Genomic DNA, 72089 nt, shown 5'->3' with positions numbered 1-72089 from the left:
TCTTCAAGCACATCTTTCGCAAAGCAAATGATATTGGCAACGATGTAGTGAAATCAGGGGCCTCTCGCTCGGATGCATTGGTGTTGTGGTTTATCTTCACCAATGTCTTTCTGAACTAGTTCTATCAAATCACAAGAATCCTGATTTCAGCTCAACACCTTTTAAGATTTTGAGAAGAGTTGCTTCTTGGAGAGCGCATTACAATAAGAGTTGCAAGCTGTGCTCGGGGGAAGTATTTGTCTATCATTGGCCTCTATGGAAGAATCAATCGGGGGCTTGAAAAGGGTGATTTATCCTGTGGCAGATGTCAGCAGTTTGAGTTGTATTTTTTCTTTTAAGTTATCATTCTTAATGTGAGAATTCTCAATCACACAATAGAAATTGATTGTGATTTAGATCAACTTGAGTGAATCTAATTGCTAGTTTTGGTTCTTCGATATGATTTATAGTTGTTAATTTAATCATGATTCAAATTGATGTAGGGAAGCAGACAAATAAAAGTCATTGAAGAATCAAAATAATTTGTCTAGTAGAAGAAAGCTTTCATGCAAGTTGGTATATGTACTGTTATTAAAACTATATATGTAGTGTTCCCCATAACAAACAATTCGCCACCAGTTTTATTACAGAAATCCAGCGGAACCAAGAATGTCTATCTTTTGTTTTACCAAACAAGAATATATATATATCTTTATTGTAGAAGATTTCATACTAATCAAGACAGCAGGAAAAAATGAAAAAAAAAAAAAAAAAAAAGACATATAAGAGGCAAAAGATTTTCACTTTACACAAATAAAAGTTTACCGCTAACAATTATGTGGTCCCATAGTAAAGTGATAGACTTTTAATTTCAGTTAACAGAATTCAATTTTTAAAGATCTCAAATATATATATATATATATATATATATATATATAAAATCTCAATCTATCAAAATTCTTTTGTAATCCCTCCTTCAAGTTTTGTAATGGCTCATTCTACTTTCAAGATATCTTAATTCCTTTTGTTTTCCAAAACGCTCAACTTACTCAATCAATAATTCAAATTTATAAAAATTTGATTACATATTTCATTTTTGTTAAAATGAGAGATCAAAAAACAAAGGAAAAGAGAGAAAGGAACTTGAAGCGGATTTCTGTAAGATTAGGGTTCGATCCCAGCATTTGCATTTTTTTTTTTATATCTAGATTTTGCTTTTTTTTATATCAAAAAAAAAAAAAAAAGGAAAAGGGAGAGTACTAGCTCTATTACATGTAAAGACCATTGGAAAAATTAAGAAAAAAAAAGTAACTTGACTAATATAAAATTTTACGCCAAATGCAACAAAAGGCAATGGAAAAGCTTACACGAATGATATTCTATTAATATGACCATTTGAGTAATATTAAGTTTGATGTGCGAATCAGCTTTTGAAAAATTAACGTCTGGGGAACATGCATTTCAAGAAAAATAAGATATAATGTTCCTCTTATATAGGATTTTTATTCTTTTTAATTTATCATTCAGCCTGTTGAATTGCTGTTTATGCAGTGTCTTGGAATGATTAGGAAAAATCTCTCAAATGCTAAAAATGAGGTGAAAAAGTGTGTGAAGATATGCCCTCCAAATGCAAACTATTGTCATTTAATGTGAAATATATCACATTTATTAACAAAAACATTTCATACAAGCAAAATTAATTTACAATTATATATAAGTACTTATCAACTATGACAACATGAAATATATTAAGCAATTTATTAACTATAACACAATGATAAACTAATATGGGAGCTGGACAAAAGGGGTAATTTCTTCAGTCAAACAGTTTGTGAGTTACCTGGATATAGCCAACATCTCAGTGCAGATAATCAGGTTAGATTCGTCTCCATTTGGAAATACAATATCCCACCAAAAGTGCAAAATTTTCTATGGCTTGCGTGCAAAAATTGCATTCCTTCTAGCCTAGGGGTGTGCTGTATGAGGAAAGACAAATTGTAACTGGTGTCATGTCCTTTATCATGTAGTGTTTGGTTCTGGGGCTTCGAATGGTGGGGTCTGGCATGGGTCTGTCCGAACAAGGTGGAAGACATGTTGTGCCAGTCTGAAACGGTACCTTTCCATGGCTTGATTAGGAAAAGTTGGTCCTACATTATGGGCATTATGGTTAGCTAGAAATGAGTCTGTGTTCGAAGGAAAGGGATGAGGTCATCGTTTTGGGTCATGAACAAGTGTAGTTCTATGCTTACTTTAATAAAAAGTCCTTTTTGGCTGAGAAAAAAAAATTAAGCCATTTATTTTATGGTTTCTACTTAATTAAAATTGTGAGCATTTATAGAGATAAAATCGTTATTTTTTTTACATTATTAACATGTTATGTTATCATCTTCAATGATTTAAGTTTGAAAATAAAAAATATATAATATAATTAATTTAAACAATATAAATAATTTTTATTAAACATGTAACAAATATCTTAGAAACATTGACTGTAGGCTTTTGAGACCATAAATTGTGAAGATTTCCAGAAAATGGAGGTTTTATATATACAATGAACAATGCAATGACCTAAGCTAGGGGATTTTAATTATTTTGTTATGTATAAATTTCAAAAAAAAAAAAAAAAACTTATAAGATACAGTGGAGAAACATATGTGGGATTTACCATGGGGGTAATCTAAGATAAAAAGTTATAATTTTGGATACAATTGATTTGTGTAACTGCATATTCAATAGATGAGAGCTACAAAATAAAGGATATAAAAATAATAAATTAAGGCTTAGGAGAAACAATAGATGAGAATAGAGGTGACAAAATGAATCTAAAAATTCACCGACCCAATCTTATAATAAAAGTTAAAGATTTAACTCTAAAGTGTTTAAACTTGGAAATATTTGAATTCGAACTTAATTTAGATTCAAAATGTATATTAAAATGATTTATATTTTTTATAAAATTTTAAAAAATAACATGATTGGCTCAAACATAAAATCAGTTTAAACCCAAAATAGCTTAAATTTAAAAAATTCAAAACTCGAAATGATTCAAATTAAAAAAAAAAAATACGTATTAACCCGCAGAATTACCACCTGTATATAAGAGTAATAATTGTAACTTTGAATAAAACAAATATATATATATATATATATTAATATTATGCCTTATTGTTTATATTTTAAGATTCTTTCAAAATTTTAGACGAATAATATGAAATTTATAAAAATGAGGGGGCATTACTTCCCATTAAACAATCCATTATCACATAAATTAAAAAAAAAAGCAGTATATTCGAAAACTGAAGTTAGCATTGGTTTCAACTCTTTAAAAGCCGTGGGTCTTGTGGAATAAAAAATGCATAAATATTAATCAAGATTGGCTGTCTTAACTAGCTAAGCATATGAAGTACTTTAAGAATGGGCTTCCTTGCATCTCTTTTCACTGCCAAAACCCATATTTCGTCCTGAAGAAGCAGCCGAAATAACGAGGCCACAGGCCAATACTCGGGCCCTATTTGGTGAAGTTAACGAGAGACGGAGAGAGGGAATTAAAGTGAGAAACGTGATGGAAAAGAAACTGGGTGAAGAGACGCCATAAAAGTTATTAAATGTTATTGGCTAAAACATATGCTTTTTATTATCTAAAATATGTAAATTATTTGTAGGTCCAAAATAGACTAACCCAAGAAAATAATGTAAAAGAGCTACCTAATTAAAACCTTTGAGAAAGTATCTAAAACCTTTGAGTATTTAGATTTAAGTCTTGCCTTTTGTGAGTTTAATTTGATTTAATTTTATGTTAAATTTGTTTGATAATAAATAGATTGTCGATTGGTTTGTTTATTTATTTCAACTTTTTTACATGAATGTAATTTTTGTTTTAATTATAATATTTGCTTGTAAATGTAACTTTATAAAAAAAAAGTAATTTGAAATCTAATTATATAAGGTCATGTTTAATGTATGTAATGATAGTATGATAATTATTTGATATTATGTTTGATTTGTATTTAATTGAAATTGATAATATTTATAAAGAAGATTATCGTCTTCTTGTTATAGGATAATTTAATATTCTTAAAATAAAAACGATTATTTTTAATTTATAAGATTAAACTTACATGTCTTATTATATCTTTAAAAATTATATTAATAATTTAAGTTATATAAATTTTTAGAGAATATAATTTTAATTAATAAATAAATTATCATATTTTTAATTCTTATATACATCAAATATAAAATAAAATAAAATATTTAATTTAATTTAATTTATAATATTATCTTATTTTATTTTATCATAATTTTAGGTATCCACCGATCTAAGTTCTTTTCATTGCCAGTAAGACATGTGCTGATTGTCAATCAAATCTTACTTATCAATCTTAGAATTTATGTGTTAATCAATTAGAAACAATACCGGCATCTGGAAAGTTAGGAAACATCTTTTGCAATGTAGAAATTTGATTCACACCAAAAAAAACAAAAGTCAAAAAGAAAAAAAAAAGAAGAGGCGTGTTTGAAATTTCCCAGTAAAAACCAACCATGTCGGAATCAGAATACTAGAAAAACTTATCCATGCAGCCAAATGATTGGTTTTCTTTTTTGTCTTTCCGCAAAGACTCCAAGAATTGGACAATAATAATCAAGGGGGGAATCTGGGATACTTTTTTATTTTGACATTACGAATCTGGGACCTTAATAAAGGTAAGAGGGTAAGGATGCAAACTACAACATTTTTCAATTAAATTCAATCACTTTCTCTTTTGATTATTATTATTTTAAAAGCAAAAAGATTTTCTCAAACATTGAGTTTATAGTTAAAAGTAAATTAATTTATATAATTATTTTTAAAAAATAACATGTAATAAATTTAAAATTTAAAATTTAATATTCATAATTATTTTTTATCTTTAATTATGACCTTTTTTTTAAAAAATTCTTGTAAGCTATTTTTTTTAACAAAGTCGGTCAAAGTTGCCATATAATATTGAATGTTTTCATTTCAATATCATTAAATTTTGCCATTATATTTTCAAAGTTGTCTAATTTAATCTTAATCTTTTTTTTTCTTACATAAAATACTATATATTGTCTCTACTAAAGAGGCCTTGTCATATTTTTTTTCATGATGCTTTTTAAGTACTCTCTTTTATTTCAATTAAATTATCAAAATTTATTTTTTGTCAAAATTTTTAAACTTTGACATCTTATTATTTTATATTTATTATTGATAAAAATATAAAAAATATATTTTAAAAACTTTACATAAAATAATTTCTAAATATGTATTTTAAAAATTTTAATTAATTAAAATATTTAAAATAATAACGACCAAAATTAGAAACATATGACTAAAAAACCAATTGTGATAATTTAATTGGAACATAGGGAGTGCATTTTTTCAATCATAAATTCGATGACAATGTTTCTATAATAGTTTTTACTTACAATGGCAATTTCATACTTAAATCTGAACTAAAGATTTAATTCAAAAAATATTCAGAAATCTTTGTGTAATTTTTTTTTTTTCATACATAGACTTAGGCATGCACGTCTAATTCTTTCCCTATCATTAATAAGTGCCTGCCATTGAGAAAAAGCATAATTTTATCGAATACTTTCTAGATAGCCAAAAGGAACGTTGAAAGATCAAAGATGCTTCAAATTCTGACATTTGCTTTAAGCAAAGCGTGTGGGGCAGCAGCCATTGCGGCTAAGGAAATTCTTGTCTACAAATATTTGTTTCATACTTTTTTATTAATTTTTTTTCTTAATTAGGAATGTCAAATTCACATTTACAAAGCTCGAATTAATTAAAAATGAAGCAAACGAGCATTTTAATTTTTAATAATTCACTATATTTGACTTCAAATCATCAAGGGATTGCCTTGACAACTAATCCCTTGCAAAGAAAGCAAAAAAAAAAAAAAAAAACTGAATGAAATGCACATTCAATGTGTTTGGCAATTAAATTAAAATAGCTGAAAAATATTTGATATTTTTTAATTTTTTAGTATATTACATACAACGATGTTGGTATAACTAGTATTTCTACATTAGATTTTTTTATTTGGACTAAAACAGTTAAAAAATATCATAACAATTTTGAAATCATTAAATAAATTTAAAAATAAAAAAATTATCACTAATTTTTTTATTAAATATGATTGATTATTTATCAAAAAAAATTTTAATAAAATTTTAAAATTAATTAAAATTTTATTATAAAAAATTTCGATACTTGTAATTTTTTTTGTTTCAAATTGCGACCTCCATTATAAAAAATTCAATTTCAAACTCTTATAAATTTGTCGGAATACAAACATTTAAGACAAAAATACAATACAGCATATATTATATATTATTTATCTTATCCATCAATTGTTTAACCAATAAAAATAATTTACTTGAATCATTTGGATACATTAATCTATGACTTAATTATTTTTCAATTTTCAACATGTATGCTTAGCTGTTACTTTCAAAATTTCATCATCTAAAACAGTATAAAATTTTTTTTCTTTTTGTGGAACTTTGAAATTTACGTCAGTAATTTGTATAATAATTGCATAAAGCGTTGTTATCTTTATTGACTTTTAAAGACAAATGTTGTATCGGTTATCTTACAAAAGTCCTATAAATTAAAACTGTTTAATTAGTACGTATGCCAATTGCTTTCAAAAAATAAAATCATTAATATTGAGATTTAATTGATGTTATATCTTTGTTTTTGGTCAACGACATGAATTTTTTTACGTATTTTATTTTATTTACAGGGCCACTATCTTTACTTAAATGCCATGCTTAATTTGCTGGACATTATTTTATGTAAGAAATTATTAATTATATAGATTAATATTTTAGGTTGATCTTTTCCCATATACTATAATTGATTTTTTTATTAAGTGGGGGCTTTGGATTCTACTGCATCTTTAGTGTGATGTAATTGAGTTCATGGCATTATCAATTGAATTTAAATATTAATTTTTATAAAATTCATTCAGTATAAATTTTTTATGAATTTTTTTCAATCACAATTATAGTAAATTATTTTTTTAATCTCAATTATAATAAATTTTATTATTATTTTTAATTTCATTGAAATCAATCTTGTCGTTTAATCAAATAATAAAAAATTTAAGTAATATTGAAGGAAAAAAATGTATTTTCCTACTGCTAATGGTACAAAAAATAATTTTTTTTATTTATCCATAAAAAAGAAATATAAAGTTTATTCTCATAGAAAAAGACAAGTAAGAAGTGATAAGTGTTAACAAACCAAATTCTCACACCAACTTAATTTGAAATTTCATGGAGACTTTAATTATATAAAGAAGGTTCCCTTCTGTCTTTATAAAGACTTTAATTACCAAGTAATTATTTTTTTTTTTACTTTGAAAAAAATTTTCAAATCAAATTCTTCAATCAAGTAATGCATACATTAAATATACATTGAACTAATTGTTAAAGTGTAATAGTAGTTATTTCCTTTTGATTCTATTTGATTTAATACTTTTTTTATTGGCTTTATAGTGGATGTATTCCAAACATCCACATGACATGTACGTCACATAGGAATCATTTGGACAAGATAAAGGGCGTTAATTTCATTGCATTTCACGTTACAACCTTCACGAAGTTAACAAATTATAGCTACTTAAAGCAAAAAGGAAATAAAAAGTACTTAATTGCTTGATTATACAATTTTTCTTGAATATATTATTTTATTATATCAAAATTAAGACTTTCACACCATTAAGTATATTGGCTCTCCTTTTCCCATTGACCAAACAAGATTCTCCACTTGAGTCATTCACACCATTAGAGTCAACATACGTGTAACATTTTAAATGAATTAAAGTTCATAAAATTTCTTACTATAAAAGCAATCAAATAAATATTAAATTAAAAACCTAAACAATTATGATTAATAGGTCCAATATAAACAAATTTATATCTAATAATAGTTTTAAGAGAATAGAAATATTTCAAAATTTTTATGCAAATGTAAATTTAAATTAATTAAACTTTTTATAAAGAATTTCTAGATTTTTACCCAAAAAACTTCTTCAATTTAAAATTTCTCTTCTCATATAAAATTTATGCACTTGACTCAACGATTCAGATTTTCTCTTACAAGTGATGGATTCAAATATCTTTTTCTCAAAACCTTATTCTTTAATTTAAAAAAAAAATAGCGAAACATGTTCAATTGTGTTGAAATTTATCATTTGTCTTTTAGGAATATTAGTTCGTTTATTTTGCTTTCATTGCCTTCTTTCCATTTTTATCTTTAGCATCGTATAAGACTCCTATTATTATTCAGGGAGCTAATTATATATATAAATATATGTTAGATCTGAAGCAACAAACATAACAATGTAGAAGTAATATATCGTAATAAACCCATAGCAATAGACAACAATTAATGATTAATAACGTAAGAAAAATAAAACATACACCAAGGTTTACGTGAAAAACCTTGCAGTGTAGAGGAAAAAAATCACAAACTATCAAAAAAATTTTCACTATCAAATAATAGATATTTAAAGTTTTTCTCTACCCAAAATTAGAGCTAATCAACAATTAGAGAGACGACTGAAGAAATCTCATCAAATAGATGATTCAACAAATACACCCTAGATTTGTTCCTATAGAGCTTTAAACCTGATCTTCACTATTCATAATGTAGACACCCAATTGGGTCCGGCCCAGATCAATTGGGCCTGGCCCAAATAGGTAAGCCCAATTCAATTTTATCTTGTATTTTTTTTTTCTTCTTTTCTTCTTCTTTTGTATTTTATGTATTGTATTATTTATTATTATTATTATGTATTAATATATGTATATATTTATTTATTTATTTTTTGTTAGTATTTATGTGTATTTTATTATTTATGTATATATATATTTTTTTTATCTTTTTTATTTTATTCATTTTTGTATTTTTACTTATCTAATTATATATCTGATATATTTTTTTTATTATTATTTATCCTATAATATCTGCTGATTTATCTTCTCTAATTATCTAGTTTTTTATTTTATTTGATTTTGATTTTGGAGGGCTGAGATTGAAGGCTGAAGAATCCCATTGGAAATGGGAATTCAATCAGAAGAGTCCAGTGGGATTCAAAGATTGAATTCCCGTCCAAGGAGGAATTGGGATTGATCAGGAACTCCTGATCAATCCCTATAAAAGGGACTCTGGAACAGAATGCAAGACACACAGAAAACAGTAAGCAAAGCTACTGATTTGAGAGAAAAGGAGGCGTATAGGAAGCTAAGAAAAGTTTAGGAGTGTTCTGGGAGTGAGAAAAATTTTTTAGAAATTTTTGGGCGAAAATTTTTTCTGGAAATTTCTGGGAAATTTCCAGATTCCGGCCAAAATTTCGATGAAGTTTGAATTTTTCGGTGAAAATTCTGGCCAACCTTGAAGTTTCCGGCGACCAACCCAGTTTTCGGCGAAGAATCCCAGAAACCGGTGATATTCCGGCCAATTTCCGGTAAAATTTCCAGATTCCGGTGACTTTTTCCAGAATCCGACGAAAATTCCACCGGTGTTCTTCAGTTTTTAGAGAGAAAGGAGAGGAAAAAGGAAAAAGAGAGAGAGAGAGAGGAGAAGGGTTCTGCCAAAAAACAGAGAGAAGTGCCTTTTATACCCTTTTAAAACGACGTCGTTTTGGCCTTAAGTAACCCAGAGGATCCGCGCGTTTTGTCGAACCCGACCCGACCCGGGCGTCGACCCGCGCGTGTCGCCCCCTCCGAGCCGAGCCGCGATCCGAGCCGCTCCAGGTTTTTTTTTTTTTTTTCTTTGAATTTTGTTTTTCTTTGTTTATTTGTTTATTTGTTTATTTTATTTTTTATTTATTAGATTAGGTTTATGTAATATTCTTTTTATTTATTTTTATTTATTTTTTTATTATTCTATTTTCTTTAAATAAAAATAAAAAATTCCAAAAAATATATATTTTTAGGGAAAAGTTGAAAGTATCAATTTTCCTTAGAAATAAATTTTCAAAAAATATTTTTGGAGAAAAGTTGAAAGTATCAATTTTCCTCAGAAATAAATTTCAAAAAAATATATTTTTAGGGAAAAGTTGAAAGTATCAATTTTTCTTAAGAATAAATTTCCAAAAAATATTTTTAGGGAAAAGTTGAAAGTATCAATTTTCCTTAAAAGAAAAATAAATTTCCAAAAAAAATATTTTTAGGGAAAAGTTCAAAGTATCAATTTTTCTTAAGAATAAATTTCCAAAAAATATTTTTAGGGAAAAGTTGAAAGTTGAAAGTATCAATTTTCCTTAAAAGAAAAATAAATTTCCAAAAAAAATATTTTTAGGGAAAAGTTGAAAGTATCAATTTTCTTTAGAAATAAATTTTCAAAAAAAGGGTTTTTGAGGAAAAGTTGAAAGTATCAATTTTTCTTGAAAATCGAAATTTCCAAAAAATATTTTTGGGGAAAAGTTGAAAGTATCAATTTTTCCTACAAAAAAAATCATTCTTTCCTTCCTTTCTATCTTAATTTTGATTTTGTTTTTTTCTTTAAATAATCCGACGATGGAGCCTCTGCAAGTGAAACAGTAGTTTTTCTTGTATACTCTTGAGGTGAGGGAGTTTTCTCAATTTTCTGCTAAAAGTATTAGAGTCAATTGAGAATAATTTCCAATAACTAATTACTTAGTAAAATTTTAAGGCTTTTGGATAACACAAATTTAAGCTGGTACCATCTTTTGATGGGCGTTGTGAGGGTGCTATAACCTTCCTCACACGTAACCGAACTCCCGAACCCTGTTCTGGTTAGCAAACCTGAACCTATTCTTCTAGGGACCCTTAAACTTAGGTGTTCCCTGAAAGGACAGATTCCTTAGGTGGCCAATCGCACCTAGACAAAAAAGATTGGTGGCGACTCTCTAAAAGTCAATGTCTAGCGATAGATCCCCGGATCTAGACGTTACGACAGATTGGCGACTCCACTGGGGACTTTGAGAGTCAGGCCAGCAAATAATTTGTGTTATCCAAAAGCCTAATAAAATTGAACCATTTTTGTATATATGTGTTATTATTCATTCCTGTTTATTTATCTTGTTAATTATGTCATTCATGTGCATGTGCATAACATGAGCTCTACACCCGAGCTCCGTCCCTCTAGGAGGGAGTAAAGTACCTATTGCTTTCGTGAGGTCTAATACCTCCACAGTGGCTAGCGAAATACTCCCACTCAAATTGAACCTTTTTCGCTTGTAGCCTGTAATGGGTGAGGATTAGGGTGCCTTACTAGTCTGTGATGGACAAGGATGTAAGTAACAATTTGAGGACCTTTAGACTTTGACCCTAAAACCACATATAGTGAACCTTAAGAATGCCTAACCTATAGATAGAGCTATCACTCTTCCTTTTTAGAATTGACCAAAAGCATAGGATTCATCCCTTTTACTTTGTGTGATGTGTGATGTGTAAAATTACTTAGTTATTTGTTCTTTTTCTGGGTATACTAACCTTTTTCTTATTTCTTTTGCATTGGTTCATACGCATATCATAAGGTTGCATAAAAGAACATTTGCTTGAAAAACGGTCTTCAACAAATTTTTTTTCATGGACACCAATGAACGCCTAGTTTGCTCTTCATCAGTATTAGCACCCTGTGGGACACCTAATGAAGTAAGGGCCCTATCAGAAAAGACTCAATTGAAGATGGGAGATTGCTTGCCAATTGGGTATGAGTCTACTCTGTCTCAAGAAACATCTGTCCTCCTCAAACAGAACAATTTAGAAGATTTGGTTGACATCTGGAAAAAGATGAGTCTGTCAAGACAAGGGCAGTTTTGTCAGAAGCATGGGCATATAGCACACCTTCTAGCAGTGGCTGTTGATGATCAACTAATTAGAGCTGCAACACAATTCTGAGATCCTGCATACAGGTGTTTTATCTTTAACGAAGCTGATATGACTCCCACCATAGAAGAATATTCGGTCTTATTGGGTTTGCATTTAAAGACTCCTGACAAGATATATGTCAAAAAACATAAGTCAGGATTTCGTAAAAGTCTGGCTCAACTCATGGGGATAGACAAGGAAGTTGTAGATTCTCATACAAAGAAGAAACAAGAACAGGTTTACCTACCTTGGAAGTTCTTTCATGAGTTTCTGATGCAACACATCAATGAAGAACGAGGGTTAGACATATTTGCCTTGGCTATATACGGACTGGTAATCTTTCCAAAGGTTTTGGGACATATTGAGATAGCAGTGGTTGATTTCTTTGAGAGTGTGATCAATGGCTGTAATCTTTCAACGGTAATATTAGCAGAGACTATCAGATCTTTGAGTTATTATCGTCGAAATGGAAGGCGCTTCATAGGATGCATACAGCTATTGTACGTATGGATGAAAAGCCATTTTGAACAAGGAAATGGGGCTTTCTCGAAGATTTATGTCCGTAATCGCTTTCCGATCAAAGAGTTCTGTGAAAGTGGGTGGTCAAAGCAGAAGTCTAAACAAGAATGGATAACTTTCTTACAAAAGTTGGAAGGTGCCAGGGTGAGATGGTTAGCCCCATGGATGAATCGAGAGCCTATGTTATACCAATGTGGAGATAATACAGTGGTTCCACTTCTAGGTTTATGGGGAGTGACGAATTATGCACCGCTCTTAGTAAGGAGACAATTGGGGGGAGAACAGTTTATTCCTATGACTTATGAGCTTCATCAGTTAGATTTCTCTTATAGTGAGCCTAAAGCATTTCAGAGGATGAATGGGATGATCAAAGCATGGAAAAATCCCCAAAGAGTGAGTCCTGGACCATTCACTGAAAAAGTCACTCCAGGTTACTTGGTTTGGAGAACAAAGAGAAGACAAGAAATGGTATTCACTTATGAAGTCTCTCAACCACCGACAGAAGAAAAGCTTGAAGAGATACCATCAGAGTTAGAACTGGCAACAAAAGAGTTTGAATTTGAAAAGATCAAGTTAAAGAAAGAGATTCAAGAACTTCAAGAAGAAAAAGCCCAGTGGAAAGGTAGAGCTGAAAATTATGAAGTTAAAATTCATAAGATTGCTAGAGAACGTGATGTAGCTACTGAAGATCTAGCAAGGTTACACCAGGAGCATAAGAGGCTATGTGTGAGAGAAAGGGCCAAAGGGATAACCATTGTCGAGCTGACTGAGGAAAACACAAGACTGAAGCAAGAGTATGCCGAATTGGAAGAAGAAAGTACTGAAGCACAGGCAGAAATTAACATGCTAAACAGTTATTTGAGCGGGCTAAGTCAAAGGTTGGATGAACAAGGAGACCACATTGCTGCATTGGTTAGAGAACATAGAGAATTATCATACCAAGTCTGGTGTGGTAAAAGAGAGAACCTAGGGAGACAGAAATACATTGAGCACTTAACAGCCCAAATTCATAAAGGGGTGCGTAAGGCAAGAGAGATGGTGGAAGAGGCAGAGGCATTAAGACAAGTGGTGGCCCAGTAGGAGAACATGGACAGCGTCTCTTGAACTTCATAGAAGAGGCCAAGGCCCAGTATGAACAGATCAAACAATTTTATGGCTATAATGCTAGGATGATAAACTCAATGTAGACCAAAGTTTTTTTTTTGGAATAAATGAAATTTTTTAGTTGAATACCGTTTTGAGGCAAATGTTCTTTGCATACATGCATTTCTCATTCATTACATTCTCATTCATTGCATTCTCATTCATTACACTTACAAAATAACCATGTGATGATCATGCCAATTTATTGATTCTAAGATATGGTACTCAAGGTTCCAGGATAGCTCCGTCTAGCGAAAATCCTACCCATCGATTCAACACAAGATTCAGAGTAAGGCAAATGGAGCAGGAAAATTCCCAAAGATTTGAAAAGATAGAGAAAGCCCAGGAGAAGATTGAGGGTGAGCTAAGCAAGATTCTGGAGGCTCTTAATAACATGAACAAAGAAAAAAGAGTTGAAAAAAGTACAAGCCAGCAAATTCCCCCATTACAAGAAATAGCTGACCCCCTGTACCCTCCAGGTTTTGGCCCACCTCAAGCTCAGTCGGCTCAAGAGGTCCCACCACAACACTTCGCATATCCAACATATCCTGGAATGCCATCGACTTTCAACCCCGGGCAGTATAACAGCTATATAAATCCTGTCTTCACTAAAAAGGCAGTAGAACCAATTCCTGATCTAGATGATTTAAAAGAGAAGGAGAAGGAAAAGATAAGAGTAGAGGCTGAGAAAAGTTCCAAGATTAGCATGCTAGAGCAAAGGCTAAGGGCTGTGGAAGGATTTAACTTCTATGGGTCAGTAGATGCCGCTGGACTTTGCTTAGTTCCTGATGTGGTTATCCCCCATAAGTTTAAGGTACCAAAATTTAAAAAATATGATGGTACAAAGTGCCCCAAAACCCACATCACCATGTATTGCAGGAAGATGGCAGCTCATGCACAGGATGAGAAACTCTTGATGCATGTTTTCCAAGACAGTCTTACTGGCTCTACGGCCAGATGGTATGTTCAGCTGGACAGGACTCGCATTCACTCGTGGAGCGATATGGCACATGACTTTATCAGTCAATACCGACATATCATCGATTTGGCCCCAGATCGTTTGTCTTTGCAGAATCTGGAGAAAAAGGCAAACGAATCTTTTAAAGAGTATGCCCAGAGGTGGAGAGATATTGCTTCTCAGGTACAGCCTCCTCTGACCGAGAAAAAAACTACAGTGCTATTTGTTAGCACTTTAAAACCTCTCTATTATGAAAAGATGATAGGGAATGCAACAAAGAATTTTACCGATATGGTAATTTCGGGAGAAATCATTGAAAGCGCCATCAAGAATGGCAAGCTAGAAGGAAATGAAGCATCTGGCAAAAGAATCCCGAAGAAAAAAGAAACTGAAGCTCAGGCTGTGAGCTTTGATAGACAGCAACTTAGGGGTTATTCACCCTACCCCCCACCAGAATATCTACCCTATCACCCCACTGTAAATAACACTTCTTTTCACCCATACCAACCACCATACCCCCAAACCTATCAAACCTCTCATAGACCCCAAAACACCATGTACAGTTCTAACATTCAACCTACCCCAAAACCACAAATTTGCCCAACTAACCCTGCTGGTGGCTCGCGGGAGCAACGAACCACTCGCGAAAGACCTATTTTTGACCCTATTCCCATGACCTATACGGAATTATACAAGGAGCTCTACAACAATCATTTGATTGCTCCAAGTAAATTAGAACCCCTCAAGCCACCTTACCCCAAGTGGTATGATCCCACTGCCCACTGTGACTACCATTATGGGATTGCTGGTCACTCCACCGAAAATTGCACTACTCTGAAATATAAAGTGCAACGGTTGATCAAGGATGAGATGATCTGCTTTGACACTGGAGGGATGACTGCACCAAATGTTAGTGGCAATCCTTTGCCAAATCATAATGTGAATGTTATAGGTGAAGAGCATGAGCGTCATGTGAAGAAAGAAGTGGTAGATATTAAGACACCTCTCGATCAATTGTTTGATGTCTTACGAAAAGCAGACATGATACAACTGGTAAGTCCACACAGCTATCATGGAGCATATATAGCTGGTACTAGTTGTAAGTATCATAGTGGGGCAAGAGGCCACTCCATTGAGACCTGTAAACAGTTTCACCGAGAGGTGCAAAAACTTTTGAATTCACATCAGATGGAGGTCTACGAAGAAAAAGAAAGCTTGAAGAATGCTGAGGTATGCATGACTGATAGGCCTGAAAAGCTGTTTCCCAAACCAGTGACAATTCGGTGTGGAAACAAACCAAAATCAGTCATAGACAAGCTCCTCCCTAGGCCGGTAACTTTTAAAGTCCCGACTCTTTTTCCATACAAAGATGATAAAGCTGTGTCCTGGAGATATGGATGTGACACTGTAGTGCAGGGGCAAAAAGAAGAGGTCTCCAAAGCTGATGCTTCCAATATTACTGGTGTAGGAGGCATTACTCGAAGTGGGAAATGTTACACCCCAGAAATGCTAGAGAAGGCTAGAAGGGAGAAGGCTAAAGAAGGAGAAAGACGAAATAATCCAGAGATAGAGGCTGAAGAAGATCAGCCAAAGCCAGTATCAGAATGGGAGGTTTGTGAATTCCTGAAGCTGGTAAAACATAGTGAATATTCAGTTGTGGAACAGTTGAATAAAATGCCAGCTCGAATCTCATTGTTATCACTGTTGCTGAACTCAGAGCCACATCGGAATGCCTTGCTGAAAGTGTTGAATCAGGCATACGTGGCACATAACGTGTCTGTCGAATATGTGAATCACTTGGCTGGAAACTTAGTCATGCCAAATCACATTTCATTCAGTGATGATGAGATTTCTTTGGAGGGAAAGAGAAATGCTAAGGCCTTGCATATCACAGTAAAGTGCCAGAGCCATATCATAGCTAAAGTCCTTATCGATAATGGTTCTGCCATCAATGTCATGCCTATGTCAACTTTGACAAGGCTACCCATCGACTATTCTCATATGCGAGATAGTCAGATGATTGTGAGAGCCTTTGATGGGACCAGAAAAGAAGTCCTAGGAGATATTGAGATGCCTTTACAAATTGAGCCATGCACCTTCAATGTAAAATTTCAAGTGATGGACATCTCTCCGTCCTACAGCTGTTTATTAGGAAGACCATGGATTCACATGACAGGAGCTGTGCCCTCTACTTTACATCAAAAGATCAAGTTCAATGTAGAAGGTCAATTGGTAGTAGTAGTTGGGGAGGAAGACATGATGGTGACTCAACCATTGAACACTCCATATGTAGAGGCTGTCGAAGAAGTATTGGAATGCTCCTATCGATCTTTTGAATTGGTCAATACTGTAGGTGAAAGATTTCAAAGTCAGCCTTTTTCAAAGATAGTGGTGAGCCAAGTCATCAATAAAGGCTGGTGTCTAGGACTAGGGCTAGGCAAAAATTTACAGGGAATTAAAGAACCTCCAACAATAGCAGACAATAGCGATAGGGCAGGCTTAGGCTATGAGATGGCAGAGTGGGAAGTCAAAAGGAGGCCATTAAGAAAGACACCAAGACTGATGTTCATCCCACACTTGTATGAAACCTTCAGACCTGGAGGATTCATGAACCCAGATGCTAGAAAAAGTGTGGAAGATGATTTTACCCAGTTAGCCATTAATGCTGTTGAAGATGAGGTGAGGGTAAATCAAGAAGAGTGGGTTCGTCTCTATCCATCAGATTATGAGCTGAACAATTGAAGTGCTATCGAGATGCCTTCGACTTTTGATTTAGATGCAATGTAATTGTAGCATCCCAATAGCTATTGCCCAAAGCATTGGGGTGATCTTTTTTGTTCGGGCCATTCATCATTTATTATTTTTAATAAAATTAAAAAGTATGCATTTTCATTCATTTCTTCTTGTGTTTTCATTATTTCCATCTTCCCAAGCACATCTTGCCAACATATCCCATTTCATTCAATTGCAGGTCTTTAAATGAACATGAGGATAATCATGATAACAATCAAGATGTTAGCTTTGAGAATTCAATTAATACTGATGAATTTGATGATGAAGAGAATTCTGAAGAATATGTTATGCCTCCGGACCTAATGAGGATGATTGAACAAGAAAATAAGTCGATTGAGCCCCATCAAGAGTTAGTAGACTTAGTGAATCTGGGAGATGTAAAAAATAAGAAAGAGGTCAGAATGGGCACTTCACTTTCATCTGAAGATAGGCAACAACTGACAGACCTACTCCGAGAATTTGTAGATATTTTCGCTTGGTCTTATCAGGATATGCCAGGACTGAGCACAGAGATAGTGGAGCACAGATTGCCTCTAAGGCCAGAATGTAAGCCAGTTCAACAGAAACTGAGACGGATGAAGCCCGAAATGCTACTAAAGATTAAAGAGGAGGTGAAGAAACAATTTGATGCAGGTTTTCTACAAGTGGCTAAGTATCCAGAATGGGTAGCCAATATAGTCCCAGTTCCTAAGAAAGATGGAAAAGTACGAATGTGTGTGGACTATCGAGATTTGAATAAGGCTAGCCCAAAGGATAACTTTCCTTTGCCTCATATCGACACACTAGTAGATAACACGGCTAAGCATTCGATTTTCTCCTTTATGGATGGTTTCTCGGGGTATAATCAGATAAAGATGGCTGCAGATGATATGGAAAAGACTACTTTTGTGACCATGTGGGGAACTTTCTGCTACAAAGTCATGCCTTTTAGGTTAAAGAATGCTGGGGCAACATATCAAAGGGCCATGGTAACACTCTTCCATGACATGATGCACAAAGAGATCGAAATGTATGTAGATGATATGATTGCAATGTCTTGTGGGGATGAAGATCATGTCACCAGCCTCAGAAAGTTATTTGAGAGGTTGAGAAAATTTCAGCTAAAATTAAACCCAACCAAGTGCACCTTTGGGGTAAAGTCAGGGAAGTTGCTAGGCTTCATAGTCAGTGAAAGAGGAATTGAAGTTGATCCCGATAAGATACGGGCCATCCAGAATTTGTCACCTCCCAGCACACCAAAAGAAGTTCGAAGTTTTCTGGGGAGATTGAACTACATTTCTCGGTTCATCTCTCAGCTTACTTACAAATGTGATCCCATCTTTAAGCTTCTCCGTAAAGGTAACCCTAAAAAATGGAATGAAGAATGTCAAGAGGCGTTTGATAAAATTAGGCAATATTTATCAAACCCTCCAGTATTGGTGCCACCTGTTTCAGGGAAACCTTTAATCTTGTACCTAACTGTATATAAAAATTCAATGGGATGTGTGCTGAGGCAGCAAGATGAGGCTAGCCGGAAGGAGAGAGCTATTTATTATCTGAGTAAAAAGTTCACTGAATACGAATCCAAGTATTATTCACTGGAGAAAATGTGTTGTGCATTAGCGTGGACTACCAAAAGACTTAGACAGTACATGCTCTATCACACTACATGGCTCATAGCGAAATTAGATCCCATTAAGTACATCTTTGAGAAGCCTTCTTTGTCTGGGAGAATCGCTAGATGGCAAGTAATGCTCTCGAAATACGACATTATATACGTGAGCCAAAAAGCAATAAAAGGGGGTGCTATAGCAGAATTTCTTGCAGATCGTGCTACTGAAGAGTATGAGCCGATGAAGCTAGAATTTCCTGATGAAGACTTGATGGCTATTTCTCAACTGGAAGAAAGGGAGCATGGAGAAAAATGTTGGAGAATGTACTTTGATGGAGCTGCCAATGCCTTGGGGCATGGAATTGGGGCAATTTTGATTTCTCCAGAAGAACAGTACTACCCTGTAACAGCGAGGTTAAATTTTAATTGCACAAATAACATCGCTGAGTATGAGGCATGTGTTATGGGCCTGCAAGCTGCTATAGAAAGAAGAGTGAAAGCACTGAAAGTGTTTGGAGACTCAGCTCTAGTTATATACCAGTTGAAAGGAGAATGGGAGACGAGAGACTCAAAACTCGTTCCATATCATAAGTATATTCTAGAGTTGACGAAACAATTTGAAGATGTCCAGTTCAATCACTTACCTCGGGAAGAAAATGTGATTGCTAATGCATTGGCTACTCTGGCTGCAATGATTCGAATTAATGATGACACCGACATTCAGCCCATAAAATTAGATGTTAAGGATATACCAGCGTATTGTTCTAATGTAGAGGGGGAAGAAGATGGAAAACCCTGGTATTATGACATCTTACAGTATGTCAAGGATCAGCAGTATCCAGTTCAAGCAACAGAAAATGATAAAAGGGTCATCCGAAGATTGGCTATGAGCTTTTTCCTGGACGGGGATATCCTTTACAAAAGAAGCAAGGATCAAGTACTATTGAGGTGTGTAAATGAGACTGAAGCGAAAAAAATCATTGAAGAGGTGCATGATGGAATATGTGGGGCACATACTAGTGGACATATGATGGTAAGACAGATTATGAGAGCGGGATATTACTGGTTGACGATGGAGAATGATTGCATTGACTATGCTCGTAAATGCCATAAATGCCAGATATATGCTGATAAGATTCATGCTCCGCCGTCTGTTTTACATGTTATGGTACCACCATGGCCATTTTCAATGTGGGGCATGGATGTCATTGGTCCAATCACCCCAAAGGCTTCTAACAGGCACAGATTCATTTTTGTGATGATAGATTACTTCACAAAATGGGTAGAAGCAGCTTCATATGCAAATGTGACACACTCTGTGGTTTGCAAGTTCATAAAAAAGGAGATCATCTGTAGATATGGACTTCCGAAGAAAATCATTTCAGACAATGCCAAGAATCTAAATAGCAAGATGATGCAAGAAATATGTGCTCAATATAAGATCAAGCATCATAACTCGGCACCATACCGTCCAAAAATGAATGGGGCAGTTGAGGCGGCCAATAAGAATATAAAGAGGATTTTGGAAAAAATGATCGAGACTTACAAAGATTGGCATGAGAAGTTACCATTCGAATTGCATGCATATCGAACGTCAGTTCGCACCTCTACTGGGGCAACCCCATTTTCATTGGTTTATGGGATGGAGGCTGTACTACCAGTGGAAGTAGAGATCCCCTCTTTGAGAGTCTTAAAAGAAGTTGAGTTAGAAGAGGCTGAATGGATTCGAGAACGTTATGAGCAGTTAAATTTCATAGAAGAAAAGAGATTGACTGCACTGTGCCATGGTCAGCTATACCAAAGAAGAATGATGAGGGCTCATGATAAGAAAACTCGGCCTCGTTACTTTCGAGAAGGAGAGTTAGTTTTGAAAAGAATTCTCCCAATCCAGCATGATAGTAGAGGAAAATGGACTCCGAATTGGGAAGGGCCGTATGTGGTGAAACGAGCCTTTTCGGGTGGAGCGTTGATACTGACTGAGATGGATGGAAATGATTTACCCCATCCTGTAAATTCTGATGCTGTGAAGAAATACTATGCTTGAAAAAAATAAAAAAATGAAAAAATGAAAAATGAAAAAATGAAAAAATAAAAAAAGAAAAAATGAAAAAAAGAAAAAGTGAACAAGGAGGACTCAAGGCGAAAACCCCAAAAGGACGGTTTGAGTCATAGGGGGTTTGTCTAAGTTGAAAACCTGAAAAGGTGGCTTAGATAAGGAGAATACAGCATCGAATTTGAAAGTCTGCTGATATGGAGGTTAGCAAATTCAGAAGAGTTCCAAGTTGTTAAATACATCAGAGGGTTGAGTTTTCAGAAAAAAACTTTGAGATATGTTATCATGATTATCTTATTGTTCATTTTGGGCTTTGTCCCCATACCTATCCTTGTAATTCTTTCTTGGCCAAAGTTTACCGACATTTGCTAATAAAGAAACATTTTATTCTTTGCTCCTTTTTCTGATGACTGTTTCCCTACTATTCATATCTTTTTCTTCTTAATACCCCATCATGGAGGGAATGTGTAAATGCATTCTCTCTTTCTGAGTTGAAAATAATGATTGATGAATGAATAACAACATAAAAAGATTTTTACATTACATTGAATAAATCAAGAGTGATAAAGGCAGAATCGAGATGTTCAGCTCCTGATTAGGACATTGAAGAGATTTTTGTTACAGGAAGAATATGAATGGAAGAAATAATTAAGAGTCACACTGGTTCGATCTTAGAAGAACAGTGTCATTGGATCTTTGAGGAATCAAAGGGCTTGATGCCAAAAAAAAAAAAAAAGAGCTTGAGAAACTTGAGTACCATACATTGAACAGGAATTAATTGGCCAACATTTGCATAGCATGCATTGAAATTCATATGCATTTGCATAGCATACACTACTTTCAGGAAAGTATAGTATACAAATTCAAGAAGCAGGGGTGTTCCAACATCCCACATGAAAAAGACAGGTATGAAAAGACTTTGCAAGTTTGAGAAGAAACTTGTCAGGTAAGTTCCTAATCCTTGAGATAGGATGTCTCTTGGTATCATGGTTGATTTATAAGACCTTTGGGCATAATCTCCTGAAATCTCTTCAAACACAACTTTCAACTCCTTCGGACATGATTGTCTAGGAGTATTTACTTTTCAAAGTTCGTTGCCTCTGTTTAGAGGAGCAATTTACTTTTTCAAAGTCGTGGTACCTCTGTTTAGAGGAGCAATTTACTTTCCAAAGTCGTGGTGCCTCTGTTTAGAGGAGCAATTTACTTTTCAAAGTCATGGTGCCTCTGTTTAGAGGAGCAATTTACTTTTCAAAGTTCGTTGCCTCTGTTTAGAGGAGCAATTTACTTTTCCAAGTTCGTTGCCTCTGTTTAGAGGAGCAATTTACTTTCCAAAGTCGTGGTACCTCTGTTTAGAGGAGCAATTTACTTTCCAAAAGTCGTGGTGCCTCTGTTTAGAGGAGCTTTGGTAAAAAAAAAACAAAAAAACAAAAAAACAAAAAAAAAAAACAAAAAAAAAACAAAAAAAAACCAAAAAATGTTGAGTTGAGTCTTGATTGGGTGTCTACGTCTTTGCGCAATTTCTGTTTCACAGAAAATGTGCAAAGAGGGGTAGTTGTAGACACTCAATTGGGTCCGGCCCAGATCAATTGGGCCTGGCCCAAATGGGTAAGCCCAATTCAATTTTATCTTGTATTTTTTTTCTTCTTTTCTTCTTCTTTTGTATTTTATGTATTGTATTATTTATTATTATTATTATGTATTAATATATGTATATATTTATTTATTTATTTTTTGTTAGTATTTATGTGTATTTTATTATTTATGTATAAATATATATATATATATTTTTTATCTTTTTTATTTTATTCATTTTTGTATTTTTACTTATCTAATTATATATCTGATATATTTTTTTTTATTATTTATCCTATAATATCTGCTGATTTATCTTCTCTAATTATCTAGTTTTTTATTTTATTTGATTTTGATTTTGGAGGGCTGAGATTGAAGGCTGAAGAATCCCATTGAAAATGGGAATTCAATCAGAAGAGTCCAGTGGGATTCAAAGATTGAATTCCCGTCCAAGGAGGATTTGAGATTGATCAGGAACTCCTGATCAATCCCTATAAAAGGGACTCTGGAACAGAATGCAAGACACACAGAAAACAGTAAGCAAAGCTACTGATTTGAGAGAAAAGGAGGCGTATAGGAAGCTAAGAAAAGTTTAGGAGTGTTCTGGGAGTGAGAAAAATTTTTTAGAAATTTTTGGGCGAAAATTTTTTCTGGAAATTTCTGGGAAATTTCCAGATTCCGGCGAAAATTTCGATGAAGTTTGAATTTTTCGGTGAAAATTCTGGCCAACCTTGAAGTTTCCGGCGACCAACCCAGTTTTAGGCGAAGAATCCCAGAAACCGGTGATATTCCGGCCAACTTCCGGTGAAATTTCCAGATTTCGATGAGTTTTTCCAGAATCCGACGAAAATTCCACCGGTGTTTTTCAGTTTTTAGAGAGAAAGGAGAGGAAAAAGGAAGAAGAGAGAGAGAGAGAAGAGAAGGGTTCTGCCGAAAAACAGAGGGAAGTGCCTTTTATACCCTTTTAAAACGACGTCGTTTTGGCCTTAAGTAACCCAGAGGATCCGCGCGTTTTGTCGAACCCGACCCGACCCGGGCGTCGACCCGCTTTCTGACCCGCGCGTGTCGCCTCCTCCGAGCCGAGCCGCGATCCGAGCCGCTCCAGGTTTTTTTTTTTTTTTTCTTTGAATTTTGTTTTTCTTTGTTTATTTGTTTATTTTATTTTTTATTTATTAGATTAGGTTTATGTAATATTCTTTTTATTTATTTTTATTTATTTTTTTTATTATTCTATTTTCTTTAAATAAAAATAAAAAATTCCAAAAAAAATATATTTTTAGGGAAAAGTTGAAAGTATCAATTTTTCTTAGAAATAAATTTCCAAAAAATATTTTTGGAGAAAAGTTGAAAGTATCAATTTTCCTCAGAAATAAATTTCCAAAAAATATATTTTTAGGGAAAAGTTCAAAGTATCAATTTTTCTTAAGAATAAATTTCCAAAAAATATTTTTAGGGAAAAGTTGAAAGTTGAAAGTATCAATTTTCCTTAAAAGAAAAATAAATTTCCAAAAAAAATATTTTTAGGGAAAAGTTGAAAGTATCAATTTTATTTAGAAATAAATTTTTAAAAAAAGAGGTTTTTGAGGAAAAGTTGAAAGTATCAATTTTCCTTGAAAATCGAAATTTCCAAAAAATATTTTTGGGGAAAAGTTGAAAGTATCAATTTTCCCTACAAAAAAAATCATTCTTTCCTTCCTTTCTATCTTAATTTTGATTTTGTTTTTTTCTTTAAATAATCCGACGATGGAGCCTCTGCAAGTGAAACAGTAGTTTTTCTTGTATACTCTTGAGGTGAGGGAGTTTTCTCAATTTTCTGCTAAAAGTATTAGAGTCAATTGAGAATAATTTCCAATAACTAATTACTTGGTAAAATTTTAAGGCTTTTGGATAACACAAATTTAAGCTGGTACCATCTTTTGATGGGCGTTGTGAGGGTGCTATAACCTTCTTCACACGTAACCGAACTCCCGAACCCTGTTCTGGTTAGCAGACCTGAACCTATTCTTCTAGGGACCCTTAAACTTAGGTGTTCCCTGAAAGGACAGATTCCTTAGGTGGCCAATCGCACCTAGACAAAAAAGATTGGTGGCGACTCTCTAAAAGTCAATGTCTAGCGATAGATCCCTGGATCTCGACGTTACGACACATAATTAAAACTTTGAATCATAAACTTGTTGATAAAATTTAGTTCGATTGAACCACGGATTGACTTACATTCAACCAACTCTCTCTTCTCCCTTTTCTCTCTATTTATTCTTAACTTTTCTTTTCTTTCTATCTAGCACCACTCTTTCTCGTTCACGCCTAAAAAACACTGCCCCTTATTTAATTATTTAAGGCTTAGTAGAAAAAAAGGGCTGAAGCCTATGGCCTTTGATTGATCAAAAACCAATTACAAAGGGGTTGGACCCCACTCGCTCTAATAATCTCCCCATCTAGCCTCATTAGGAGGAGATTCATCACTATAGTAGTTTCATTTGGAACTTACCTTGGCCAAAGAACATATTCTAGTCAAGTTACTACAAAGCTCAAACCTCTCCCTAAGAAGTGTCTTAGTCAACATATATATTACATTCTTATTAGTGTAGACACCTAATTTGTCCGGGGTTTACTTGTGATTTTTGTGAAAAAAATAATGAAAAAAATAAAAAATGAAAAAAATAGATGGTTGAGTTTGTGTGAAATTGTTGGAACTGGTTTGTAAAGTTAGAGTTGTGTTTAAGTTTAAAATTCAAAAGAAATTAAGATTCCTTTTTGGATTGGAGTTCTCAGATTCAAAACCCTATAAATACATGCCTACACATATCACACAAACACACAAAAAAAATTAGGGAGAAAAATAAAAATTTGACGACAGGCGAAGGAACGTGAAATTGTTGGCACCAAAAAATAAAAAAGGAACCAAAAAGAAGATTGAGCAGCAAGAATGAAAGAAGCTAGCAGGAACCGAAAAAATAGTAGAAGGCAACAGTGGAACTGAAAAGAAGATTGAGTAGCAAAAACGAAAAAAGCTAGCAGGAATCGAAAAATAGTGGAAGGCAACAGTGGTGGGGAACCACGTGCGTGTGGAGCAGGTGTCTTAGTGTGCTTTGATGCCTTAATGTCATGTGATAGGCTAGCACATTGATTTGGTAGAATTTCAAAGGCTTACCTCAATTTTGGTACTTTTCTTACTTTTATTTAGTTTTTTTTTAATTGTTTGATACTTGTTTTTTTCTTTAATCGATTGTTTATTCATTTTTTTGTTTTATGCATAATTGTTTATTTATTCACTTTATTTATTATTTTCATTATTTGATATTAAATAAAATAAAAAAAAAAGTAAAAATAAAAAAAATAAAATTTTGGGAATAAATATTAATTATCCAATGATGAAATTTATAAAAAATTCAAATGGTAAATTTTTATAAAATTCTTAAGTGAGAAATTTTGTCTAAATTTGACCCAAATGGTGGAATAATTTAGACAACGTTTCAATAACAATAATTAATATTTATTTTCAATCCAAAAAAATTAAAAAATATAAAACATAATAAAAAATATAAAATTTTGGAATTAAATACAAATTATCAAATGATGATATTTTTAGAAATTTCAAATTAATAATTTCAAAGTTCATTCTCATATCTGGAATGTGTGTAACATCTCTCAAAGTCAACATGCAGCCCGTACTAGTTTGTATAACAATATCACAAATCCTAATTATCTGTTGCACACTTTTGTTTTCTATCTTAGTGCAACTAAAGTCTCCTGCTTTGTAAGTTGTAATTCTCTTAGGAACACAATGATATGTTGCTCCTATGTCAACTACCATAGACTTTTAAGAAGCTTCTATATTAATATCTTAAAATAACCCTCACTCTGATACTACTTATTGGGCATAAAGCAACAAACACAACACAAAAGTAATATATCACAATAAACTCACAACAATAGACAACAATCAATAATCAACAACGCAGAAAAAATAAAAACACATTAAGATTTATGTGAAAAATCCTCCAGTGTAGAGGAAACAAATCACAGACCATAAAAAAAACTCAACTATGAAATAATAGATATACAAAGTTTTTATCGAGCTAAAACTAGAGCTAATCAACAATTATAGACAATTAAAAACATCTTACCAAATAGGTGACTCAATAAATATACTCTAGATATGTTCTTAGAGAATTTCAAACCCGATCTTCATCATTTAAAATGTAGAAAAAATAAAACACACTAAGATTTATGTGAAAAATCCTCCAGTGTAGAGGAAAAAAATCACAAACCATAAAAAAAAACTCAACTATGAAATAATAGATATACAAAGTTTTCATCGAGCTAAAACTAGAGCTAATCAACAATTATAGACAATTGAAAACATCTTACCAAATAGGTGACTCAATAAATGTACTCTAGATATGTTCTTAGAGAATTTCAAACCCGATCTTCACCATTTAAAATATAAAATTATGAATCATAAACTTAATGCCAAAATTTTAGCTCGATCGACTTATAAATCGACTTTTATTCAACTAACTTTAATTTCTTCCTTTTCTCTCTATTTTTTTTTACTTTTTTTTTATTCAGTGTAGTTTTTTCTCATTCATGCCTAAAAAACATAACCCCTTATTTTATTATTTAAGGCTTACTAGAAAACAAGACTAGAACTTATAGTCTTTGATTGATCCAAAATCAATTACATGAGACTGAACCCACTCTTTCTAACAATATATACATATATATATATATACATATATATATATATATATATAAATATACATTCCATACAATAGGGTTTTGCGAACAACGTTAAAAAAATAAATTACCTAGCACTCTTAACGAACATTCTTAAAACAGTTGTTATCAAGACTTTAATTCAATAATGAAGAAATAAATTTTCTTTTATACAAAAGTGATTCTAATTTAAACATATGAAAAAAAAAATTCCAGATAGTAAAATTTAAAACTCGTATTTATTAGATACTATTTTCGGGTTTAACAAATTTTGGGTATATGTGAATCAACATCAATTCTGATTAATTTTCAAACAGATAAGCAGAATTTCCATAAGAAATTGTCATTGTAGAATATAAACTCTGGCATGATGTAACTTACAGCTAGTCGAATGTAGCAACTTGAAGAATATCTTATTCGTTTGGTGGAGGCCGTATTTGTTGCTAGCTCAGAAAATTAGAAATCCATAAATTTGTGTGGCTTGTTGTTTGTTACAGACAATAACAAAAACAGGTCAACTCAATCCAATAAAAATAAGAAAAACACGTAAATGAGTTTCCTTTGTTATCTTTTTGGTGGGACACACACGTTTTTGCTAAATTCTGAATTAGTAGTGACAAAGCATTCTATATGTCTTGCGTTTTTATAGGGATTATAATAGCGCGTAGCACTAAGTCATTGTCACTTATGGAGTTACATGATTACAGCTAGCAGTCAAATTCCTAACTTAAAAAATAATTCACATATTATTATTTTTTTATAGAAGTTTAGAAATATTCTCAAATTTTATCTTAATCTAATTTTTTTTGATCGATTTTATTTTTTTCGTTGACTTAGATGGTTGGATAAATGGCAGAGCTCTCTATAAATACAGGAAATTCTGTTCATCCTTTATCACCACTCACCAGCTCTAAGCTTGAAGCCTTGCTATACCTTTAGTTTTTTTTTTTTTTTTTTCTTTTATTTCTTGCCAATTTGTTATCCATGGCTTCCAAATGTTCCTCTCCTTTTGACAAGTTCAAAGTCTTGTTAGGATTGTTTTTACTTCTTATTAATGTGGCATCTGCCCAATTGTCTTCTAACTTTTATGCAACAACATGCCCTAGAGCACCTGCCACCATTAAATCAGCAGTGGGCTCTGCTGTGTCTAATGAAGCTCGCATGGGGGCTTCCTTGCTCCGTCTTCATTTCCATGATTGCTTTGTCAATGCAAGTCTTCTTTTTCTTCATCTAATTTCCACCTAAATATTGCTACAAGCTCAAATTTTCAATGAAACATTGTTGCTTGCATTGCATGAGTTCAATTTCCATTCCTGCTGTGTCTAATGAAACAGAAATTTCTATCCGAGATTTGTTTTACGAATTTAATTCAAAAGAATACAAAACGTTTTAGCATAAAAAAATTGGGGGAGGGTTGGGGTTACTGTCCTGACTGGTGACCGGCATCTAACTCAACATAGAAGCCGACATTTTTTACTTTGTAGGAGACATTAAAAAAAGATATGCTGATTAATTGTTTGTTAATCATGTGTAGTATATTTTTAAAAAATTGTTTTGTTCATTTGTATTTTTGCATGCCGCCATCATGTCATGTTTACTTTTGGACCATAAAAATCGAAATTAAAGTTAAAGAGCCTGATGTTAATCATGCCGACATTGAAAAAAAAACTCTTATCAGCTCAGCCATATGGAGAGTGTGATCGAACAACCTGGGCTTTCATATTTCCATTTTATCATATGGAGTCATATGATCATGCATGAAATTCGTGTTGTCGCTTGTAATTTAAAAGTTTAGAACATATAAAGAAATTACAACTTACAAGTTTGTTTATTAATTACGAAGCAGGGATGTGATGCGTCCATACTGTTGGATGACACAGCAAATTTCACAGGAGAAAAAACAGCTGGTCCAAACAACAATTCAGTGAGGGGATTTGACGTAATTGATACCATCAAGTCTCAATTGGAGAGTTTGTGCCCTGGTGTTGTTTCTTGTGCTGATATTGTAGCAGTTGCTGCTCGCGACTCTGTTGTTGCTGTAAGTGAAAAGATCCTGCTTTTAATCATGATTTCATGCACATCCAGGGCAGTCAATTCGGTTAGGAGAAGAACTTTCTGTTCTTATTAATCAGGAATCACTATCAATAGTACTTATGACTTTGATATTCTTTCAGCTTGGAGGACCTAGTTGGACGGTTCTTTTGGGTAGAAGAGATTCGACCACTGCAAGCCTGAGTGCTGCTAATTCCAACCTCCCTTCTCCAGCTTTGAATCTTAGTGGCCTCATTAGTGCCTTTTCAAACAAAGGTTTCACTGCTAATGAAATGGTAGCCCTCTCAGGTATGTTAAGCTGTTAGCAACTTAACTTCTTTACTGTCAGCCATCAAACTTGATTAACATTCTTATCAAATTCATGTTAACATCAAGGAAATGATGTCATTTTGTCGATTAATTTCTTCAGGATCTCACACCATCGGGCAAGCTAGGTGCACTTCCTTCCGGGCAAGAATCTATAATGAAAACACGATTGATTCCTCCTTTGCAACTTCACTAAGAGCAAACTGTCCAAGCACAGGAGGTGACAACAACCTTGCCCCTCTCGATACAACAAGTCCAACATCATTTGACAATGCATATTTCAAGAATTTGCAGGGCCAAAAAGGGCTATTACACTCTGACCAACAACTCTTTAGTGGGGGTTCAACGGACTCTCAGGTTAATACTTACAGTTCCAACTCGGCAACTTTTTCGACAGATTTTGCCAATGCAATGGTAAAGATGGGAAACCTTAGCCCACTCACAGGCACAAACGGTCAAATCAGAAAAAATTGTAGGAAAGTCAATTGAATCTATCTCTTTTATAGTTGATATTTTTCGATTTTGTGGTTTTGAATAAGGTATTAATTTGAATAAAATGTTTAATTGAGTGTTGTTTATGTAATTTCAGGTGCAATATAATTTTTTTTTGTTTTGGTCAATTTCATTGCAAATCCAATGTTTGTTTCAATTTGTGCTTGTCCATTCTGGCAAACTAATGTCTTTGTGCAGAATTTTCCAATGTCATTTTAAATTGCGCGGTCTCTTTTCGATTCTTCCAACTGAAGATTAAGGTAAAAACTATAATCTGGGTTAAAAGATGGTCATATGTTCTATCTTTAAAATTTTTTTAATATCTCAAAAGATACCTGTTATTCTATTAATCATAAAAATTTTACTATCAATGATGTGATAATTTTTTTTTTTTTTAAAAAAAAAACCTCATAACACTAGAATAATTATGTCAATATCAGACAAAGCCCATCTTTCACAAATTGTATCTACAATAATTGTTTATTTTTTCTACAACGGAGGGTTGGATAAACAAAATTATAAATACTAAAATTTCAAATTTATTAAATATCAATTTAAAAAAAATTAAATGAAGCAATTAAATTAAATCGTTCATCTGCAATATTATATATAATATATATATATATGTATGTAGAAACCAAATGGGTTGAATTAACCCAACAAAGGCCCAACAATTATAAGGTCATCTCATAATCATCTCATGGGCCAGGCTTTCCCAACAATAATCATCGTTTTTGCTTACAGGTAAATGAAAATTTTATTACTAATAAACTAGTTGAACGATTCTGACTAGTTAAATTTTATAATGATAGTAGATAAAATCTTGGGCTAACCCTTATATTGTTTTTTTTTTTTTTTATATATCAAAATCATTATAAATTTAATAGCTTCCGATGGTTGGCTAACAGAAAGGAATATTATATCATACAGCTTGAATGCTGAAGGTTTTTGGCATGCTTTACCAAGTCTATGATTAAGATGGGGAACATTAAGCCTTTGAACCCAAAGCATGGACAAATTCGTGTCAATTGCAGGAAGGTGAGCTGATGAAGCTACTTTATGGTTCCGCTGTCCAACTCCAATTTTTTCATGATTTTTTTTAATTTGTTTATATTGGAGTTGACTTTGGAGATTACAGATTCAAAAAGATTAATGCACGTAATATCATTTTCAACCAGATAAATGATAAGATAAAAAATTTAAAAGTAAATTAAGAAATAAAAAAAAAATCATAAATCTTCTTTGGACCTTTATTTCGGTCTATTCAATTCACTATTGTTTGTTTAAGTGTATAAAAAATACGTTAAGTTGATCCTGCCTAAAAAATATTTATATAATATATTATATAAATATATAAATATTTTAAACATATTTCAAAGGTAAAATTAAACAAATAATTTATTATTAATGTCATAATGTGTGAGTTCAAATTAGAAGCTGCATTGCATAATTTTGCCCTTCGTTTCCTAAGGAGAACCAGTCTAATAGGCCCAGTCCAATATTAACCAATCTAAGTAAAATAATTCCTCCTGTTCACAATATATATCTCAAAAATGGTAGAAGTCAAGATATCCAATCAACAATTAAAGACCTAATCAACAAATTTTGCAAGTTCAATCAGTGAATTTCAAATCCTTAAAATTAAATTATAAACGAATTTAATAACATTTCAATAAACTCTGAAAGCCGATTTTAGCTTCAGATCTAAATTAAAGAACAGTCTGATGGTTTAAAAGTATAATAAAAGCCTTGAGAACCAGTCTAATGACAGGCTAAGAAAATAAAAGCATTGAGAACCAGTCTCATGATTGGCTAAGTCCTACTCGAAATTGCTCGTTATAAATACCCTGCAGCACTCCAACCATTCCCAAAACTTACAAACTTGAAAAGAAAGAAAATTAATTCAGAGCAAATTCAATTTTCTAATCAATGGCTTCACCCACCAATTTTCTTCTTCATACCTTTGTCTGGCTGGCTCTTGCAACCACAGCTTTTTCCTTATCTCCCAAATTTTATGACCAAGTTTGTCCCCAAGCTTTGCCTGCCATCAAGAAAATAGTCCAGGCTGCTGTCCATCGCGAGCGGCGCATGGGAGCTTCTCTACTTCGTCTGCACTTCCATGACTGCTTCGTTAATGTACTACATTTACTTCTCAACATTTCTTCATTATTATCAGTACTTTTTAGTTTTTTTTTTTTTTTTTAAGTTGCATGCTTAAATTGTTTGCCATTGTAATGCAGGGTTGTGATGGTTCACTTCTGCTGGATTCTACAGCTACCGTTGATAGTGAAAAGAATGCACGTGCCAATGAAAATTCTACCAGAGGATTTGAAGTAATCGACCAAATTAAGGCTGAAGTGGACAAAGTTTGTGGACGCCCCGTAGTGTCTTGTGCCGATATCTTGGCTGTTGCAGCTCGAGACTCCGTAGTTGCGGTATGGACTTATTGTTATCCGATTGAAATTGAAAACTCAACCTATCATTTCCATTGTCAGAAATTTTGTAATCAATCATTTTCTAATGAAAACTGTCATGGTTGCTGCAGCTAGGAGGACCATCATGGAAGGTGAGGCTAGGGAGGAGGGATTCAACCACAGCTAGTAAGAATCTTGCAAACAATGTCCTTCCATCTCCGTTCATGGACCTTCCTGCATTAATCAACAACTTCAAGAACCAAGGTCTGAACCAGAGAGATCTTGTAGCCCTCTCTGGTGGCCACACCATTGGGTTAGCACAATGTTTTACCTTTAGGAACAGAACTTATAATGCAACAAATATAGACCCTGCATTTGCAAAAGAGCGTAGAGCAACTTGCCCACGTGATGGAGGCAACACTAACCTCGCTCCTCTAGATCCCACGCCTGCACGTTTTGACACTTCATACTTCAAAAACTTGGTGGAGAAGAGAGGACTACTCAGCTCAGATCAAGCACTTTTCAATGGTGGCTCAACTGATGATATTGTAAAGACTTACAGCTACAACCCTGAAGTTTTTTGGAACGATTTTTCTATGTCAATGATTAAGATGGGAAATATTAAGCCTTTGACTGGCAAACAAGGACAAATTCGTGTCAACTGTAGGAAAGTGAACTGGTGAAGCAAATTGATACTTTTAGGGACAATTGTTTTTATAGAAATCTTTTTTTTTTTATTTCAAGAAATCATTTTCATAAATAGTATTCATTTTTTTTTTAATGTTAAATAAGACACTGTAAGTCTTCTATACGAAAAGCCACATGGAAGATCATCAGATTAATATTGTTTGATTCGTTGTACTCAATTAAGAATTGTTTGTTTCAAGTGTATAGAAACTTTGTTTCCACCAAATAATCTCACACTCTTGATTACTTATTTATTTATTTTTGTTATTGGAGGCTATGAATAATTGTGCTAAATCTTCCAATGTATCAATACGAGTGCCGCATGACTTATATATATATTTATATATATATATATATGTTTATATACTGTTAGAAAACTTTAAAATGTCGGTTCATTAAAAAAAATTAATTTTAAATATATTTTAAAATTAAGTACATTTGTTTTTGGCATTTTAAATTTTAAAATTAATTTATTTATAAAATATAATTATGTGATTCATTACTTGTATGTATATATATATATATATATATATGTCATAACGTCTAGATCCGGGGATCTATCGCTAGATATTGACTTTTAGGGAGTCGCCACCAATCTTTTTTGTCTAGGTGCGATTGGCCACCTATGGAATCTGTCCTTTTAGGGAACACCTAAGTTTAAAGGTCCCTAGAAGAATAGGTTCAGGTCTACAAATCAGAACAGGATTCGGGAGTTCGTGTGAGAAAGGTTATAGCACCCTCACAACGCCCATCAAAAGATGGTACCAGCTTAAATTTGTGTTATCCAAAAGCTTTAAATTTTTACCAAGTAATTAATTATTGAAAATTTTTCTCAATTGACTCTAATACTTTTAGCAGAAAATTGAAAAAATTTCCTCACCTCAAGAGTATGCAAGAAAAACTACTGTTTCACTTGTAGAGGCTCCGTCGTCGGATTATTTAAAGAAAAATCAAGATCAAAATCAAAATAGAAGAAAAGAAGGATTTTTCTTGTTCAGGGAAAATTGATACTTTCAACTTTTTCCCAAAAATATTTTTTTGAAATTTTAATTTCGAGGAAAATTGATACTTTTAACTTTTCCTCAAAAATTTATTTTTTTTGAAAATTTATTAGGGAAAATTGATACTTTCAACTTTTCCCCAAAAATCTTTTTTTTTAAATTTTATTTTTAAGGAAAATTGATACTTTCAACTTTTCCTCAAAAATTTATTTTTTGAAAATTTATTTTTAAGGAAAATTAATACTTTCAACTTTTTCCTAAAAATATTTTTTGGAAACTTTCAATTTCTGAGAAAAATTGATACTTTCAACTTTTCCTCGAAAATATTTTTTTTGGAAATTTTATTTTATGTTTTTTTATTTCTTTTTTATTTATTCATGCAAAAAAAAAATTTCTAAAAAAATGAACAAGCACATAAAATAAAAAAAGGTTCTGGCTTCTTGCCAGGTGGGGACCTCCCTTTTCGCCTTGCGGAGTTTCTTAATCAAAGCCATGGGCTTTCGCTTGAGACCCCTCCGGAACCTTCTTTGCTGCAGCTTCCATTGATCCAAATTTGCACCGAATGAGAGAACTGGAAGCCACTGCAGGATCTTCCTTTGTACCTTGACGGAAGACATCAACAAGAAATCTAAGTGTTTCTACTTCGGCCTCTATTCCAGATTGGGTCACTGCGCTTTCACTCGATGATTCCCATGCCTTTCTGTAATCTTTTTTTTCTTGTTGCCGTATGCTTTTCTTTATATTTCTCCCTCAAATCTGTTCTTTTCGTCTACTCTGATTTTTTTGCTGGAGTTTGTGGATCTGCTGATTCATTTGTCACCGGAGACTCATAGTTTGCTGCACTCGGAGCTGATTCTTTCAACACGGTAACCAAATATTTATTCTCAAAACATGGATCATTTTGACCACCCTAGTCCAGAACTCCATAAACGGGTTGTTCATATCCTTTCGTAAAATCAGTTACTCCCAAAATGCCTCAAGAACTTCAAATGCTACGCGGCAGCTACTGCAACTCTGAGGATACTAGTGAAACAACATTGGCTAATCCAGGTATACTTGATCCTTTTCAGCTCAGAGACAATGCCTTCAATCCGTGTAATTTCAGGTATGGATATTGACAATATCATGGCATGTGATAGGTATTGCTTGCAGGAATAACCCACAGCATAAACCATCCGTCGCAAGAGCAGGTGAGAGATGCCCTTGCACCAGGACTCAAGTATTGAACCTGTCTTTGGAAGATTTATCAGGAATCCAGTTATGGCTTCCCTTGGAGCTGCATTGAGCAACAATACCGCACATTCGGAGGCTACATCTATAATGTTGCTTCATGAGATGCACTTAACTCCAGTAAGACTCCAACATGGCTGCTAAAATCTATTATATCTCTTATACAGTGCTGCTGATCGACTGGACCACTTGACTCGGAAGAACCATCACCTAAAAGTGTAGGTTCTTTTGCATAAACAAAACCTTTTCTACTCCCTACAGAGTGCAGAAGGAAAGCCCTACGCAAGCCAAAAGTTGGTTCAAGAAAATCTTCCATAGCTTTTGCGTACACAAACTCCAAAAAGATTCCCAATCTTTCTTACTATTTTTAGGTGCGAAAGTAACTTAGAATCCATCTCTGAAGCATAAGCCGAAGCCAGACACAGTTTGATATTGTTTACATTTGCATTTGTCAGATCGCCAAGCAAAAATTTAAAACATTTTGAGACCATTTCCAGATTCTAAAATATCAAAGATTTTAATATACTCAAACTCAATTAGCATAAGTAAAAGCTTCTGCGTATGCATGGGAATGGGATCTTCATCTTCAACCATGGTGGGGTAGAGAGGAAGAAAATGAGAGTTAGATATGAATTTCAGATTCTGACCTTTGATTGTTTAATGAAGGTTCATTCAAAAAATTGTACTAATCACATCCTGGCTGGTGAAACGAGCTGCCTATTGTCCTCTTTGACTGCAAATGTTTTCCTGCCATAGAAAATCTTCTCACTTTTCCCAAACTGTCTCTAAGACCATCAGTAACTCAACGTAACAAAGTGGAGCGCATTTTCCAACATGTCCTCCAGAACCTGGTCCAGGTACGGTAGCTGGAACTTCGGGTGATCCACCATCCAGGCTGCTGCTAGCTGGAGTTTTTCTTGAAGCAACTTGCCCACTTCTGGAAGAATCATCAGACATTTCAAATCTCCAAGAAGGTCCCCTCCTGGAGCAATTCCATCAGATCGGACAAATCTTGGTCTTTAAGCACTTCTCGGGCCATGTATAGGGAGGTCACCAGGATACCAATCCTGCTCCCAGGTTGGAGCTTCACAACTGGCCCGTAGGTATGAATTAGTACAGCAAAGTAAGAGTGAAGGTCAAGGTCAATGAAAGAAAGGTTTCCCACCAAGGGGAAGCCTCGAAGGCTTGGTGGTGACGGGGGCTTCCCCTTTTGTTTGGCTTCTGTTTTTTTCTTCCTCCCTCTTTTTTTTCCCAAATCAGTAGCTTTTGCTTACTGTTTTCTCTGTGTCCTTCATCTGTTCCAAAGGGTCCCTTTTATAGGGATTGATCAGAAGTTTCTGATCAATCACAATTCCTCCTTGGACGGGAATTTAATCTTTGAATCCAACTGGACTCTTCTGATTGAATTCCCATTCCCAGTGAGATTCTTCAACTTCAATCTCAGCCCTCCAAAAATCAAAATAAAAAAACTAGATAATTAGAAAAGATAAATCAAAAATTATTATAGGATAAATAATAAAAAAAAATAATATCAGATATATAATTAGATAAATAAAAATACAAAAATAAATAAAATAAAAGATAAAAAATAAAAAAATATATATATATTACTAATAATACATAAATAATAAAATACATAGGATATACATAAAATATAAAATAAAATAAAAATAAAAATAAAAATGACAAAGATAAAATTGAACCTACCCATTTGGACCAAGCCCAATTGATCTGGGCCTGGACCAAATTGGGTGTCTACAATATATATATATATATATATAATATACATATATACTGATAATATTTTAAATATAAACTTCTAATTAATCTAGTTATCACAATGAATTTCGTGTACATTACTTAACTGTATGAGTTTGAAAATAAAGAGACTATTTATTCGAAAACCCTCTAAACAGACATGAAATTGTCAAACACATACAAAAAAATATTGTTTGGGAATGAGATTGACAATAGAAAAAACCAAAGCACCTCAATATCCTCAAGTTCCATTTAACATGAATACTACCGCTCTCTCCAACTCTTCTATCTCGCCCTTTTCTATATATATATATATATATATATATATATATATATATATATATATATATATATATATAATGACAGATCTACATATGGAGCCCCCACTGAAATACTAAAATTCTTTGAATTTATTATAAAAAATCTCATAAATTTTAGAAATTTTTAATTCTGTCCCCACTAAATTTTTTTTTTATCATATTTGCCCTCATTAAATTGAGGATCAAGTAAGAAAACTTTTTATTGTTTATCTAGTAATTGAACATTAATAATTTGGGTGATAAGCAATTTCATTATAATATATACATTAATTTGGAAGAAAAATAGATAAAAAACTCTTAAAATTCATACATATAACATATAAAGTGTGAATTAATAAGAATAACAAATAAAAAACGACTTTTAACAAAAATATATTTATATCTTCATTTTTGTTTCCATTGTATGTAAAAATGTATTGTTTTCGTTGTATATACGAAAATAAGTATTTGTTATTCTTCAAATTAAAATGAATAAGAAATGAAAATAGATGATAAAATTGAAAATATTGATTTTTATTCTTTCGCATATTATATTTATATTTAAGAATCCTATGTAAAATTTTATTAAATAAATATATATACATATTTATATATGTATGTGTCTGTATATGCATTTGTCTAAAGATGATTTTTGTAGTATTAATTATTCCTTCTAGGATAATAAATACTTATGAAAAAAAAATTTGGTATCCCGTTTTTCCACCATTACCTTGTTTTTGAATTCTTAAAACTTCAAGGAAGCTGAAACTAAAGATATTAAGTTGAGAAGAAGGTGGGAAAAATGTAAGAGAATTAAAAAAAAAAAAAACTTGCTATCCATCTTTAATTTTAGTTGTTTTTTTAAGTAATTGAGGTTATTAGAAATTGAACTTTAATTGTTGGGAACTAAAAGTTTGTTTTTCTATTAATATATCACACCGACCAATGACTTTTAATTTGATTAAAAGGTCCAAAATATCTTTAAATTATAATTCAATAATTATTTAAGTATTTAATATTTTATTACAATCAATTAAATTTTTAACCTTCAATTTTGATTCAATTAAATATTTAAATAGACAAAATCTAATCACATGATAAAATTTAATTAATCAATCCTCAAACTATAATCAATTAAATTTTTAAAGAGATTTTAGAGACTGAGAAAATAGAGAAGATAAAAGAAATATAAAAAAATAAAAATTTATTTTATGTAAATTTCACATATATTAATTGTATAATGTGGTAAACTTTAATTTATTTTATTCATTCATATTAAATTTTATCTTAATTAATAAAAAAATTAACAGTATTAATTTTTTCATCCAAATAAAAACTTAATTGGATATAAATAAATGTTGGAAGGATTAATTAATTGATTGAAATAAAAAAAAAATTTTGGATGATTTTTAGTTATATTTCAATAGTTTTTTTTATACCTTTGGCCATTTAATTTTAGGGTTGATAATTATCATATCTAAATTATTTTGTTAAAACAAGTTGCATGGTCATTCATCTCTGCTTTATACCTTAATTGCCAAAAAGAATTTGAAGCAAAGACAAATCAGTGATTCATAGAGGATTAAAAAGAAAGTACAGCCAGCAGCCTGACCGATTCTTAATTAGTTAATTTCTAAATATATATTAAAGAGAGTGGCTACACTGTTGATAAGTTCAACACTGGATGCTTCTGATAGAGGAAGAAAAAAAACAATTCCTCTTAAAACATAATTAAAGGAATTAATCAACAAATACTTTAATCAAAATTAACAGGAGGCTGGCCTGTTCTGTTTGACCAAATTTTGATTTAATTCATATGATATTATTTGACTCTAAGATATATCATCCAACAAAAACGGGTTTACTTCTTGGCCAAGAACAAAAAACTTTTACTTTGTATTGTTGGAATTGAGCTGGGCTGCACAATTAATGTTACATAATTAATTAATATTTGACCTCTTGTTTATTTAATATCTCATTATGTATCAATGGTTAAAAAATTGTTTAAAATTTTTTTAATTTTATATTATGTAATTTGATCTTTATATATATATATATATATATATATAGAGAGAGAGAGAGAGAGAGAGAGAGAGAGAGAAGAGATTAATTTATACATATAAAGCTAAAAAAATTTTACATATTTTTTAATCATTGATTCTAATATATCCAAGAGTTGAAATTAAATCATTTTTTTATTTTTCACTTAACTCTCTTATCTCTTAAAACTATCAAAATTAATTATTAAAAAAATATGTAAAATTTTTTTCAATTTTACATTGCATAAGTTAATCTCTTTTCATATATATATATAATTGTTATTAAATGCTCTAATATAAAAATTGAATCTTAGATTCTATTAAATCATGTAATTATTTTTAAGAGATAAAATTAATTTATTCAATAAATTTAAAATTTAAATCTCAGCACTTGTGATTCTTTTTTTTTTTTTTTAATTAGACTACAACCTCCTTTCTCTTATTTACCTTAATAAGGAAAAAATAAATATAATTTTCCCCAATAATTTGAATATTTGATAAAGTTGCTTAGTTTTTTATCTTGTATTTTATAAAGAGAACTCAAATCTAACCTTCAACTCAATCATTATTTTTTTTTCCTTATTATCCATTTCATTTTAAGTTTTTTTATTTCTTTCCTTATTTTGATAAGATTTTTTATGTCTACAATTTAAAAATAATCCTTTCTGAACTTGACCATTTCAATTTCGAGGCTAAGAAATCTATTAGGAACGGGCCTACTGCAAATAGTTTGATTTAAAAGTAACATAAAAGCCTTGAGAACCAGTCTAATGATTGGCTAAGAAAATAAAAGCCTTGAGAACCAGTCTAATGATTGGCGAAGTCCTAATCGAAATTGCTCACTATAAATACCCTGCAGAACCCCAACCATTCCCAAAACTCACAAACTTGAAAAGAAAGAAAATTAATTCAGAGCAAATTCAACTTTCTAATCAATGGCTTCACCCACCAATTTTCTTCTTCATACCTTTGTCTGGCTAGCTCTTGCAACCACAGCTTTTTCCTTATCTCCCAAATTTTATGACCAAGTTTGTCCCCAAGCTTTGCCTGCCATCAAGAAAATAGTCCAGGCTGCTGTCCACCGAGAGCGGCGCATGGGAGCTTCTGTACTTCGTCTGCACTTCCATGACTGCTTCGTTAATGTAATATATTTACTTCACGACATTTCTTCATTATTATTATCAGTAATTTTAGCTTCATATTTTTTTTTAAGTTGCAAGCTTGAATTGTATACCATTGTAATGCAGGGTTGTGATGGTTCACTTCTGCTGGATTCTACACCTACCATTGATAGTGAAAAGAATGCACGTGCCAATGTAAATTCTACCAGAGGATTCGAAGTAATCGACCAAATTAAGGCTGAAGTGGACAAAGTTTGTGGACGCCCCGTAGTGTCTTGTGCCGATATCTTGGCTGTTGCAGCTCGGGACTCCGTAGTGGCGGTATGGACTTAATGTTATCCGATTGAAATTGAAAACTCAACCTATCATTTCCATTGTCAGAAATTTTGTAAACAATCATTTTCTAATGAAAACTGTTATGGTTGCTGCAGCTAGGAGGACCATCATGGAAGGTGAGGCTAGGGAGGAGAGATTCCACCACAGCTAGCAAGAATCTTGCAAACAGTGTCCTTCCATCTCCGTTCATGGACCTTCCTGCATTAATCAACAACTTCAAGAACCAAGGTCTGAACCAGAGAGATCTTGTAGCCCTCTCTGGTGGCCACACCATTGGGTTAGCACAATGTTTTACCTTTAGGAACAGAACTTATAATGCAACAAATATAGACCCTGCATTTGCGAAAGAGCGTAGAGCAACTTGCCCACGTGATGGAGGCAACACTAACCTCGCTCCTCTAGATCCCACGCCTGCACGTTTTGACACTTCATACTTTAAAAGCTTGGTGGAGAAGAGAGGACTACTCATCTCAGATCAAGCACTTTTCAATGGTGGCTCAACTGATGATATTGTAAAGACTTACAGCTACAACCCTGAAGTTTTTTGGAACGATTTTTCTAAGTCAATGATTAAGATGGGAAATATTAAGCCTTTGACTGGCAAACAAGGACAAATTCGTGTCAACTGTAGGAAAGTGAACTGGTGAAGCAAATTGATGCTTTTAGGGACAATTTTTTTTACAGAAATCTTTTTTTATTTTTATTTCAAGAAATCGTTTTCATAAATAGTATTCATTTTTTTTTTTATGTTAAATAAGACAGTACTGTAAGTCTTCCATTCGAAAAGCCACATGGAAGATCATCAGATTAATATTGTTTGATTCGTTGTACTCAATTAAGAATTGTTTGTTTCAAGGGTGTAGAACTTTGTTTTCACCGAATAATCTCACATTCTTTTTTTTTTTTTTTTTGGCTATTGGAGGCCTCGAATAAATGTGGTAATTAAATCTTCCAAGACATCAACAAGAGTACCGCATGACATTTATCTGTATATGGTTTGCATGTCTAACAAAAACTTTAATTTATATTCGATGCGTTGTCGTGTATATAGATATTATAAACAATAGCATCTCACAAAAAAATTTATTTTAAATATATTTTTAAGATTAAGTGTAATTATAATATTAATTTTTATGAAATGTTATAATTTACTGTAAATATATATATGTATATACTGACAGTTTATTAAAAATAAAATCTTAATTAATCTAGTTATCCAAATGAATTTCGTGTTTACTTCTCTCAACTATATGACCTTGAAAATTCAGAGACTACTTGATCAAAAACCCTCTGGAGAGACATGAAAGTTGTCAAACACATACAAAATATTGTCTGGAAATGAGATTGACAATAGAAATAGCCAACACATCTCAATACTCTTGAGTTCCATTTATTTAAAATGAGTAGCTACTAACCTCTCCAACTCTTCTACCTCAGGCTACTACTCTATGACTATCACCAAAAATTTTTGTATCCTCTTATTCCACCATTATCTTGTTTTTGAGTTCTTAAAACTTCAAGGAAGCTGAAACTAAAGATATACATTTTTTGGATAAGTAATGTATTCATTATCCAAAAAGCTACGAAGTACTGTTACAAGTGTCAGCAACATGTACCAGCTATTTACAATTCAAACATAATTCTAATTAGCTCCCATCTCTTACAAAGCTCCTTATATACATGATCACAAGCAACACACTTTAATCCCACTAATCTTAGTTTTACTGCATCCTTGACATTCCCCCCGCCCCCCCCCCCCCCCCCCCCCCCGCACCCCCAACTTCCTCTGACCTATAGTGTCTCTCGTTCCTTTCTGCCGAAATCCAATATATATATGCCCCCACGCTAGACGAAGTATAAGAGCTCTCTTTCCCGTCCAGCAACCTATTTACGTAAATTGCATAAAATCAGCACTTGCTGCCAAACATATTTCGAGTAACTACAGTTGAAGAAGTTATGGTCCCTACTCTCTTTGTCCTGTTTCTAGGGTAAACAGTCTCCATCTGTATGAATTTCCCAAGCAGCCAGGCTATCTTTTGTTGGCACTCTATCAAGTATGGCCATCCAAGTTATAATAGCAAACTTGGGAATAGCATCTTACACCATACAAGCTTGTGCCAGCTGACCTTCTCCTTCTTTGCCCTTAATTCATCCCTAACTCTTGTTGTAGAATAGCTAGGTGTCTAGGACCCTTGCTGCGCCAAACCACTCCATTCTCAGCTTGTATTAAGAACTTAGAAGCTGTACTTCACATTTGGAGTAGCTTTTTCAAGTTCCAACTATGGCTCTGAACAATAGGCATTTTCCATATGCTTCTTATTTTAGTACGTATCTTTGCACACATGCGATCCACAAGGAACCAGCTTGACTGAAGATAGCCCATAATAGCCTGAGAATGCAAGCTCGATTCCAGGTGTTAATGTCTTGCAATCCCAACTTTCCCTCAGACTACGGTTTGCATATTGCCTGCCAGCCAACACGAGCCCCCTTGGCTGCACTCACTTGTCCTTTCCAGAAGAACGTTGAACAAAGCTGATTGATCCCTTTTATTACCTTCTTAGGAAGAAAAACTGCCTACACCAATAATTATGTATACTATAGATCACCGATTGAATCAGTGACTATAGAGGATTAAAAAAAAGTACAACCAGCAGCCTGACCTATTCTTAATTAGTTAATTTGTAAATATTAAAGAGAGTGGCTACACTTTTGATAAGTTCAAAACTGGAAGCCTCTTAGACAGTAAGAAGAAAAAAAGAATATTCCTCTTGAAACATAATTAAAGGAATTAATCAACAAATACATTAATCAACGTAATCAGCAAGAGGCCGGCCTGTACTGTTTGGCCAAATTTTAATTTAATTATATGATATTGTTTGACTTTAAGATTTATGGTTCAACTTTTACCTCTTGGCCACAAAAAAAAAAAAAAAAAAAAGCTTTTACTTTTGTATTATTATTTAGCTGGGCAGCACAATTAATGCTACTTAATTGATTAAGTTAATATTTGACGGTGGTTTTTCTTGTCTTAATTAATAACCCATTCTTTGAGTGTGTCAAAGTGGAAAAGGTATAAATAAATAAAATATATATGGATATAATTGTTCTTAAATTCTCTAATAAAAATTTTCAACATTAATTATGTTGATCTATATAATTGATTTTAAAAATAACATGGATCGATTCAACAAATTTAAAATTTAAAACTTATAATATATTTTTTTCCTATGTAAACGACGATATCCTTTCTCTAATATACCTTGGAAAGAAAAAAAATCAATATAATTTTTCTCAATAATTTTGAATATTTGATAATCTTGCTTAGTTTTTTGTCTTGTATTTTATGAAGAGAACTCAAATCTAACCTTCAATTCCATCTTTATTATTTTCCTTATCCATTTCATTTTAAGTTCTTTTATTTCTTTCCTTATTTTGATCAGATTTTTTATGTCTACAATTTAAAAATAATCTTTTCGGAACTTGACCATTTCAATTTCGAGGCTAAGAAATCTATTAGGAACGGGCCTACTGCGAATAGCTTGATTTAAAAGTAACATAAAAGCCTTGAGAACCAGTCTAATGATTGGCTATGAAAATAAAAGCCTTGAGAACCAGTCTCATGATTGGCTAAGTCCTAATCGAAATTGCTCGCTATAAATACCCTGCAGAACCCCGACCATTCTCAAAACTCACAAACTTGAAAAGAAAGAAAATTAAATCAGAGCAAATTCAACTTTCTAATCAATGGCTTCACCCACCAATTTTCTTCTTCATACCTTTGTCTGGCTAGCTCTCGCAACCACAGCTTTTTCCTTATCTCCCAAATTTTATGACCAAGTTTGTCCCCAAGCTTTGCCTGCCATCAAGAAAATAGTCCAGGCTTCTGTCCACCGAGAGCGGCGCATGGGAGCTTCTTTACTTCGTCTTCACTTCCATGACTGCTTCGTTAATGTACTAAATTTACTTCACAACATTTCTTCATTATTATCAGTAATTTTTAGTTTTTTTTTTTTTTTTGGTTAAATTGCATGCTTGAATTGTTAGCCATTGTAATGCAGGGTTGTGATGGTTCACTTCTGCTGGATTCTACAGCTACCATTGATAGTGAAAAGAATGCACCCGCCAATGTAAATTCTACCAGAGGATTTGAAGTGATCGACCAAATTAAGGCTGAAGTGGACAAAGTTTGCGGACGCCCCGTAGTGTCTTGTGCCGATATCTTAGCCGTTGCAGCTCGAGATTCTGTGGCTGCGGTATGTACTTATGTTATCCGATTGAAATTGAAAACTCAACCTATCATTTCCATTGTCAGAAATTTTGTAAACAATCATTTTCTAATGAAAACTGTCATGATTGCTGCAGCTAGGAGGACCATCATGGAAGGTGAGGCTAGGAAGGAGAGATTCAACCACAGCTAGCAAGACTCTTGCAGACAGTGTCCTTCCATCTCCATTCATGGACCTTCCTGCATTAATCAACAACTTCAAGAACCAAGGTCTGAACCAGAGAGATCTTGTAGCCCTATCTGGTGGCCACACCATTGGGTTAGCACAATGTTTTACCTTTAGGAACAGAATTTATAATGCAACAAATATCGACCCTGTCTTTGCAAAAGAGCGTAGAGCAACTTGCCCACGTGATGGAGGCAACACTAACCTCGCTCCTCTAGATCCCACGCCTGCACGTTTTGACACTTCATACTTCAAAAACCTGGTGGAGAAGAAAGGATTACTCATCTCAGATCAAGCACTTTTCAGTGGCGGCTCAACTGATGATCTTGTAAAGACTTACATCTCCAGCCCTGAAGTTTTCTGGAACGATTTTTCCGAGTCAATGATTAAGATGGGAAATATTAAGCCTTTGACTGGTAAACAAGGACAAATTCGTGTCAACTGTAGGAAAGTGAACTGGTGAAGCAAATTGATGCTTTTAGGGACAAATTTTTTTATTTATTTCAAGAAATCATTTTCATAAATAGTATTCTTTTTTTTTTTTTTATGTTAAATAAAACATTGTAAGTCTTCCATACGAAAAGCCACATGGAAGATCATCAGATAAACCTTAATTGTTTGAGTCGTTGTACTCAATTAAAAATTGTTTGTTTCAAGTGTATAGAACTTTGTTTTCTCCAAATAATCTCACATTCTTGATTATTGATTTATTTATTTATTTTTTGTTATTAAAGGCCATGAATAATTGTGGTAAATCTTCCAAGACATCAACAAGAGTGCCTCATGATAGATATCTATATTTGGTTTGCATATCTCTAACAAAAACATTTAATTTATATTCGATGTTTTGTTTGTACGTAGATGTTATAAACTATTAATAAACTATTAAATGTCACCCCATAAAAAAATAATTTTAAATGTATTTGATTTTACCATTTTTAAATTTTTAAATTAATTTTTTTGACCTGTGATTTTGTGACTTATTGTCTATTTCTCTCTCTCTCTCCATATATATATATATATCAACAATATTTTAAATATAAACTCCTAGTTAATCTAGTTATCAAAATAAATTGTATGTACAATTCTCAACTATACGACCTTGAAAATAAAAAAATTATAAACACTTAATTTTATTCATTTTTTTTTTTTTTTTTGAAATAAGCCTTAGATTTCATTTGAGTTCATTTGAGTGGGTCACAAATTTATTGGGTTTTGCCGGATTTGATTACGCAAGTTAAAATTTGATTCAAAGTTGTGGGCTGAAGCCAAATTTTTTTAAATGAGTTGTTTGTATGTCAGTTGGGCTTAAAGGCTTAAATTTTAGCTCTTTGCCCCAAGCCTAGACCCAAAAACCATGTGGAGCCCAAATTTTATGTTAATTGGACCAAAACCTAATTAAATTTTGATCCAAATGAAATTTTGTTTTGTTTTGTTTTTTTTATTTTACTCTATTATTATTATTATTATTATTATTTTCTCTGTTCCTTCTCCTTCTTTTGTTTTTGGTTGAAAATCCCTGGTACATTAAATGCACCGCCCACCTATACCATATACAGTCCAAGATTTCGGTCGACTACCCCCAGCTGTATCACTGCATGACAAACCAGCAAATTGGCTTAATATTTCTTCTCAAACCCCGGATCTTTTGGGATTTGAATTTGTCAAAAGCTATATAAATAGAGCCTTCCAACAAGTACAAAAGAGGGACAGAAATTGAAGAGGGAGATTCTATCGAAAAAAGAGAGAATTTTCTAAAAAGAAAGGAATGAAAGTTTTTGTAAAAAAACATAGTTTGCAAAATAAGCAAAAAAAAATACAAATTACATCCCTTGGGTACAAGGAATCAGCATCAAAATCTCAACCGACAAAAAAACTTAAAAACAAAAAAAAAAAGTCTTAGCCAAAACTTTGAAAATCGATTTAAAAAATTTAAGAAAATTTCAGATAAAAAGGAGGTAGAATAAATTGAAGGGAACTTTTTCTTTATTTTTTTGGCATTTTTCTATCATCTACATCGATGATTAGTGGCAATGACAAAATGACTAGAACAATGACAACCAATCGATTTTTCGGTTTGTAGATGAGAGTTTTTTTTTTATAAGTGTAAAATGGTTTTTTGAAAAAAAGATGAAACTGATTTGAAAAAAACAAGTTGGTTTCATAGGAAAAAAGAAAAGAACAAAATACTGTTGTTTTGACCCTAAAAGATCAGCAAGTTGACCCAACTAGATTCGATGACCTCCGCACTCGACCTAACAACTTGGGCCTTCATCAAACCAAGAACGGGTCCAATTAGACCCTAACCAGCTCAACTGAATGATTGAAAATAGATCGAATCACAAAAAATAGCTCTTGGATTGTGTTAAACCTGACCAAACTGCTTATACTGTTGATCAGCCTTGTTCAATTTTTTTTGTATTTTTTTGCTTTTTTGGTTTTTTGTATTTATTATTATTTTAACTTTTTTGGTTATTTTTTGTTTATTTATGCATGTTTAAAAGTCTAAATTTTCAAAATAAAATATTTATTTTTAACATGAAAATAAATTTAAAATTTTTAGTAATTTTAAATTCCATCATTTCTTTACAAAACATAAAAATAATAAAAAATAAAAGAAATACAATTTTTATTTGATGATGAGATTTTAAGGTAGTCTGAGTAGTAACACCTAAGAAATCTTTAACTGAGAATGTTTTTTTAAATACTACCACTATGTTAGAGTGTTTTTAGAAAATTTTAATATAATAAAAGTTTTCTTTTTCTCCTAAAAAATAATAAAAATAAAAAAGAAATTAATAAGAAAAAGGGATAAGAAAAATATGTATACCAATATTTCATCATTTGCATTGCATATCATTTTTTTATTTTCTTGAAAAAAATAAAAATGAGCATCAAAATATAAGATTCTAAGGTATTTTAAGTAGTGATACTTAAGAAATCATTAGGTGCGAAAAAATTATTTTAATGTTACTAACGTACTATAATATTTTAAGAGTTTTTTCAATAATTAGGTTCTAATTTATTTTTTTTCAAATAAAATAGAATAATAAAAAATAATAAAAAATGAAAATCAAAACCAAAAAAAATAAAAAGAGAAAAAACCAACATTATGAAAAATAAAGAAAATCAAGGACTTTATTTTTTTAAATCCCAAACTTAAGATCTTTTTAACAAAATTAAAAGATAACACATAATTAATTGGTAACATTTTTAGACAAGCATTGTAACGGTGCTAATCATTCCTCACGTATAACTATACTCCTAAACTCAAACTATTTTATAAATCCAAAATTATTTTTTTAATAAATTTTAAAATTTTATTAAAATGATAAGTTTTAATAAATGACTAATTGCACCTAATCAATAAAATTTGATAACGAATTCTTACATTTTTAAATTTATCTAGCTACTCCATAACCATTATAATAGAATTATTTATTGAACAATCCTCTGAATAGTGGCAAATACATCAAAAATATTGTTTGGGAACGAGATTGACAACAGGAAAATTAAGGCAAAGTATCTCAATATCCTTGAGTTCCATTTAACATAAGTACTGTCACTATCTCCAACTCTTCTACCTATCGCTACTATTCTATGTATATAAAGAGAATTAATTTACACAGTATAAAATTAAAAAATTTTATATATTTTTATGTTCTTTAATTTTAATAGATCTAAGAAATAAGAAAAACAAGTAAAATTAGAAAAAAAATAATTTAATTTTGTTCCTTAAATATATTAGAATCAATGGTTAAAAAATGTGTAAAGTTAAAAAAATTTTACAATGCAACTTGATTTTTCCTATATAAATATATATATTTATATTTATATTTATATTTAACTATCACCAAAGTTTTTTAGTATCCTCCTATTCCACCATTACCTTGTTTTTGAATTCTTAAAACTTCAAGAAAAGGTCAAAAATATCTTTGAATTATAATTCAATAATCATTTAAATCTTTAATATTTTATTACGATCAATCAAACCCTTAATTTTTTATTTTGATTCAATTGAACTTTTAAATGGATGAAATTTAATCATATGACAAAATTTATTAGTCAATCCCCAAACTATAATCAACTAAATCTTTAAAGAGATTTTAGAGAGAGATAGAGAAAATAGAAAAGAAAAAGAAAAAAGTTTATTTTATTTAATTTTTTCATATATTAATTGTATCATATGCTAAACTTTAATCTATTTTATTGATGTCACATAAAAATTTATCTTAGTTATCAACAAAATTAACAGTTTTAATTTTTTTTAATCTAAATAAGAGCTTAATTGAATATAAATAGATGGTTTTTTTTGAATGATTTTTTAATTATACTATGTATAAGAACTTTATATACCTATAGCCTTTTAATTTTAGTGTTGATAATTATTAGATCTAAATTATTTTGTTAAACCCAGTTACATGGTCATTCATTGTGGCTTTATACCATAATTGCCAAAAGGAATTTGAAGCAAAGACGAATCCGTGATCATAGAGAACTAAAAAAGAAGTACGACCAGCAGCCAGACCTATTTTAAATAATTTAATTTGTAAATATTAAGGAAAGTGGCTACACTGTTGATAAATTCAGCACTGGATGCCTTTGATAGAGCAAGAAAGAAAAAAGACAATACTTCTTGAAACATAATTAAGGGAATTAATCAACAAATATATTAATCAACGTAATCAGCAGGAGGCTGGTCTATTCGGTTTAACCAATTTTGATTCAATTCATATGATACTGTTTGATTTTAAGATTTATCACGCAAAAAAAAAAAAAAAAGGCTTTTACTTCTTGGCCAAAAACAAAAAGCTTTTACCATGCATTATTATAATTGAGCTTGGCTGCACAATTAATGCTAGTTAATTAATTAGGTTAATATTTGACCTTGGTCTTTCTTGTCTTAATGAATAACCCACTCTTTGGCTCTGTCAAAGTGGAAAAGCTATATGTGTAATTGTTCTTAAATTATCTAATAAAATTTAAAATTCAGTTCTTTTTATTTATATAATTGGTTTAATTTTAAGAAATGGTAGTGATGAATTCAATATATATAGAGTTCAAATCACAATACCTACAATCTCATCTTCTATTCTTAATTAAAATACAATCTTCTTTCTCTAATATACCTTAATAAGAAAAAAAATCAATAAAATTTTCCCCAATAATTTTGTATATTTGACAAACTTGCTTATTTTTTTATCCTGTATTTTATGAAGAGAACTCAAATCTAACGTTCAATTCAATCTTTATTATCTTCCTTATCCGTTTCACTTTTAGTCCTTTTATTTCTTTGTCTACAATTAAAAAATAATCCTTTTGGAACTTGACCATGTCAATTTCGAGGCTAAAAAATCTATTAGGATCGGCCCTATGATGAAAAGTCTGACTTAACAGTAGAATAAAAGCCTTGAGAACCAGTCTAATGATTGGCTAAGAAAATAAAAGCCTTGAGAACCAGTCTCATGATTGGCTAAGTCCTAATCGAAATTACTGGCTATAAATGCCCTGCAGCTCCCCAACCATTCCCAAAACTCACAAACTTGAAAAGAAAGAAAATTAATTCTGACCAAATTCAACTTTCTAATCAATGGCTTCACCAACCAATTTTCTTCTTCATACCTTTGTCTGGCTAGTTCTTGCAACCACTGCCTTTTCCTTATCTCCCAAATTTTATGACCAAGTTTGTCCCCAAGCTTTGCCTGCCATCAAGAAAATAGTCCAGGCTGCTGTCCATCGAGAGCGGCGCATGGGAGCTTCTCTACTTCGGCTGCACTTCCATGACTGCTTCGTTAATGTACTACATTTACTTCACAACATTTCTTCATTATTATCAGTACTTTTTAGCTTTTTTTTTTTAAAGTTGCAAGCTTGAATTGTTTGCCATTGTAATGCAGGGTTGTGATGGTTCACTTCTGCTGGATTCTACAGCTACCATTGATAGTGAAAAGAATGCACGTGCCAATGTAAATTCTACCAGAGGATTTGAAGTAATCGACCAAATTAAGGCTGAAGTGGACAAAGTTTGTGGACGCCCAGTAGTGTCTTGTGCCGATATCTTGGCTGTTGCAGCTCGAGATTCTGTAGTTGCGGTATGGGCTTATGTTATCCGATTGAAATTGAAAACTCAATCCATCATTTCCATTGTCAGAAATTTTGTAAACAATCATTTTCTAATGAAAACTGTCATGATTGCTGCAGCTAGGAGGACCATCATGGAAGGTGAGGCTAGGGAGGAGGGATTCCACCACAGCTAGCAAGAATCTTGCAAACAGTGTCCTTCCATCTCCATTCATGGACCTTCCTGTATTAATTAACAACTTCAAGAACCAAGGTCTGAACGAGAGAGATCTTGTAGCCCTCTCTGGTGGCCACACAATTGGGTTAGCACAGTGTTTTACCTTTAGGAACAGAATTTATAATGCAACAAATATCGACCCTGCCTTTGCTAAAGAGCGTCGAGCAACTTGCCCACGTGATGGAGGCAACTCTAACCTCGCTCCTTTAGATCCCACGCCTTCACGTTTTGACACTTCATACTTCAAAAACTTGGTGGAGAAGAGAGGACTACTCATCTCAGATCAAGCACTTTTCAATGGTGGCTCAACTGATGATCTTGTAAAGACTTACATCTCCGACCCTGCAGTTTTCTGGAACGATTTTTCCAAGTCAATGATTAAGATGGGAAATATTAAGCCTTTGACTAGCAAACAAGGACAAATTCGTGTCAACTGTAGGAAAGTGAACTGGTGAAGCAAATTGACGCTTTTAGGGACAATTGCTTTCCAGAAGTTTTTTATTATTTCATGAAATCATTTTCATAAATAGTATTCATTTTTTTTATGTTAAATAAGGCATTGTAAGTCTTCCATACGAAAAGCCACATGGAAGATCATCAGATTAACCTTAATTGTGTGATTCCTTGTACTCAATTGAGAATTGTTTGTTTCAAGTGTATAGAACTTTGTTTTCACCAAATAATCTCACATTCTTGAATCTTTTTTTTTTTTTTTTGGCTATTTGATGCCTGGAATAATTGTGGTAATTAAATCTTCCAAGACATCAACAAGAGTGCCACGACATAAATCTATATATGAGTTGCATGTCTCTAACAGAAACATTTAATTTTTATTCAATACATTGTCGGTATATAAATATTATAAATTATAAATAAATTTGTCTTTTGCATTTTTTAATGAAATATAATAGTGAGATTCACTGTCTATATATATATATATATTGACAATATTTTAAATATAAACTTCTAATTAATCTATTTATCAAAATGAATTTCGTGTACACTTCTCAACTATATGACCTTGAAAATAAAGAGACTATTTATTCAAAAACCCTCCAAATAGACATGAAAATTGTCAAACACATCCAAAATATTGTGAGATTGACAACAGGAAAAGCCAAAGCATCTAAATATCGTTCGGAACAAAGCCAAAGCATCTAAATATCGTTGAGTTCCCTTTAACATGAGTACTAGTACTCTCCATCCTTCTATTCTACCTCCCGCACTAATAAATATCATCTATATATAAATATAAAAGTGTAAACTCAAACAATGTTAATAGTAATCAACTTAAATACCCCTATAAAATTTTAAATTAATAAATTTATCCTTAAATATATAAATTTTATTAATTTATTTAAGTTTAATTTAAATCAACAATAATTAAAAATAGAGTTTTATGAGAAATTAAACCTCTCAAAATTTTAAATTTTAATTTTAAAAGTGTTAAAAGTGATTGACTAAAATATCTTTAGTAAATTTTTTTATAAATTTTAATTTAATTGAATTTTTTATTATTAAACTCTTTTTTTTATAATTAAACTAAAAAGTTGCTAAAAGTAATTAACTAAACCCTTAACTTTTAATTCCAAAAATATTAAAAGTGATTTATTAAAATACAGGTAGTAATTTTATATAAATTTTACTTGGAATGATTTTATTTTTTTTATTAAACTCCTTTTTTATAATTAGAATGATTTTTCACATTAAATAAAAATATAAATAAAGCGATATAAAAATTTAATGTCTATAAGAATCAAAACAATTATGTGAAGTTTGTTGCTTTAGTTATTGCAAAAACAATTAAATATGCAATTTATGTTGATAAATAAATTCATTAAAAATAATCATAATTAAATCATTTAAGCATATTTATTTTTTCCTATTTTTTGCCTTTCAATTTTTTGTTTTGATATATTAACTACATATGTATGATAATGATTTTGTTGTTTATATGTTTTATGAGTTGATCATTTGATTATTGATAACATAATTAAATCTTTTTAATCCCAATAATTAAATTTTCTTTTGTATTGTTTTTTTAGAATTTTAGAATTGTTATTTTCATGAAAAAATCTAATATAAAATCAATTGCACCTCATTCACTAACAATTGGCATTATTTGATTAATTAAACACTTTAATTGGATTTTTTACTTTTAGAATTAGATAATTAATTTATGAGATGGTGGAGCTATCGGTTGTCGTAATGATTTTGTGTCCGTCCGACGAATTTGAAAACAAAATAAAAAATGAGAGTTGCCATCAATCTTTTTTGGCTAGGTATGATTGATCACTTATTAAAATATATCCTTTTAATGAAATCTCAAAATTAATTAAAATTTATTAAAAGGATAATTTTAGGGTCTGCGTAATAGTCTGGGTTCAGGAGTCGGTTACGTGTGAGGAATGATTAGCACCACCACAACACCCGTTTAAAAATGGTACCAATTAACTACGTGTTATCTTTTGATTTTGATAAAAAATAGTCTCATTTTCGGTGTTTGAAAAATAATTTTCTTGATTTTTTTATTTATTAGAAATTATTATTTTTATTGATTCTTTATTGTTTCATTTTTATTCGAGAAAAATAAATTAGAACTTTTTTATTAAAATAATTCTTAAAATGTTCAAGTACATTGGTAACATTAGAAAAACTTTTTCTCACATAGAAATTTCTTAGGCATCGTTTCTCGGAATACCTTATAATTCCATCTTTGGAGGCTCAAATTTACTTTTCGTAAAAAAATTATGTCGTGCATGCAATGTAGAATGTTACCATGTTAATACACATATTTTATTCTTTTTTAGAAATTTTATTAATATTTATTATTATTTTCATTTAAAGAATGAAAAAATATGAATTTTTATTATATTAAAGATTTCCTATAAATATTTCAATACACCGGTAATATTTAAAAAATTCTTCTCATCTAAGGATTTTTTTAAAGCATCTTTACTCGGAATACTTTTAGAATCCCATCATCGGATAAAATTTCCATTTTCTCATTTTTTATTACCTATTCTTAATTTATTAATTAGTTTTTATTTATTATTTTATAACAAAAAAAATTTTTATTGTCTTGAAAATTTTTTAATAAATACTCCAATACATTGGCAATATTCAAAAAAAATTTTCTCACCTAAAGATTTCGTAGGTATTATTGCTCGGAGTACTTTTGAATCTCATCGTCGGATAAAATTTTTTTTTTCTTATTTTATAAGATTTATTTTAAAAATAACAAAATTATCACAAATTTTTACTATATATTTCATTATTTTATTTTTATTTGTTAATATTATAAAACAACAAAAATTTATTCTAGCAAATTAAAATATTTTTACATGCATAAATATTAATAACAAAATTTAAAATAACAAAAATAATATTTTTAAAAAATAAAAAATATTTTTTACTTGAACATGACCGATCAACAGTCCGATCAATGCAGGGCCCGGTATAGTTGACGGCTTGGTTCGATCAAGTTGATTCGATAGTTCAATGCCGATCTAGTCCAGTTCAATTGGACCAGTTAGGGGTTAAAGGGTGAGTCGAGTCATTGGGTTAGTTGCGCAGATCCCAGGTCAGGTCGACAAGTTGATAGGTGGATCTTGGGCTTAAAACGGCGTCGTTTTGGTGTTTAAATGAAATGACGTTGTTTTAGTTATTGACAGCTCTATAAAAGTAAAAAAAAATAATTTTACTTTATTTCACCCCCTCTACTCAAAAAAAAAAAAACTCTCTCTCCTCTTTTTTTAGACCGATCTGGGGCTGACGACCATTCGCTGTGACATCATTGTGGTCTTCATTGGCTATGAGCTCCCACCGCCATTGCTGGTGTCAAAAAATTTAGAAAAAAACCCTAAAATGCTCCTCTTGATCCCCTGAATATAGATTCAACCTTCTTTTCACCAAAAAGAAACCTAAAAAACCTAGATATGCTTTTGAAGTTTCGGTTAAACTTTTTTTTTTATATTATTTTTTACTTTTGATTTTTTACCAACTTTTCCTCTTTTTTGTTTATATGGATCTCTCGACGCTAGGTTCCTCCCTGCAAAAAAGACTATGTTAATTTTTTTTAGCAGAAAGCTTTTCCCTTTCTTTTTTTGGTAAGATATCCTCCTCTTCCTTTTTGGTTTGGCCAAGAGCTCTATTTATAGAGCTCCGGTAGTGCCATGTGCTTGAGGGAGTGGCACAGGGCTAAGCATGGTGGTGCAAGCACAAACCTCATACCCCTTTTATTTTTTTTATCTTATTTGATAGTGGTAGGGCATGATGGCTAGGAGCCTAGGCGAGGGTAGTGAACAGGGGTGGCAGTGGTGAACAGAGTATAGGTGACCAGAGGGTAGGGTATGGTGGCTAGTGGGATGGGTGATCAAAGGGTAGGGTATGGTGGCCAATGGTGCTGGGTAAGGCACCACTGCCATCAGCCCCCACTTTTTATTTTTTTTTGTATTTTTGTTTAATTTAATAAAACAAAGAAAATAAAAGGCAAGTTGGGCTTAAAGAACAAAATGGGCTTCGAGCCTAATTAAAATCAGACTTTAGGCCCAGTCGAATTGGAATCGAGCTTGAAACCCAATTGTATTGAAATTGTGCCTGAAGCCCAATTGAATTGAAATCGAGTATTGGCATGATAGCTCGAGAATTATTAATTAAAATTCAGATAAATTTGGTGTCTACAGTTGCTCCTCTTTACGTATTACTGAGAATCAATAATAGGGCAAAGATAAAGACAACAATTTTGTCCGGAATCCAAAGGGATTTTTTTTCTTTTTTTTTTTAAAACATAAACTACTCAAAAAGTTTTTTCTCGTCAAATCGAAAATGCTCTTCTCACTTGAGGCTCGACAACTTTTGAAAATTTAAAATCTAAAATAGACTCTTCTCATCAGAGGCTCAACAACTTTAAAATTTTATCTTGAAAAAGTTTCTTTAAGCAGAAGCTCAACAACTTTAAAAATCCTTATCCAACAACTTTAAAAATCCTCATCTTGAAAAAGCTCCTCTCAGCAAAGACTTAACAACTTTAAAAATCTCATTTGAAAAAGCTCTTCTTAGCAAAGGCTCAACAACTTTAAAAATCTTATCTGAAAAAGCTCCTCTCAGCAAAGGCTCAACAACTTTAAAAATTCTCATCTTGAAAAAGCTCATCTCAATAGAGGCTTAACAACTTTAAAAATTTATCTTGAAAAAGCTCCTTTCAGCAGAGGCTCGACAATTTTAAAAATTCATCTTGAAAAAGCTCTTTTCAGTAGAGGCTTGACAACTTTAAAAATCTCATATGTTCTCCAAATCAAGTTTTCATCTTTGAACAAGTAAATTTCTCTCTTTTGAAATCTTTTGTTTGATCTTGTTTTTCATTAGAAAATGAAAAGTCTTTATCTTCATTGTTCATGGATGCATGTACTGAGTGCTCTAAATGCAATGCATGTAATGCAATCAAAATTATTCATTGTGGTAAAAAGGTTCTCAAAATCTCTTGCTTTTTGGTTTCCTTTATCAAAATTGCCATATGACCAATATGTTCTTAACATCTGACCATTGTATTCTTCCGTAACAATACTTCTCTTCTTTAAATGTTTGCAACATTAATGTCTCATCATGCTTTTCTCATCCCTTGTCATTTGCCTTTGTTAACTTTTAAAAAGTAATGCTGAGATCTTTCATGTTCATTTTTTTCATCGTTTTAAGTTCAAGACAAATAAAATGCAATCACACATTTCTTCTATTTGTACGGTAAACGAAAATATCAATGAGGATAAAGGAATGGATAGGTATTATTTCCAAAGGAAAGATAGCATATTTCATTAGACTGATAATAAAATGCATGGCAAAGTGTTTAAGTCTAAACAGAGGTGCCCAAATAATGAATAAAATATTCTTAAATTCTTTTTCTAAAACTAAATCAGATGACTTCCTTGATTTTTTAAAGTTCTTTAAACTACACTTGCCCCTGTGTTATGGGGTCTTCTCTTGATGATGCTTCTTCTTCGCATCCAAGCCATCTTTCCAGGTTTTCAGCTTAGATATGTAATTGTTTTTTTACTTTTTATTTTTTTTCTCTTTTTGTTTTTTTAAGTAAAATATTTCTTTACAGCATTTGAATTTACCGGAGTGGGTAAATCACCTCTATCTATCTCTATCAAAATTAATGCCCCACCAAAAAATGCTTTTTTCACTACGTACGGGCCCTCCCAATTTGGTGTCCATTTTTCTCGATTGTCATGTTGATTTGGAAGGATCTTTTTCAACACTAAGTCTCCTTCCCTAAAGCGACAGGGATGAATTTTCTTATCATGTGCTCTCATCATCCTTTTTTGTAACCATGACAAAGTGCTGTAAGTCTTTTCTCTTCAATGAGGTTCAACTGCTCGTAGCGATTTCAAACCCATTTTACTTCCTCTAACTCTACCTCTATCAGTACTCTCAGCGAGGAAATTTTCACTTCGACTGGCAGCACAACTTTCATTCTATATACCAAAGAGAATGGGATGGCCCCAGTAAATGTTCAGATCGCTGTTCTATAAGCATGCAAAGAAAAAGGTAACTTTTCATGCCAATCTTTATAAGTATCAATCATTTTCTCCAAGATTCTTTTGATATTCTTATTTGTAGTCTCTACTACCTCATTCATCTTTGGATGATATGATGCTGAATTATGATGATGGATCTTGAATTGAGTGCATACTTCATTCATCATTTTACTGTTTAAGTTTTTGGCATTATCAGAAATAATCATTTCTGAAAGCTCATATCTGCATATTATCTCTTTTTTTATGAACTTGCATACCATTGATCGAGTCACACTAGCATATGATGTAGTTTCTACCCACTTGGTGAAGTAATCAATCATCACAAAGATGAATCTATGCCCATTCGAAGCTTTTAGAGTAATGGAACCGATGACATCCATGTCCCACATAAAAAATGGTCATAGAGGAGCCAAAACGTGCAATGTTGTTGGAGGAGCGTGGATCTTATCAGTATAGATCTAACACTTTTGGCATTTGTTAGCATAATTAATATAGTCACTCTTCATTGTCAACCAATTGTAATCGACCATCATAATTTACCTGGCCATCATACGACCATTTGCATGTGCCTTACAAATTTCATCATGCACTTCTTTAATAATCTTCTTCACTTCAGCTGCATTCACACACCTTAAGAGTACTTGATCTCGACCCGTTTTATATAAGACATCTCCATCAAGGAAGAAACTCATAACCAACCTTCTAATAGTCCTTTTATCATTTTTTGTTGCATGTTCTAGGTATTGTTGGTTTTTAATGTATTGCATAATGTCATGATACCATGGCTTCCCATCGGCTTCTTTTTCGACACCTAAACAATATGCTGGATCATCCTTCACATTCAGCTTGATAGGTTGGATTTTAGTATTTACATCTATTTTAACATTATAGCTAGAGTAGCTAGTGCATCAGCAATTTGGTTCTCTTTTCTAGACAGATGCTCAAACTGAATTTCTTTAAATTGCTTGAATAATTCAGAGATGTACTTATGGTACCATATCAACTTGAAATCTCTCGTTTCCCACTCTCCTCGCAACTGATAGATGACAAGAGTTGAATCTTCAAACACATCTAACATTTTGATTTTCTTGTCAATCGTCGCTTGCAAACCCATAACACAGGCTTCACATTCAGCCACATTGTTTGTGTAATTGAAATTCAACCTAGCCATGATGGGATAATAATGCCTATCGAGAGATATTAAGATTGCTCCAATACCATGGCCTAACGCATTTATGGCTCCATCAAAATACATTCTCCAAGACTCTTCGATAGGTTTATTTTCTTCAATAGTCATCACATCTTCATCAGGGATATCTAGGTTTATTGGTTCATAATTTTTGACAGTACGATCGACAAGAAATTTGGCTACTGCACTTTCCTTTATAGCCTTCTGAGTTACATAAATAATATCATATTCTAAAAACATAACTTGCCACGTGCTATTCTCTCCATCAATGAAGGCTTCTCGAAAATATATTTAATAGGATCCAACTTTGCTATAAGCCAAGTGGTATGATAAAACATGTATTTTCGGAGCCTTCGAGCTGTCCAGGCCAATACATAACACATCTTCTCTAATGGTAAATACTTGGACTCGTAATCAGTGAATTTTTTGCTCAAGTAGTAGATTGAGCGTTCTTTCCTGTCAGTTTCATCTTTTTACCCCAATACACATCCCATTGAATTTCATGCACTGTTAAGTACAAAATCAAAAGTTTCCTCAGGATTGGCAACACTAACACAGGTGGATTTGATAAGTATTCTTTAATCTTATCAAAAGCTTCTTGGCATTCATCATTTCATTCTCCTAGATTATGTTTTCTAAAAAGCTTAAAAATAGGATCGCATTTGTAGGTGAGCTGAGAGATGAAACAAGCAATATAGTTCAATCTCCCTAGGAAACCTAGCACTTCTTTTGGGGTACAAGGAGGAGATAAGTTCTGGATGGCTTGTATCTTATTCGAGTCCACTTCAATTCCTCTTTCACTAACCATAAAGCCTGTAGACCCAATTTGGTTCAGGCCCGGATCAATTAGGCCTGGTCCAAATGGGTTGGTCTGCTTTGTTTTTTTATTATTTTTGTATTTTATATTTATATTTATTTTATATTTTATATATATTTTCTTTTTTCTTTATCTTTTAAGTATTTCTTATTTACTTATTTATTATTACCATTTATTAATATATATATATCTTTATTTTTTTTTCTGTTAATAATTATATATATACTTTTTTTATATTGACTATTATTTATCTATTTATATGCTATAATTTATCTATTATTATTTTTAATTTATCTGTTAATTTTGTGGTTTATTTGATTATTTATCTATTAATATATTTTTTATTATTATTATTTTTATTTCTTTTTTTTTCGGTTGAAGATTAGATTGGGATTCAATCAGAGTCCATATTAGATTCAATGATTGAATCTCAATCCAAAGAGGAGTTGAGATTGATCAGAAACTCTTCTTATCAATCCCTATAAAAGACCTTTGGATCAAAAGAAAGAACACAGAGAGAGAAAAGAGTTGCTGGCTGAGAGAAAAAGGCAGACAAAAGAGATTTAAAAGCTGAAAAAGGGTTTAGAGGCGTTAGAATAGCTTTAGAAATTGGTGGAAAATTTTTAAAGATTTTTTTGGAAATTTTTGGAAAATTTTCAGATTTCGGTTGAATTTTTTGACGAAGATTGAATTTTTCGATGATTATTTCGATCAATTTTGAAGTTTTCGGCCAGCTGCCCAGTTTTCAATGAGAACTCCCATAAACCGACCAACTTTCTGATGAACTTTCAGCGAAAAACTTAGATTCTGGCAAAAATTTCTAGAATCTGGTGAATATTCAATCGGAGTTCTTCAGATTTTAGAGAGAAGAGAGAGAAGAAAGAAGGGAAAAGAGAGAAGAAAAGAAGGGTTCTGCTAAAAAAATGAAAGAACCAACCTTATATACCCTGCCAAAATGACGTCGTTTTTGCGTTAAATAACCTAGAAGATCAGCGCGTTTTACCAAGATCTGACCCGACCCGAGCGTCGATCCGTTTTCGACCCACGTCTCGAGCCGTTAGCCGATACCCGTGAGCCACTTCTCCGAAGCCGTTTTTCTTTTTTAAGCCGAGTTGAGCCGAGCCGCAAGTAGAGCTGTTCCAGGTTTTTTTTTATATTTTATTTATTTATTTATTTATTTTTATTATTAGATTAGGTTTATTTAATATTCTTTTATTTTTATCTTTATTTTATTTTTATTTTTGTTTTACTTTTCTTTTTTTTTTATTTTGTTATAGTATTTTATTTTCTTTAAATAAAATCCAAAAAAAATTTTTGGGGAAAGGTTGAAAGTATCAATTTTCCTTGAAAATAAGCTTTCCAAAAAAATATTTTTAGGAAAAAGTTGAAAGTATCAATTTTCCTTGAAATTAAAGTTTCAAAAAAAATATTTTTGAGGAAAAGTTGAAAGTATCAATTTTCCTTAAAAATAAACTTTCTAAAAATATTTTTGGGGAAAAGTTGAAAGTATCAATTTTCCTTAAAAATAACTTTTCAAAAAAGTTTTTGAGGAAAAGTTAAAAGTATCAATTTTCCTCGAAATTAAAGTTTCCAAAATTTTTTTGGGGGAAAAGTTGAAAGTATCAATTTTTCCTTGTACAAAAGCAATCATTTTTTTTCTTCTTTTTTTCTTTTTTCTTATTTCTTTTAAATTTTCTTTAATGTCAAATAAATCCGACGATAGAGCCTCTGCAAGTGAAACAGTAGTTTTCAAGCATACTCTTGAGGTGAGGAGATTTTCTCAATTTTTTGCTAAAAGTATTAGAGTCAATTGAGAATAATTTCTAACAACTAATTACTTGGTAAGTTTTTAAGGCTTATTAGATAACACAAAATTAAGCTGGTACCATCTTTTGATGGGCGTTGTGAGAGTACTATAACCTTCTTCACACATAACCGAACTCCTGAACCCTATTCTGGTTAGTAGACCCGAACCTATTCTTTTAGGGACCCTTAAACTTAGGTGTTCCCTGAAAGGGCAGATTCTTTAGGTGGCCAATTGCACCTAGATAAAAAAGATTGGTGGCGACTCCCTAAAGTCCATGTCTAGCGATAGATCCCTAGATCTAGACGTTATGACAGCTTGGCGACTCCACTGGGGACTTCTAAGAGTCAGGCTAGCAAATAATTTGTATTATCCAAAAGCCTAATAAAATTGAACCTTTTGTATATATGTGTTATTATTCATTCATGTTTATTTACTTTGTTAATTATGTCATTCATATGCATGTGCATAACGTGAGCTCTATACCCGAGCTCCATCCCTCTAAGAAGGAGTAAAGTACCTATTACTTTCGTGAGGTCTAATGCCTCCGTAGTGGCTAGCGAAATACTCCCACCCAAATTGAACCTTTTTCGCTCGTAGCCTGTAATGGGTGAAGATTAGGGTGCCTTACTAGTCTGTGATGGACAAGGATGTAAGGAGTAATTTGAGAACCTTTAGACTTTGACCTTAAACCACATATAGTGAACCTTAAGAGTGCCTAACCTATAGATAGAGCCATCATTCTTCCTTTTTAGAATTGACCAAAAGCATAGGATTCATCCCTCTTATTCTGTGTGATGTTTAAATTTACTTAGTTATTTATTTATTTCTTTTTTCTGAGTGTACTAACATTTTCTCTCATTCTTCTGCATTGGTTCATGCTTATATCATACAGTTGCATTAAGAACATTTGCTTAAAAGACGATCTTCAACAAATTTATTTTCATGGACTCCAATGAACAACTAGTTTACTATTCATCCGTAATAGCACATTGTGAGACACCTAACGAAGTAAGGGCCCAGTCAGAAAAGATTCAACTGAAGATGGGAGATTGTTTACCAATTGGGTATGATTTTACTTTATCTCAAGAAACATCTATCCTCCTCAAACAGAATAATCTAGAAGATTTGGTTGATATCTGGAAAAAGATGAGCCTGTCAAGACAAGAGCAATTTTGCCAGAGACACGGTCATATAGCACACCTTCTAGCAGTGGCGATGGATGATCAACTAATCAGAGCTGCAGCATAATTCTGGGATCCTGCATACAAGTGTTTCATCTTTAATGAAGCTGATATGACTCTCACCATCGAAGAATATTTAGTTTTATTGGGTTTGCACCTCAAGGCTCTTGACAAGATATATGTCAAAAAACACAAGTCAGGATTTCGTAAAGGTCTATCTCAACTTATGGGGATAGACAAAAAAATTGTGGATTCTCATACAAAGAAGAAACAAGAACAGGTTTACCTACCTTAGAAGCTCTTTCATGAGTTTTTGATGCAACATGCCAATGAAGAACGGAGGTTAGATATATTTGCCTTAGCCATATACGGAATGGTGATCTTCCTAAAAGTTTTGGGTTATATTGAGATAGCGATGGTGGACTTCTTCGAGAGTGTGATTAATGGTTATAATCTTTTAACGGTAATATTAGCAGAGACTATCATATCTTTGAGTTATTATCATCATAATGGAGGGCGCTTCATAGGTTGCATACAGTTATTATACTTATGGATGAAAAGCCATTTTGAATAGGGAAATGGTGCTTTCTCGAAGCTTTATATCCGTAATCATGCTTCGATCAAAAAATTCTGTGAAAGTGAGTGGTCAGAATGAAAGTTTAAAAAGAAATGGATAACTTTCCTACAAAGGTTGACTAGCGCCAAGGTGAGATGGTTGGCCCCATGGATGAATCGTGAGCTTATGTTGTATCAATGTGAGGTAGTACAGTGGTCCCACTTCTGGGTTTATAAGGAGTGACAAATTATTCACCACTCCTAGTGAGAAGGCAATTTGGGGAAGAATAGTTCATTCTTATAACTTATGGGCTTTATCAGTTAGATTTCTCTTACAGTGAGCTTAAAGCATTTCAGAGGATGAATGAGATAATTAAAGCATAGAAAAATCCCCGAAGAGTGAGTCCTAGACCGTTTACTGATAAAGTCACCTCAGGGTACTTGGTTTGGAGAACAAAAAGAAGACAAGAAATGGTATTCACTTATGAAATCTCTCAACCACCAACAGAAGAAAAACTCAAAGAGACACCATCAGAATTAGAGCTTGCAACAAAAGAATTTGAGTCTGAAAATGGTAAGTTAAAGCAAGAAATCCAAAAGCTTCAAGAAGAAAAAGATCAATGAAAAAATAGAGCTGAAAGTCATGAAGTTAAAGTGCATAAGATTGCTAGAGAACGTGATACAGCTATTGAAGACTTAGCAAAGCTACACCAAGAGCATAAAATGTTATGTGTGAGAGAAAGGGCCAAAGAGATTACCATTGTCGAGCTGACTGAGGAAAATACAAGATTGAAGCAAGAGTATGCTTAATTGGAAGAAGAAAGTATCGAAGTACAGACAGAGAATATCATGCTAAATAGTTACTTGAGCAGGTTAAGACAAAAGTTAAATGAACAAAGAGACCACATTGCTGCATTGGTTAGGGAACATAGAGAATTATCATACCAAGTCTGGTGTGGTAAGAGAGAGAACTTAGGAAGACAAAAATACATTGAGCACCTAACGACCCAAATCTGTAAAAGGGTATGCAAGGTAAGAGAGATAGTGGAAGAGGCAGAGGCATTGAAATGAGTAGTGACCCCAGTAGGAGAACATAGACAGCGTCTGTTGAACTTCATTGAGGAAGCCAAGGCCAAGTATGAACAGATTAAACAATTTTATGGTTATAATTCTAGGATGATAAACTCATTGTAGATAAAAGTTTTTTGGAATAAATGAAATATTCTAATTGAATACTATTTTTTAGGTAAATGTTCTTTGCATACATGCATTTTTCATTCATTGCATTCTCATTCATAAAGTAACCATATGATAGTCATACAAATTTACTAATTCTAAGACATGGTACTCAAGGTTCAAGGATAGCTCCATCTAACGAGAACCCTGCCCATCGATACAACACAAGATCCAGAGCCAGACAAATGGAGTAGGAAAATTCTCACAAATTTGAAAAGATAGAAAAAGCACAAGAGAAGATTGAAAGTGAGTTGAGCAAAATTTTGGATGCTCTTAATAAGTTGAATAAGGGAAAAAGAGTTGAAGAAAATACAAGCCAACAAGTTCCCTCATTGTAAAAAGTGGCTGACCTTTTGTATCCTCCAAGTTTTGGCCCTCCTCAAGCCTAGTCTGCTCAAAAGGTTCCATCGCAACACTTCACATATCCAACATATCTTGGAATACCGTCAGCTTCCAACCCAGGGCATTATAATAGTTATGTAAATCTTGTCTTTACTGAAAAGGCAATAGAACCAATTCCTGATCTAGATGATTTGAAAGAGAAGGAGAAAGAAAAGATAAGAGTGAAAACTCAAGAAAGCTCCAAGATTAGTATACTAGAACAAAGGCTACGGGCTGTGGAAGGATTTGATTTTTATGGTTCAGTTGATGCTGCTGGGCTTTGCTTAGTCCCTGATGTGGTCATTCCTCATAAGTTCAAAGTATCAGAATTTGAAAAATATGATGGTACGAAGTGCCCCAAAACCCACATCACCATGTATTACAAGAAAATGGCAGCTCATGCTCATGATGAAATACTTTTGATGCATGTTTTCTAAGATAGCCTTACTGGCTCTACTGTCAGGTGGTACGTTCAGCTGGATAGAACCCGTATTCACTCTTGGAGCGATATGGCTCATGACTTCATCGATCAATATCGACATATTATCGATTTGGCCCCTGATCGTTTGTCTTTACAGAACCTGGAAAAAAAGGCAAACGAATTTTTTAAAGAGTATGCCCAGAGGTGGAGGGATATTGCTTCTCAAGTACAACCTCTTCTGACTAAGAAAGAGATTACAGTGCTGTTTGTTAGCACTTTAAAACCTTCTTATTATGAAAAGATGATAGGGAATGCAATGAAAAATTTTATTGATATGGTAATTTTAGAAGAAATTATTAAGAGTGCTATTAAGAATGGCAAGCTAAAAGGAAATGAAGCATTTAGTAAGAGAGTCCCAAAGAAGAAAGAGATTGAAGCTCAGGTTGTGAGCTTTGATAGATAGTAATTTTAAAGCTATCAACTCTACTCACTACCAAGATATCTGTCATATTATCTTACTGTAAATAACACTTCCCCTTACCCATATCAACCATTTGTACAATCACCATACCCCCAAACTTGTCAAACCCCTCCTAGGCCTCAAAATACCATGTACAATCCTAACACTCAGCCTACCCCAAGACCTCAAAATCGTCTAACTAACCCCATTAGTGGTTTGTGGGAGCAACGAACTACCCGTGAGAAACCATTTGTACAATCACCATATTACCCTACTGTAAATAACACTTCCCCTTACCCATATCAACCATTTGTACAATCACCATACCCCCAAACGTGTCAAACCCCTCATAGGCCTCAAAATACCATGTATAGTCCTAACACTCAACCTACCCCAAACTTCAAAATCGCCCAACTAACCCCATTGGTGGTTCGCAAAAGCAACGAACTACCCGTGAGAAACCTGTGTTTGACCCAATTCCAATGACTTATACAGAATTATATAAGGAGCTTTACAACAGTCATTTGATTGCTCCTAGTAAATTGAAACCCCTCAAGCCACCTTACCCCAAGTGGTGCGATCCCACAGCCCACTGTGACTACCATTATGAGATTGATGGTCACTCCACCAAAAATTACATCACCCTGAAACATAAAGTATAACGGTTGATCAAGGATGGAATGATTTGCTTTAATACGAGAGGGGTGACTGCACCGAATATTAGTGGCAATCCCTTGCCAAATCATAATGTGAATGCTATAAGTGAAGAACAGGAGCGTCATGTGAAGAAATGAGTGACAGATATTAAGACACCTCTCAGCCAACTGTTCGATATTTTATGAAGAGCTGACATGATACAACTAGTAAGTCCACATAACTATCATGGAGCATATATAGCTGGTACTAGTTGTAAGTATCATAATGGGGCAATAGGCCATTCCATTGAAACCTGTGAGCAATTTCACCAAGAGGTGGATTCATATCAGATGGAGGTCTATGAAGAAAGAGAAGGCTTAAAGAGTGTTAAGGTGTCCATGGTCGATAAGCCCGCAAAGTTATTTCCAAAGTCAGTGACAATTCATTGTAGGAACAAGCCAAAGTCAATCATAGACAAACTTATTCCTAGGTCGGTAACTTTTAAAGTTTTGACCCTTTTCTCGTACAAGGATGATAAAGCTGTACACTAAAGATATAGCTGTGATATAGTGGTTCAGGGGTAAGAAGATGATGTCTCCAAAGTCAACGCTTCCAATAGAACTGGTGTAGAAGGTATTACCCCGAAGTGGAAGGTGCTACACTTCAGAAATGTTAAAGAAGGCTAGAAGAGAAAAGGCTAAGAAAAGAGAAGGATAAAATAAATAGAACCCGAAGAAGATCGTTCGAAATCGATATAAAAAAAAGGTTTGTGAATTCTTGAAGCTGGTAAAATATAGTGAGTATTCAGTTGTTGAATAGTTGAATAAAATGCTAGCTCGAATCTCATTACTATCACTGCTGCTAAACTCAGAGCCACATCAAAACGCCCTGCTAAAAGTGTTGAATCAGGCATACGTGGTACATAATATATCTGTTGAATATGTGAACCACCTGGCTGAAAATTTAGTCATGCCAAATCACATTTTGTTCAGCGATGATGAGATTCCCTTAGAGGGAAAAGAAAATGCCAAGGCTCTGTATATCACAGCCAAGTGCAAGAGTCATATCATAGCCAAGATCCTTATCGGTAATGGCTCTGCTATCAATGTCATGCCTATGTTAACCTTGACGAGGCTACCCATTGACTACTCTCATATGAAGGACAGTCGGATGATTGTAAGAGCCTTTAATGAGATCAAAAGAGAAGTTTTAGGGGATATCGAGATGCCCTTACAAATTGGGCCATACACTTTCAATGTAAAGTTTCAAGTGATGGATATCTCTCCATCATACAACTGTCTATTAGGAAGGTCGTGGATTCATATGGCAGGAGCTGTGCCCTCTACTTTGCACAAGAAGATCAAGTTCAATGTAGAAGGTCAATTAGTAGTGGTAGTTGAGGAGGAAGACATGCTAGTGACCCAACCATTGAACATTCCATATGTAGAGGCTACCGAAGAAGCATTAGAATGCTCTTATTGATCTTTTAAATTGGTTAATTCTGTAGGTGAAAGATTTAAAAATCAACCTTTTTCAAGGATAGTGATGAGCCAAGTCATCAACAAAGACTGGTATCCAGGACAGTGATAGACAATAACGACAGGGTAGGCTTAAGCTATGAGATGGTAGAATGGGAGGTCAAAAAAAGGTCAGTAGAAAAGATAGCAAGACTAATGGTTATCCCATACCTATATGAGACTTTAAGACCTGGAGGATTCATGTACCCAGATTTAGGAAAAAGTGTGGAAAACATTTTTGCCCAATTAACCATTAATGCTGTTGAAGATGAAGTGGGGCTTAATCAAGAGGAATGGGTTCACCTTTGTCCTCCAGATTATGAGCTGAATAATTGGAGTGCCATTGAGATGCCTGTGACTTTTGAGACTAATACAATGTAATTGTAACATTCCAATAGCTACTGCCCAAGGCATTAGGGTGATCTTTTTTGTTTGGGCCATTTATCTTTTATTATTTTTAATAAAAAATAGGAAGGATGCATTTTCATTCATTTCTTCTTGTGTCTTCATTATTTCCATCTTCTCAAGCACATCTTGCCAACATATCCCATTTCATTCAATTTCAGGTCTTTAAATGAACATGAAGATAATCATGATAATAATCAAGAGGTTAGTTTTGAGAATTTAATTAACACTGATGAACTGAACAATAAAGAGAATTTTGAGGAATATGTTATGCCTCCGAACCTAATGAGATTGATTGAACAAGAAAATAAGCCAATTAAGCCTCATCAAGAGATAGTTGACTTAATGAATCTAAGAAATGAAGAGAATAAGAAAGATGTCAGAATTGGCACTTCACTTACATTAGGAGATAGATAACGATTGGCAGACTTACTTCGAGAATTCGTAGATGTATTTGCTTAGTTTTACTAGGATATGCCAGGGCTGAACACAGAGATAGTGGAGCACAGATTGCCCTTAAAGCCAGAATGTAAGCTAGTTCAGCAAAAATTGAGATGAATGAAGCCTGAAATGCTACTAAAGATCAAAGAAGAGGTGAAGAAATAATTTGATGTAGGATTTCTACAAGTGGCTAAGTATCCTAAGTGGGTAGCCAATATAGTACCCGTTCCTAAAAAAGATAGAAAGGTACAAATATGTGTAGACTATTGGGACTTGAATAAGGTTAGTCCCAAGGATAATTTTCTTTTACCTCATATCGACACACTGGTAGATAATACGGTTAGGCATTCAATTTTCTCCTTTATGGATGGTTTCTCAGGATATAATCAAATAAAAATAGCTGCAGATGATATGGAAAAAATCACTTTCATGACTATATGGGGAACCTTTTGCTATAAGGTCATACCTTTTGGGTTAAAGAATGTTGGGGCAACATATCAAAAGGCCATGGTAACACTCTTCCATGACATGATGCACAAAAAGATCGAGGTGTATGTAGACGATATGATTGCAAAATCTTGTGAGGATGAAGATCATGTCACTAGCCTCAGAAAGTTATTTGAAAGATTAAAAAAGTTCTAGCTCAAATTAAACCCAGCCAAGTGCACCTTTGGGGTAAAGTCAGGGAAGTTACTAGGTTTTATGGTCAGTGAAAGAGGAATTGAAATCGATCCAGATAAGATACGAGCCATTCAAAATTTGTCACCTCTCAGTACACCAAAAAAAGTTCGAGATTTTTTAGGGAGATTGAACTACATTTCTCGATTTATCTCTCAGCTTACTTACAAATGTGATCTCATATTTAAGCTTCTCCACAAGAATAATCTTGAAAAATGGAATGAAGAATGTCAAAAGGTATTTGATAAAATTAAGCAATACTTGTCAAACCCTCTAGTGTTGGTGCCACCTATTCCAGGGAAACCTTTAATTCTGTATTTAACAGTATATGAAAATTCAATGAGATGTGTGCTGGGGTAACAAGATGAGTCTAGTCAAAAAGAGAGAGCTATTTACTATCTGAGTAAGAAGTTTTCAAAGTACGAATCCAAGTATTCTTCATTGGAAAAAATGTGTTATGCATTAGCATGGACCGTCAAAAGACTCAGACAGTATATGCTCTATCATACCACATGACTCATAGTAAAACTGGATCCAATTAAATATATCTTCGAGAAGCCTTCTTTGTCTGAAAGAATTGCTAGATGACAAGTAATGCTCTCGAAATATAATGTTATATATGTGAGCCAAAGGGTAATAAAAAGAGGCACTATAGCGAAATTTCTTACAGATCATGCTATTGAAAAGTATAAGCCAATGAAGTTGGAATTCCCTGATGAAGACCTAATGACTATTTTCCAACTGGAGAAAGGGGAGCATGAAGAAAAATGTTGGAGAATATACTTTGATGGAGCTGCTAATGCCTTGAGACATAGAATTGGGGTAATTTTGATCTCTCCAGAAGAACAATACTGCCCTGTAACGGTAAAATTAAATTTCAACTGCACAAATAACATTATTGAATATGAGGCATGTGTTATGGGCTTACAAGCTGCTATAGATAGAAGAGTGAAAGCATTAAAAGTGTTCGGAGACTTAGCTCTAGTTATATATCAGTTGAAAAGAGAATGTGAGACGAGAGATTCAAAACTCGTTCCATATCATAAGTATATTCTAAAGTTGATGAAACAATTTGAAGATATCCAGTTTGACCACTTACCTCGAGAAGAGAATTTGATTGCTGATGCATTGGCTACTCTAGCTGTAATGATTCGAATTAATGACAATATTGACATTTAGCCCATCAAGCTAGATGTTAAGGATATACCAACTTATTGCTCTAATGTAGAAAAAGAAAAAGATGGAAAACCCTGGTATTATAATATCCTACAGTATATTAGGGATTAACAATACCCAGTTCAAGCAATAAAAAATGATAAAAAAGTTATCCAAAGATTGGCTATGAGCTTCTTCCTGGATGGGGATATTCTGTACAAAAAAAGTCGAGATCAAGTATTATTGAGGTGCGTAAACAAAGCGAAAGCGAGAAAAATCATTGAAGAGGTGTATGATGAGATATGTGGGGCATATACCAGTGGAAATATGATGGCAAGATAGATCATGAGAGCATGATATTACTGGTCAATGATGGAGAATGATTGTATTGACTATGCTCGTAAATGTCATAAATGCCAGATATATGTTGATAAGATCCATGCTCCATCATTTGTTTTAGATGTCATGGCACCACCTTGGCCATTATCAATGTGGGGCATGGATGTTATTGATCTAATCACCCCAAAGGCTTCTAATGTGCACTGATTCATTTTTGTGATGATAGATTATTTTATAAAATGGGTAGAGGTAGCATCATATGCAAGTGTGACACGATCTGTGATTTGCAAGTTCATAAAGAGAGAGATCATCTGTAGATATAGACTTTCGAAAAGAATTATTTCAGACAATGCCAAGAATTTAAATAGTAAGATGATGCAAAAAATATATGCTCAATACAAGATCAAACATCATAACTCAGCACCATACCATTCGAAAATGAATAGGGCAATTGAGGCAGCCAATAAGAACATAAAAAAGATTCTGAAAAAGATGATCGAGACTTATAAAGATTAGCATGAGAAGTTGCCATTTGCACTGCATGCATATCGAACGTCAGTTCGCACCTCTACTGGGGTAACCTCATTTTCTTTGGTTTATAGGATGAAAGTTGTACTACTAATGAAAATAAAAATTCCCTCCCTGAG

General features: G+C 32.7%; 6 protein-coding genes and 1 long non-coding RNA gene across 8 annotated transcripts in view; all 7 read left to right on the top strand.

The window, feature by feature from the left end:
- The window catches only part of LOC111307221 (transcription factor bHLH61-like), a 2821-nt gene extending 2390 nt beyond the window's left edge, over positions 1-431 (top strand). For both annotated transcript variants that reach the window (XM_022905236.2, XM_022905235.2), the window contains exon 4: positions 1-431. This exon is cut by the window's left edge and continues 1019 nt beyond it. The gene's annotated coding sequence lies outside the window, so the exon portion shown is untranslated.
- Positions 432-28100: 27669 nt separating this feature from the next.
- On the top strand, positions 28101-30182 carry LOC111307640 (cationic peroxidase 1-like). Its single transcript, XM_022905694.2, has 4 exons — positions 28101-28413; positions 29051-29242; positions 29379-29544; positions 29666-30182. The coding sequence occupies exons 1-4, from the start codon at positions 28189-28191 to the stop codon at positions 30049-30051; spliced, it is 969 nt and encodes a 322-aa protein (XP_022761429.2). The 5' UTR covers positions 28101-28188; the 3' UTR covers positions 30052-30182.
- Positions 30183-30652: 470 nt separating this feature from the next.
- On the top strand, positions 30653-33387 carry LOC111307220 (peroxidase RIP1-like). Its single transcript, XM_089752044.1, has 3 exons — positions 30653-32190; positions 32295-32489; positions 32600-33387. The coding sequence occupies exons 1-3, from the start codon at positions 31984-31986 to the stop codon at positions 33149-33151; spliced, it is 954 nt and encodes a 317-aa protein (XP_089608170.1). The 5' UTR covers positions 30653-31983; the 3' UTR covers positions 33152-33387.
- A 1155-nt stretch (positions 33388-34542) lies between these two features.
- Positions 34543-37139, top strand: LOC149512429 (uncharacterized). The gene is made up of 2 exons (XR_016332028.1): positions 34543-35206; positions 35296-37139. It is a non-coding gene; the product is annotated as an uncharacterized LOC149512429 (long non-coding RNA).
- Positions 37140-40378: 3239 nt separating this feature from the next.
- LOC111307566 (peroxidase RIP1-like) lies at positions 40379-42020 on the top strand. Its single transcript, XM_089751495.1, has 3 exons — positions 40379-40624; positions 40730-40924; positions 41035-42020. Exons 1-3 carry the CDS (start codon positions 40418-40420, stop codon positions 41584-41586), a joined length of 954 nt encoding a protein of 317 aa, XP_089607621.1. The 5' UTR covers positions 40379-40417; the 3' UTR covers positions 41587-42020.
- Positions 42021-44637: 2617 nt separating this feature from the next.
- LOC111307219 (peroxidase RIP1-like) lies at positions 44638-46157 on the top strand. Its single transcript, XM_022905233.2, has 3 exons — positions 44638-44890; positions 44998-45192; positions 45302-46157. Exons 1-3 carry the CDS (start codon positions 44684-44686, stop codon positions 45851-45853), a joined length of 954 nt encoding a protein of 317 aa, XP_022760968.1. The 5' UTR covers positions 44638-44683; the 3' UTR covers positions 45854-46157.
- Positions 46158-50950: 4793 nt separating this feature from the next.
- LOC111307218 (peroxidase RIP1-like) lies at positions 50951-52301 on the top strand. The gene is made up of 3 exons (XM_022905232.2): positions 50951-51187; positions 51288-51482; positions 51592-52301. Exons 1-3 carry the CDS (start codon positions 50981-50983, stop codon positions 52141-52143), a joined length of 954 nt encoding a protein of 317 aa, XP_022760967.1. The 5' UTR covers positions 50951-50980; the 3' UTR covers positions 52144-52301.
- The last annotated feature ends 19788 nt before the right edge of the window (positions 52302-72089 follow it).

This window comes from Durio zibethinus, chromosome 22 (genome assembly GCF_047325235.1).
Source record: "Durio zibethinus cultivar Kanyao isolate XHJ-2024 chromosome 22, ASM4732523v1, whole genome shotgun sequence".
Lineage (NCBI taxonomy): Eukaryota > Viridiplantae > Streptophyta > Magnoliopsida > Malvales > Malvaceae > Durio > Durio zibethinus.
Note: the sequence above shows the minus strand (reverse complement) of the source record. Positions and strands in the feature narration are given on the sequence as shown.

Excerpts from the sequence above, each read along its gene's own strand:
- LOC111307566 (XM_089751495.1), top strand. The coding sequence starts at position 40,418 with ATGGCTTCACCCACCAATTTTCTTCTTCATACCTTTGTCTGGCTAGCT. Across the intron at positions 40,625-40,729 it reads TCCATGACTGCTTCGTTAAT|GGTTGTGATGGTTCACTTCT; the intron begins GTAATATATTTA and ends ATTGTAATGCAG. Across the intron at positions 40,925-41,034 it reads CTCGGGACTCCGTAGTGGCG|CTAGGAGGACCATCATGGAA; the intron begins GTATGGACTTAA and ends TGGTTGCTGCAG.
- LOC111307218 (XM_022905232.2), top strand. The coding sequence starts at position 50,981 with ATGGCTTCACCAACCAATTTTCTTCTTCATACCTTTGTCTGGCTAGTT. Across the intron at positions 51,188-51,287 it reads TCCATGACTGCTTCGTTAAT|GGTTGTGATGGTTCACTTCT; the intron begins GTACTACATTTA and ends ATTGTAATGCAG. Across the intron at positions 51,483-51,591 it reads CTCGAGATTCTGTAGTTGCG|CTAGGAGGACCATCATGGAA; the intron begins GTATGGGCTTAT and ends TGATTGCTGCAG.
- LOC111307640 (XM_022905694.2), top strand. The coding sequence starts at position 28,189 with ATGGCTTCCAAATGTTCCTCTCCTTTTGACAAGTTCAAAGTCTTGTTA. Across the intron at positions 28,414-29,050 it reads TCCATGATTGCTTTGTCAAT|GGATGTGATGCGTCCATACT; the intron begins GCAAGTCTTCTT and ends ATTACGAAGCAG. Across the intron at positions 29,545-29,665 it reads TGAAATGGTAGCCCTCTCAG|GATCTCACACCATCGGGCAA; the intron begins GTATGTTAAGCT and ends TAATTTCTTCAG.
- LOC111307220 (XM_089752044.1), top strand. The coding sequence starts at position 31,984 with ATGGCTTCACCCACCAATTTTCTTCTTCATACCTTTGTCTGGCTGGCT. Across the intron at positions 32,191-32,294 it reads TCCATGACTGCTTCGTTAAT|GGTTGTGATGGTTCACTTCT; the intron begins GTACTACATTTA and ends ATTGTAATGCAG. Across the intron at positions 32,490-32,599 it reads CTCGAGACTCCGTAGTTGCG|CTAGGAGGACCATCATGGAA; the intron begins GTATGGACTTAT and ends TGGTTGCTGCAG.
- LOC111307219 (XM_022905233.2), top strand. The coding sequence starts at position 44,684 with ATGGCTTCACCCACCAATTTTCTTCTTCATACCTTTGTCTGGCTAGCT. Across the intron at positions 44,891-44,997 it reads TCCATGACTGCTTCGTTAAT|GGTTGTGATGGTTCACTTCT; the intron begins GTACTAAATTTA and ends ATTGTAATGCAG. Across the intron at positions 45,193-45,301 it reads CTCGAGATTCTGTGGCTGCG|CTAGGAGGACCATCATGGAA; the intron begins GTATGTACTTAT and ends TGATTGCTGCAG.